General features: G+C 35.8%; 2 long non-coding RNA genes across 2 annotated transcripts; one reads left to right on the top strand and one right to left on the bottom strand.

Annotated features, from left to right (window-relative positions):
• Positions 1-1,543: 1,543 nt before the first annotated feature.
• LOC116964766 lies at positions 1,544-58,377 on the bottom strand. Its single transcript, XR_004408933.2, has 4 exons — positions 58,172-58,377; positions 41,359-41,522; positions 6,317-6,541; positions 1,544-3,902 (listed from the first exon to the last, which is right to left on the bottom strand). It is a non-coding gene; the product is annotated as an uncharacterized LOC116964766 (long non-coding RNA).
• Positions 17,829-25,239, top strand: LOC116964767. Its single transcript, XR_004408934.1, has 3 exons — positions 17,829-18,072; positions 24,622-24,689; positions 25,002-25,239. It is a non-coding gene; the product is annotated as an uncharacterized LOC116964767 (long non-coding RNA).
• Positions 58,378-72,089: the final 13,712 nt, after the last annotated feature.

Genomic DNA, 72,089 nt, shown 5'->3' on the forward strand with positions numbered 1-72,089 from the left:
CCTTTCAAAAAATTATTTGGGATTTATCTTTTTGGAGGGGGTGGGAAACTAACTGTTTCACTTAAAGCATCAAGGACCTTTATTTTCACAAAATAAAGGTAATGTTTCTACTATCAGGTCAGTTTGAGAAAAAACTTTGAGAGAAATGTTGTCAGAGAATCCAAATCCAAGTCAATATGTTGTCTTATCAAAGTCAATTTACTTTGCAAAAGTAATAATCATTTCACAGAAATTGAATTTATTGATGAAATGATAGAGGAATGGATGTTCCCAAAAGTAAACATTTTTTAGATTCTTTTTCTTCTAGATTTTTTTTATTTTGAAGCTGCTTTCTATACTATACTGTATACCATATGACTGAAACTGCTTGAAAGAAAGTAAAATGGTTTCAATATGTATGAGGAATTTCTTTTGATATGTCATCAGAAAAAAATAACGTTTTGAGAACTATTCTCTCATGGGACAAGATTTGCATCTTCTGACATGCAGTAACATGACACCAGCTAAGCTGTGCGTGGCAGCAATTTTAAGTAGCCAGTGAGGATGACTGGTTCAAAAGACCTGTTTTTAAAAGCCAGCTCTAATGCTATTTCTCATTTTGCTGGTGACTGACAGTCAACATTTCTCTTGGATTTGAATAAATATGATCTGTATAATGATTTCTTAACATTTTAGCTTCTTTTCTTCCCCTCTTGTCTAGCAATTCAGTGCATTGTTATACTCCTGACTGTGATGTTTGGGAGCCAGTTCTCTTCCTTCCCTTTTTTAAAGATGACCTTGCTGGTAAAGCTGTTTTCAAAGGTCCCTCAGCTCCATTTAAAATCCAGACCTTTAAATGTGGTCTTTAATACTTGTAAAATGTTCTCATAAATTCCAAGCTACATACTTTCTACATTGTTTCTTTATGGTTCATTTAGTGTGACATTATATAAAAATTTCAAAAAGGCTTTTCCTTCTCAATCATTTTTGAGTGAAGTGTCTGGAAAAATCACTCTTACAACTTTCTGCTTGAGCCATTAATTAGCACACCGCTTGTTAACTGCTACTGTAGCTTTTCATTCACTGACACCAGCACGCTTCTGTAGTGATAGATGTGCTAGAAAGGCTTAGATAGATAGGTTGAAATGTATTTACATGTCAAAGTAAAATGAGATATGACATTCACTTTCAAAATGATCTGTGCAGGATAATACTTTATGGAAATGATGATGTCGTCCTGGATACTGCAGCTTTATAAATAAATACAAATAATGCTCCATGTGTTTTATCAACCTTTGTCAGTGTAACCTTTAACATAAAACCAAGACAAATTCAGTGCAGTATTTTCAGATGAAAGGGGCATTATCAAAGATGGTATAAATTACAAGCCAAAAATTTATGTAGACAGCTATGAATAAAGATACGAATATTTCCTGAATGTAAGAGTCTGTCATGAGGGAAAATCAAAAAGCTATGTGGAAATAGAAGGAACTACTGGAAAACAGACCTCTTGAGATGGAGAGAAATTGAATGGATCTGGTTTTATTTTGACTCTTCTGTAAAATAAAAAATATTTTAATATTTACCAACAATTTTCTATATGAATTGTGTGTAACAAACCATGGTGTAGAAAGCTTTTTGATTAACAGGAATTAACAACCAACAAAAAGAAAAAGGAAAACACAGAGTGAAATACGTGGACCACAGCACTGGTCACCATCCTCTTTCTTGTCCTGGTGAAATGTCAGGCCTTAGGACAATTGTCTCATCTTCCAAATGTCGTTTAGCACCATCACAGCTAACACAGTGTGGGTGCAGGGTTTAGGTTACCATAGGCACGTCCACCTGCACAAACTCATCAGGAAAGTGGCTATGGTGAGCTGATGGGCCATGTGTACCAGAACAGTACTGGGTACCTACCACAGTCCAAGCACAGCACTACGGACACAGAACAAGGTGCAAAGCTCACCCAGAAAGGTGACCGAGTGAGCTTGTGCTGAGCTCTGAGCTGCCAGCATCTGCATTAACCCTCTTTGAAGATCCGTATGTGCCGTGGTGGTGCTTGAGGTGACCTGCTGCAGCTGCAGCTCTGGATATGGCTTTGAAGCTGCTGTGAGATTAAAGGCAATGAGGTCCTTGGATGTCACTGTAATGAAAGGGCTAGAAAAGTACCTCAGAGAGGAAAAGCAGCCCAAGAACAATGAAGAAACCATAGCTGATTAATGTCCTCGCTTTTGTTGGTCACCAGGAGCTATAACACAGCAGCAAAGAGTAAGGCTTAAGCCATGTCTCTTATTTGGCCATAAGGAATGGGCTTTGAAAGCAGTGTTACTGCTGGAGTGAAGAGCCATCCCGGTGCTGTGATTTTGCATGGAGGAACAAGGCTGAGTGACTACTCAGCTGAGCCTGGGCAATCCCGGTACGTGCCCTCCTGCTGCGCCTCTGGAAGGGAGCTGCTCCCACAGGGCTGCTCTTGCAAATCCGCCTCCTCAGACAGCAACAAGCAATACAAACAACATTAGTAAGGCTATAACTAGACGTCTCGGAGAATTATCAGGGATATTGATGAATCACATAGGCATTTAGACCTTGCTCCATGGGAGCTAACAAGTGAAAAAGCAATTTAATTCTGTAGCAGGTTTTCAAAATATCTGGAGGCAGACATTTCCCTGGGTCAAGGACCAGTCTTGTTAACTTCCTTTCTGCAAACTCCTTCTCTTTTTGGTTCTTATGTATAATGCTCTTGTATGTGGCATAATAATAACACATTTGGGGTAGAAAAAACTTCCACTGATAGTAATAACACCAAGCTTCAGTTTTGGGAGAATCGTGCAGGATTTTCTTTTGGTTGTTACAAGTAGAATCAATGAAAGGCCAAAAGGATAGTGTTGAAAGAAATAACATGTTTTTGAAAGATGAATGAATGTAGTGAATAATCTCATCCAGAAAAAAAAAAAAAAGAAAATATTGTCAATGCCACATCTACCTTCTATAAAACTTTAATTTTCTATATATAAGAAAACTCAAATGGCTGGGTTTTGGCAGTCAGCATTAAATGTAAGTTTGTTGTATAGCTGTACATCATTTCAGGACAGAAAATTATTATACAATGCTTGTACTTAATGTATTCTTCTTATGCCAGTCAGCAAATGACAGCATGTCCTATCTAATTAAATCCAGGTTTCATGTGTGTCTCTTCATTTACTTACTGTGCAAATAATGGAAGCTAACATTAAAGTATTAAAATCAGATAAAATTGCATTTCATATTAATAGAGCGTGTGGAAATGTATAATTTAAAATACATCTTACGAAATGTAATCTCTTTAACATATTGCATACAACCCTGATATTGATCAAGATATTCCCAGGACTGTATGGAGAGAGGAGAAAATGAGTATGTTCCCCTTCCTCTAGGGATCAGTCAGCTTCTTGATGATCTCACACTGTTTCTTTGAATAAAACTGGTACTTGTTTGGTTTGTTTTCTTCTTTTGTTGTTCAAGGAGGGTTAGTTTCAAAAAGGAATATCAGAATTTAATTAGCCTCTCTCTATTCAGATATTTTTCAGAGCAACTGGGTAAGCAATCCATGGCCTCTTCAGTTCTTTCCATTTTCTGATTCCACTAGAAATGAAACCCTACATCTGGTATATAGTTTCCTAAGACAAACTTTGTTTTCCCACTTTCAGACAAATAAAGGTGCAGGGGACCCAATGCTGTCTTGCTGGCAAAGGCACAGACAGCAGCTGGACTCAGTTTGAAATCTGTCCTTGGCAAGAGTTATGCACTTTGATGTCCTGCAAAACAGACAAATTGCAGTTACTGCCATGAGGTAAGGAGCACCTGGACGCCTTGAATCAACAGGTCAACGTGATGCAGAAGGCAGCTTCACTCTAACTTTGCTTCCAGTTTGAAAATTCAGCCTATTTAGAGAAAGAAAAGACTTTAAATTACTTCCTTCAACACTGCATCCTTCAGGTTAATGTGTTTAAGCATAGACCCAACCATTTTTATTGTTTTGGTTCTCATGTCATTCACACTGATATAAATCCTCTAAGGTCAACGGAAATTATGCTGGACAAAATTGTGGTAAGATCAGATCCTGTATATTCATGTGTATTATCTTCTCTTTACCAGAATCTGCCATACCAATGATACCTTTTTGTGACTAAGGATTTGTGTTTTAAAATCATAGTTTTTATTTGTAACAGAATCATTTAAATATAGCCACGCTGTGCTAAATATATAAGCATTTGTAATTTAATCTCTTTAAAATAATTCTCTCTTGTTCCTTATGGAAATATGTCTAATAATAAATCCTGTAAAAATTCCATATAGTTAGACTTGATTAAGAAGGGTTTTCAAACTCAGGAGACATTATAGGATTAGAGCCTTGTATTTTAATATCCAACATCAGTGCTTCAAAGAAATTTATTCAAACTTGTACAACAGTGATATGGAAGGTGTCAGGTGTCTTCCTACACTGGTATATGCTGTCTGGGGACCAAAATCAAAAATTAGTGATACAGAAGTCTGAAAACTGAAATAAAAAATGAACTCATAAAATGATGACATACAGATTTCTCCTGTCCCTGGAACAATAACTGTTACAGTTCTTCAAATTTTTTAGCCTTTTCATGAAACAGGCAGTTGCAAATGTTCAAAGAACAAAATTATCTGAGAAAAAGTAGACCTTGACTCTTTTCACTCAGTGTTGTTTTCCCTTGGAGAAGCAAAATTATCTACCAGTTGTGTGATGATTCCTTTGTTTAAATCCTGACTGGCAGGAAAGAAAAAAGTCTGCCCTATGCTAAAATTATCTAATTTTGTAGCTGTCTCAATGATATGTCTGCTTTTGTCAAATGATGCCCTTTCGTCCTTGCTGGTGGAATACTCACTGTGTTCCATTTTGCATTATGTGGGTTATTTCACAAGGAAAGTGAAGAAGTGGGCTTTTGACAAAGATGGAAACAATAAGGCATGAGGAACTCAGAGAAGATCAAAGATGCTTATTAGTTTAGATGGTAAGAAATAGAGGCATTAACAATAACAGAGTATCTTTCTTGTTACTGTTTCATACTGTATGAAATCCCACAATTGTTATATCAGAAGAAGCCTCATTTACTTTTCAATAATCAAATATTTAAAAGAAATCCTTATGCTTTATATCACATATAATAGAGGGATCTCCTCATTTATTGTATTACTTTGATGTATTTTTCTTATTACTTGAAAGACCAATTCAAATTGCAGAGGTTTTATGAATATTTTATAGACTCAGTGTTCTGAGTGATCAGAAATACTGTGCTCTGATATGCTCTGGGTTTACATTTCTGCTGAGCTTAAACTAAGCCCAGCACCGGCATAGACTGAGGAAGCAAAAACCCAGTTGAACCATCTTCCATATTCCTATACCTCTAGCCAGAGCATTCCTAGAAGAGCTACAGGTGCCTCCCATATGTAATAGCTCAGCATATCAACAGTGCAAAGTCATTCATTTTTCATGTTTCTTCTCTAGTAAGACATACCTTTATTCAGGAAGAACCTAATTCAGGCAACTTCATGTTATAATCTTTGATTTAGTTCAACCTAAAATTAGTCTTGATCTTATTTTCTTACATTAAATGTTACATGTCTGTACATTTCCTAATATGCGGTTTAGCAGCTCTTTCCCTGCTCCATTTGAGTTTGAAGGATAACAGTAATACATGCAGTTTAATTAAATTTTTACTACTTTTTTATGTCTGCCTATGATACAAGAGTGGTGCTGTATAGATACTGAATTATTTTTATTTAGTAGCATATCAATAGTTATTAAACTTTATTCACTATGGGCTTTCTCCCTCTATATCCTGCTAAAGAAAAAGGGAGCAGTGTACTTAGGACAGTGAGGAAATATTCTGAGCAAAGCAGTGGATACATCAGCAAAGGAGAGATGAAAAGTACATTAAGATATATCCGCAGCATCCACAGAAAGAGAAAACGTACAGTGAAAAAACTAGTCAGAGTACCAGTAAAACCCACAATACATATATAAATTGTTTATTCATAATATAATGGATACAGTCTGTTCCTTTCTATTTTCTCCTAGTGATAAAAACCTCATCAAGCCATTTCTGCTTGCTCATATAAGGTCTGTGTTGTCCACATTGCTCAGAAGACTTGGTGTGAACCACTTCAGGTATTAGGTCTCAACTACACTGTAACAGGGTTGAAAAACTAGTCTTACACAGCCAACGTTCCATCTGCTCACAGCAATTTTGTATGTACTATCTATCCAGTAAATCAGTATAAATGGTTTAATGGCATTTTGCATTTACTTGTATCACAAACTTACCGATGTTATTGGGTTTGCACAGCAATGAATTCCCATCATCTGAGCATTAGTGAACTCCAGAAGCAGTGAAATTGGTGTCTGTGCTTTAAGAAGTGTTTTCTTCATGATGAACAGACTGGAGGTTAACGCTACTGTGAAGTTATGGGAAAAATCTATACTGGAGACATGGGAGGGTTTGTGCGGTTCCTCTCCTTCATATTCTGCTGCTGCAGAGTCTAAAAACAACTGCCGATGTGGTTAACCATTAAAACCAGTAAAATATCAACACTGGTAAATGAATGCAATAATATGGGTGCACTGTGAGAGAAAGGGGGGAGGGAAGGGATAGGAACAGAACAGAGATTTTAAGCATCTGTGTCTACTCCCAAGGTAGACATATCCAATATCATTCAGCAGCATAAAGATTATATGTTTTAACAATGATCTTTAAAATAATAGTAAGAAATATAAATTAAATACTGCTTGTCTGTGCTCCAGAGTTTGATAAAATTAGCTCCTGCATCACTTGGTAGGAAGCCTTAACTTAATCCAGAGAAGAGGATATAAAGCTCAGCACTGCATTGTTAAATAGATTTGGTGTTCCAGTTAGGTCCTAAATTGCTTTTAATAAATATTAATACTTGGAAAAACTCTATACTTTGTTAAAAAACAATTTCAAATTTCTTTCTAGACTTTTAGCTTATGCAAGACTGACACAGAAAGGAACATCTGAAGCACATAAAGGCTAGGGGATTTAACTCCTGTTTACATTTTTCCTAAAAAAAAATTATTAAAACCATACTCGAGTAAGCATTTTTAATGAAAGCAAGTATCTCTTTGAGGTAAATGCTCATCATAAGACTGATGTTGTGAAAGAAGTGCATCTCAAGGCTATCATGCCTAATTACTACATATTTAGATGACATCATTACTAGGGCGAGCAGCCTTAGTGCTGGTTAACTGTCACACTACTGTTTTGCAAGTGTATGCAACTCTCTTACATTTTTCTCATAATGTCTTCTGATACTTCTTTCTCATTGTGTCTCAGTACATGGGAGAGGATCCTCTTTTTGATAGGGTTTATTGCCCATCCTTGCAACTCCATTAGCTAATGTAAAAAAATAGTGAGGGATCTATGTATCATGCCCTGAAACATACATGTAAAATACCACACTATTTTTCTGTTAGAGGTTTCAATCATTTAACACACATATAAAGACCATGCTGAAAGGAGAGATTCTAATATGCAAGCCAGCTATGAAATAGCAAACACGCTGGTATTTTCTCCACCTATTGGCTCAAATATTGAGGGGATAGGGGAGGGAAGAGAACTCTGTTACATAATAAAGATTCTCTCAACTCAACATAAAGGCAGAGACGTTTTTCTGGTTCTGTGATCCAGACCAGTCATGAGTAAGAGATGGATCAGATTAAGGCAGAACAAGCCCAGTAATAAAAGCCTCAAAGAAATCTTTCAGTCTGTACGTCCCAGGCTCTTCAGTATGCTCAGGGCATCAATATTCTTTAACTTTTGTAAAGGAAAGCACAAGAAATGAAGCCGTTTGCCTGCCTTTTGACTGAATCCTGTATTATGCTTTATTTCATCCAAAGCAGGTGAAATGTAATGACTGTAGCCATCTTATAACCTGCAGGCCATTTTGTGCCTGCAAATTGTGATGAATTTATAAAGTACCCAGGGGAAAAAAAGGCAGCCCAGAGCAGGATGCAAAAGCTGCTGTAACTGCCAGCCTTCTCCCAGGTGACCCCTTTTTGGGGCAGCAACGCCTTCATGCTCATGATAGGGGGTGAGAAAATAGTTGAAATAAAGTCATCTCTTAGATAACAGTAATGTCATCACTGAAACTTTTCATAAAACTTATCCATTTCACTGATTTCAGGGCAGTCAAAATTTACTTACAGCGCATCTGAATTTAAATAAAAGACAAACGGTGTCAACTTCTAAATGATTTCTTGTTCTTCAAGATACTGGCAACCTGATACCAGAAATCCCACATCCCTTTATCTTTTTTAAGAAAAGCTTACAGACCTAGAAGTCATTTTCCCACTCTATCACAATTCTACAAAGGACATGAGAAAGGTCATAAGAAAAGCTCTGGTTTCTTTGACTTTGACCACACAGCTCTCCAAGAAGCATATTGAATATCATTGCACCCAAACAGAGAAACATCATACCATCATCTTTTTTGTCTATGATGGATGGCATTATATGGCAATAACAGAGCAATACAATGGCAGCTTTGTCTTTTCCTGGGTTTCATGTAAACCTAATCCCCAAAATGAAGCCCAATTTATAAAGAAAAACAAAGAGAGTTGAACTTTAAATGTTACTATTATTTAAGTGTGCCAGTTAATGAGAGTCTCTCAGGGAATTCCTTTTTATCTGAAAGCACTCGCAAGTTCAAAATCCATATTCAGACAACCATATATTTTTCTCAGGGTGGTCTGTGTGCTTTGGTGAGTCTAAAGCTCCTAATTATCCTGATCAGGAATCAGTCCAGAGAGGCAATTTTGGAGTCTGTGTGGGCCTGTTTTTATTTCCTCTGGAAACCAAAGTGCAGGAAGCAGAAGGAAAGTGTAGATGAGGCCTTGAGAACCAGAACTTTTGATAGGCAAATACATATCTTTCCAGCTTATACAGTGAAAAAATCTTGCTGTAAAGCATAGTATTCTGAAGTTATATTTAAATTTGACAACTGGTAAGAATAAAAAATTATAAAAATATTATCCCTCTATTATTATAACTCTGTAGATTTTCTTTTAGAGAAAAACGTAAGGACCAAGCCATGCTTATTTTATAAGTATGCTTCAAAAGCCTTAGATGTCTCTATACTACATTGAAAGCACAATGTGAAGACACGATGAGGTTTAGAAATGCCACATAGATGTGTGTTCCATCTTGAACAATTACATTCCTTCACAGAAGAAATTGTGAGTTAAATTAATTGCTATGTTCTATAAGTATTTGGTGTTTTGTGATTTGTAAATGGGTGGAAATACGATAACACATGGTTTATTAATGGCTTAGCAGGAAGTAGTTACCCGTATATGAGATGAAGTATGCTTGGGAGAAGAGGAACTTTCCTGTGAGTCTGCAAGATAAGGTGGAGACGAGCTGTGGGTTAGAGGAAGTCTAATGCCACAGTAAGTGATGTTGTTAAAAAAAAAAAAAAAAGTTTTTTTTTTTAAGTTATAAACCATGAGAAAAAGAATGAACTGCATTTCTAAGCAGTTTAGAAGAGAAAGTAATACCTGTCAGACATGCATTATCATAGTGCTAGAAGAAAAAAGCTTTATTGTTGCTTTCTCTTTAGGCAATAAATGAAGTGGTGCCATTTACATTTTGCAGATAAGGACGTTAGTTATAGAGAACTGAAGTGTCTTGCCTAAAGTCACAGAGGAATTATTTAGTTTGAGCTGGTGATCACTTTTGTTAGTCCCATAAAATAATTTGCATCTCAGGTAGTAACTATCATTAAATATGTCATGAAGCAAAGAATAAAGACTCAGCAACACTGTCATCATTCAACAGAAAGACGTCTTGGAGGGATGGGTCATCACAAACTGCAGTTCTGCAACAACTGGGTATTTTAGCAAGAGTAAGGCCAGAGGCTAAATAGTAAACTTACAGAAAGCATATAATGAATGGAAGATTACTGAAAACTTAGCTAGTTTCAAAAAGAAGTGGATATGGAATGAATCACATCATAGGTTTCAGGTTCTTAGAGCTGTCTTGGTATCAGGCTTAGGAAAAACAGTTCTGATTTATGACTTCATGTTGAAACCATGTGAAACTCCCCCTTTTGTATTTTGATGTGAAAACCAGTCTTACATATTTCAAATTTTTCAAGGCTTTTAAACTCCCAGACTCAAACAAAAACTGAGGACAGCTAAAACTGCAACACTTAAAACCAAAATAAAATTTTGCAGGAGACCCTGTGCATCAAAAGATGGCTGAACTTAGCAGACGTCTACTGAATATAGAAACTTGAGTATTTAGTCTTAAAGGTCTCTACTTCTGTAGCAACCATAATCTGTATTGTTACAATAAGTATGCCTTCTCACCCAAGCTGACCTGTAGAACTGACCTAGCACCATTACTTATTGCTACTTTATTAGGTTTTATTTGTCGTTGGCAAATATTGATATCAATGATTTTATATCACTTTTCAGATATTTGTTATGTTTGTTATTCAAGAGATTGAATTACTCTGAATCAAGTGTGCTTCTGTGGAAGGCTCATTATAAATTATGCCAGTGGAGATTTCTTATTTAAGATAACAATTTGTAATCTAATAGTTGATCATTCTTAACCTACTTACATTGAAATATATTAAATTTGTATAGACTTGTTTGAAATATATTGTTTTCTATGTCATTAATTTAAAGTATTTTGAAATTTTATATGGTTTGTTCATTCAGACATAAGTGTTTGCTTTGAACTTCATTATTCTAACTAATGGACAAGTTTGCAATCTGATGGTCAGATGCACAGAAATAACTGACATTTTTATCCACCCATAAAATTTTAATATGAATGGAAATAAACAGCTCAACTAGAAAACCTACTGTTATTTTTAAACTGAATTACAACCTTTTTATTACTATGCTTTTAGTGCCCTCTAATTTTTACAGTTTATGGTACTTTTTGGCACTAAATGTTAACTCCTCTGAGAAGAAAAAATAACACATGCAATAGAATATATATACAGAGATTAATTTTATTGCAGAAATGCATCATCTCCTAATCTTTAGGAAGAAAAAAAAATCAGATATAAACTATGATGAAATACAGCTTATTTCCTAGACTTGCAAAAATTCTTAGAATGAGAAGAAATGGGAACACTGTTCACAATGAGTACTTCGTGATGCATGGGAATACCTACGCTTTTCCAAACACCTCTGAACTCTGAGTTTGCATAGCCACTACTGGCTTCTCTGTCAAGGCACCAGCAAGGCTGAGCAGGGCCTCTGGGCCCACCCAACATTGACCCTGAGCCCACAGGAGAGTGGAAATGGCAATTGTGTACATTTCCTTCACACCCTTTCCTTCTGCTCCATCTCAGATAACGGACTGTTCATATGAAAAAATCAGAGAAGATAGTATATTTTTCTTCAAAATATTCTTCTGAATAAAAAATACATAAACCAATTTACTCTGACTGGAGATATCTGAGCTACATGAGTGCCTATGACAGGCAGACAAATTGGCAGACTACAGGTATCTAGGTTGGATCTCCATATTTGCTGACGGCATGCTCTTTCAGTGCTCCTCTGATGATTCCTTTCAACTGATGCCTTGAGCCTCATTCAGTGCTTCTTAGATTGAAATGTCTACATAACTAAGGAGGAAGAAAGGTGACTGAAAAAAGAAAATTATGGAAGGAACATTGCAAGAGAGAAATCATACTTTAAATGACATTTAATTAAATGCATTATTTTTATGATAAGAAAATTTGATGTCTATGAAAATCATTTTATCAGGATCCAGAAAGAGATCAGTAGATAACACCAACACTGCGAAGCAATGTATGAGAACTCTGCTGAAGTCAGAACTAAATACTAATCCGCAGAGCTTCCATCAGCATAAACGTAATGACAAGATCTGGAATCCATTCAAATTATATTCAGAAAAATAAGGAAAGCTCTTCAGAGGGTTTAGTACCAAATTATGTTCTTTGGTACAGGTAATTAAACACTAATTTACATCTATCAAACCTAACCATTTTGATTTAGTATCAGAATTCTGATTTGAGTCAAGAAGTTCTGGTCTTACAGTATGTGCTTTTATCTTCAATCTCTTTCAGTATGTAAATGCATGCAACATTTTTGTAGGCTGGCCTCATAACTCTAAATCACACTGAAGGATGTTTATGGTTTTTATTTATTTATTCTTTTTTTTTTTTTTTTTTCCCTTGGCTGTTCCCTTCAGGGAAAAAAAATAAGATTTATTAAACTAGTTAATTTAAGAAGGGGCTGGGAAGCTGCTGAATTGACAGTAATAGTGTATTGTTATATTTCTTTACTTGAATAACAAACTATTTTGATCTCAAATGATCATAGAGTATTTTAAATCAATATCACAGCTCAGAGAAAGCTATGAAGCTTGCTGAGTGCAAGTTGACTGAAAACCTCACTCTGTTATCTTTGTGAGCTCAGGCTATTAGTGATTTTTCACTGAGTTTTTGATAGGTCAAGTACAGTTCAAAGGCAGAATGATTTTTTTTCATCACATTATCCTACAGCATGTTATTTTTGAGCAGATTTAAAACTAAAAGCATGCAAGTGCATATAAAGTAGAGCAGTCACATTTGGATTATACTAATCACAATAAATAAAAAATTGTTTCTCAATATACTGGAAAATAATATCTAAAAGTATTCAGAAAAGACTTCAAATTATTAATTGTAGCATTTTTAGATGCAGAGACCTCAGCCTTGGGGAGCTGCATTTAGCATAATGATGAATAGGTATTAAGAAAACTGAAGGTGGCTTTATACCAATTGTGTCTTTCATGAATTCAAGGCATTAGAAAAGGGGAATTTGACTTCCTTACAACAGGTGCTGTGTAAAAGCTGGTTCAGAGCCACCTAAATCACATCTGTGAGATCTAAGAAGCTGTACTAGCCAGAGACCAGTAGTGACACTTGCCTGCTTCCTACCTATCACCTTGGGATTTCCAAGAGACTCTTACTGGTTGCTGATTTCCAAATGTTGAGTAAAAATGACACCAAAGAAGGAGAGATAGAGGCAGTTTTTCTACCCATCAATTTCAACAAAGTCTAATCTTACTACAGGAAAATGTACTTGCTTTAAATAACAACTTGATATAGCATTATTTATGATCCAGGCTATTATGAACTGGAAAGTAATGCATTTATGATTTCTCTCTGCTGCTTTTTATTAATATAAAAGTAAATAAACTAACTGCAGAGTGTCATAGAAGGAAACTTCTGTGAAAGAGACTTGCATAGATTCATCAGAAGAAAGCTCTACAATAATAAAAGTGAGGCAATATCAAAAACATCTACCAGCTCCTTCAAAGAAATTACTTGTTTCATTATCCGCCCACTTTTTCAAAATGCCATACAAAAAATTTTCTCTCTAACCAGGGTATTATGCAAGGTATCATTCATGAGAATGCCACGGAAAGGATTATTGTCTTTTACAACATTGGTAGCTTACCAAGCATCCTAGTATACATACTGATTCAAGTAAGTTCTTTACTTTTTTCTGGTGTTTCTGGTGGGTTTATCAAGCAAATGAGGGAAAAGCCTTATAAATCCTCTTTTATAATGCTCTATCTGTGCAGATTCAATACAATGAAAATCCTATATTATTTTATATTTAAAAACTTATTAAAATGCCTTTGTTATAATGGACACGAAGATCACTGTACAATAAAGGAATTTAGAGTATTCTCTCTTTGCCAATAATATACTGCCGGTGGGAGATCCAGAAGGAGGTAATCTGTGTTCAGTCACCACTTTAGCCTAAAAATAATTGAAACTGAAATTAGAAAATACTTCTTCAGCCTCCGTATAAAAATACTAATGAGGAGGAAAAGTAAGAAATGGTTTTGCAAATCCTCATCTATTTAGGAGAGCTGGAGTCACAAGTAAATCAGTGTATAATTTAAAAATATATCCCTACCAAAAAAAGGATATCAAAAGAGAAAAGGTGACCAAGTAAGATCAAATTGAACATAACACAGGTGGAAGCAATACCTTACTAGAACCAATTAGTAGTCCATGTAGGAAAAATGTAGTATATCAATTAACACTTTGCCTCACTTCATTTTGCCAGCTTTCAATGTATTTGTATTTACTCACACTCACTTTACAGCACCATATTTGAATTTAACTTTATTTTTTCATTCACTCATGTCTCATACATCCTTTTTGTACAGCTTTTCCAAAATGGAAAACAAACCCAAAATAAATAGTTGGATGACTATTGGATTATTTCTAACCAAATAATGTCTTATTCAAACTCAAGTTTCTAACTAAACTGTTTCCCCTCCCTCACTTACTGTAAGTTAGGAGAAAATTGGCTGCTTGAGCTCCACTTTCAGGCCTCTGCTTAAGATCTACTTAATTTATACATTTGCAAAGACAGCATGATAATGGCTTAGTCTCTGAAAAGTCTCCTGGTTCAATTAATATTTTCCAGAAGAATGGTATTATCACCAGTAAATAGGGATTTCCGGTGTTGATTTGAAAAGGTACACGCCAGGCACTTAGATACTCAAACTGAGAAAGTTACCAGCACTCAAGCAAGACCCATGGAACTGTAACATTTGCAATTAATATTGGGATTAATCCAGTATTGGAAGATTCTTTCCTCCTGCCAAAACAGCTTTCTTCAAGAGAACCTCAAATTTCTTCATCCAGATCAGTTTAAAATGACTCGAGGCACTTACCTGTTCCCTAGTGACCTTTTATGTAATTTAACAGGATGGAATACGTAGAGTTTCCCCTCTGCTTGCTTTCATCCTATTACTTGTCCTTAGACTACTTCAGATCATCCTAAGCATTTCCATGGTTGCTACCAGCAGCTTACCTTCTGATAACAACACCCCCAATGAGGCTTCCTATCGGTATTTACCACTTTTCAGCATCTTCACTGGAATCACAGTGGAAAATGTGTGTGTTTGAACTATTGCAGTAATAAGACAGACACTAATAAGTTAAAAGTGTTGCAAGAACCAGAAAGATTTAAAAAAATAAACCAAACCAAAACTTGAAGAAGAACATTATATTTGTGCCTGGACAAAAAAAAAAAAAAAAATTTCTAGACCAGACACATATCTTTCCAAGTTTTTATGGAGACAATAAACAAGAAACGGATAATATGTTTTGCTCATCTCTTTTAGGCAGACTCAAAGTACTTGTCTGGTAAAATTATTGCTTTATATAATGGTTTGTTCTATTTGTTTTGACTAATGATTACGCTAGTTTCTAGGTAGCAACTGTTCCCACAGCTACATTGGAGAAAGCATATTTTTTGAAACTGCTGTTACCTGCTGGTGAGAAAATGACTGTCCTGCCAGTGGATTTTAGAGAATGCAATTAAATTTCATGCTAAAATAGAAATTGCCTGGTGCAGCTTTTGAATAGGTAAGAATTTTTGAGCACCCTCTTCTTGTTTTCTAATTCAATTGCATTACATACCATGTGAGTCTCCAGATGAGATAAATTAGTTCTGTTTGAGATTAATTTACTATATAAACACATATTCTCTCTAAATACCTTTGGAATACTCATACTTCCTCACAACCCCTTTTGGTAGCTCAGACAGCTTTTACAGCTTGATTCTTTTTTTTTTTTTTTTTTTTTTTCTCCCAGGCTCAATGAAGTAGAAGTACATTTTATGCATGTCTTCTAGCGTTTGATCTTTTTCATTTACAGAGTTTGGTCATAGAACAAGGATGCATGAAAATATAGCTTAATTTCACAGGCATATAAACCAAAATGGTAGGCTTCAGATAAGGAAACTGAATCAACTGTGACTGTTGGAGGAGCTTGAATACTGTTGTGCTTTTTTCTGTCTAAACTAAAAGCAGAAAACTGGCAGAGCTAATTTTGATCCAGAAGATGAGCTGCTTTGAAATGTGATGAACAAACAGAACACGTAACCCTCTGCTTCCACTTCTTCAGCAGTCTCATGTAGTTTAGCAAGTAAGAGTCAGAACAACATCTGCAACCAAGTACAAGCTGCTGATCCAACCTGTGCTTCAAAGAAGCTGGATTAGGACAGAGGAACATTAGGCAAAATGTCAGTTTCCATACTTTTTTAAGAATTGTGTTCAAAACTTTAGCTTTTCTTTGGAAAACAGGAAGGACTAGGAAAACAGAACAGCTAATTTACAGGTCTTTAAGAGATTATTTGAAATCTATAGAAGGAAAGAAGGTGCTTTTCTTTCCAATTTCCAAAAGTCAAAGCTGCATGTGCAAAAATCTCTTAAAAAACTGCACAGGATGAAAAATGCTGAAATGGTAGCCAGATTTTGAGAGAACATCTGCCAGAGATTCATGTTCATTTGTATAAATTGGACATATGGATTTAGTTACATTATGTGAAAAGGGTTTGGCACACAGAGTTGTACTTCTGTAAAAAGCCAAGGAATATAATGCAGAGGAGCCAGGAGAAAAAGAATCTTTCAAACTAAGGTAGAAAGTGAAAGGAAAGAAGATCAAAGTGTTGTGGGATCTTATGTCCTGTAATAAAAGGAAAGTAAATTTCTCAGAGCATTCATGAATAAGTCTAGAGCTCAGTGCCATATTCCAAAAATAAATCAGAACAATCTGTGTATAGGAAAGGTTAAGAGCCAGTCTGCTACTAGAAACTTACTTGGTTTTATTTCTAAATCCCATTATTGTGGGTTTTAGTTGTTGATTTTGTTGTTTCTTGTTTTTTTCTTTTTTTTTTTTTTTTTTTTTTTTTTGTTGTTGTTGTTGTTTGGTTGGTTTTTTTTAGAATAAACTTTTTAGTACATTGGGCCAGAGACAACTCTATTAGCACAAAGGACATTCCAGAAGTGAATAAAGCCCTCTAGATACCAGAGGCTTTTCCAGTGAATGTAGGATGGAGAGGACACATCCTTCCCACCAGAGTGCCAGCCATCACTTCAATAGCCTCCCTTCACAGCTCTATATCAGCCATGTGGTAGGTGGGGAGTCTGCTTTTCACTTTTAGTCTTGTTTGCTGAGCCTTCAGTTTGACTTTTTCTGCTTTGTGTCAACATTTTCCTCTCCTTCCCAGCTTCTGGCTGCCATTACACATCTGTGGATGTCTCCTTATGTTCATTCTTTCCCAAGATTTCTGGCCCTGGAGCAAGATGAGAGGTCTCCTCCATTATTTTTCTCTTGTGCAGACCTTACTAAGAGAGTGATTAGATGCTGTATTAGTTGATTATTATTCAGAATGGTGCAGGCCAGGAAACACTTTTACTTGGATATTCAAACTTGCTTAGGAGTTTCTACACTAGTTATCATTCTAATTCTTTGCAAAAGACCCTGAATTGTTTGTTTTCAGTCCGCAGAATCTTCAGATGCAACTAGATGAGTTAATTTATATAACCAGTGACTTTCTGACTTGTTTGGTCTGATCAGAATGATAAAAACATTGATGATGTTGTTCTTATTTCAATGAGCAATCATCCAAATTCTTCTTGCAGTTAGATCTTCATTGTATTTCCTTATCAATGGAGTTGAAATACATAAAGGGCAATGTAAAAGTAACGTAATTGTCATGAGCTTATTGTGTAATGGCTAGACATTTCAATTATAACCAAACTTCCATGTATCAAAGACTGAACACTACTAAGTAGATCTTTTCCTACTAGCTGCTGAATTACTCCTATGATCCTCCAGTCACATCATCTGTGTCAGTGGCACAGGAACTACAGTTTCTCAATAATTTAATTCTTGCCTTTTTTCCTTGTCAAAGAACAAGTTAAAAATGGTAAAAATACTAGGATCCTAAAAATGGCATTGTAAAAAAATCTGAGAAAAATTGGAGGTTTTAAGATCTCAGTCTGATTACTTCAGCCTGATTGAGGAACAAAAACAACCTTGTGTTTAATATGAAGTCTTAAAGTTTGTCTGTATATTATTTCTTCATGCAGCTGTGGGCTAGGAACTTCTAAAAAAAGACTGAGACATGAAGAAAGACAATCAAGGAAACAGGACTGGCAGTACTCAACATAAGCCTGAGGAGCTGTGACGCACCACGGGAAAAATACAGAGCAAGTTTGGGTGATGCTTTTGACCAACTCTATCTTTGACCTTTACTCACTCTTTGTAATTATTGTGATTTTCTTTCATTTGATTGTGGCTTTTCAAAGTGTATCTGCACTTTACAAATGCTCTGTTTGCTTCAGTAGAAAGAATCCAAACAAACAAGCCGAAAACCAAGCCAAAAGCACAACCCCAAAGCTTGAAACTATATATTAGAAGTAAGAATGGCCAAATTCTGTATGCTCAGACATCTCTCTTATTCCCAGCCATGTTTTCAGAAGGGAGTAACCAAACAAAGCTGGTGGTGTTTCTACAGTGCTTCTTCCAACCCTGACAATCCAGCTAACGCCTGTTAGTGTCTACACATATGCCCAGACAATCATGCAGCAGCCTCTACCACTGGATGGGTATGCCAACAAGTCCATGTTCCTGGGGAGCCAATGAAAGTGTTGTGCAAACTGGGTCTGGTCACCCAGGCTGCTTTCCCCCAGGAAAGGGTCTACTTCATGCTGAAGTGAAAGACAAACTACTACTAAACAGAGGCCATAAAATTTAAACTTTCAAACAGATATTGTAATACTTCTATATTATCTATAAAAAAGATATAAGATTTATGGCACTTTCCTCAGAAATAAATCACAGATGGGGACTGAAAAGCCATTTTTTTTGTCCCTGTTTTGAAACCAGCATCTGCCAAAGAGGTTATCATTCACATGAACAAATTAACTATACAGCAAGACTGAAAAATTAATTAAACCATTGTTTATTCAATTACATGCTGTGTCCCTGCTCCATCTAGATAAACAAGCTGAATAAACTTCTGGAAGCTCTCAGCCTGAAGAGCCCAAATCCTATTATCAGCTGTTAAATTAAACATTTAGAAGGCTACCTTGTGGGAAAGGATATTTCCAAGGACCTGTGGTACTTCTAAAACAGCACATTTAAAATATTTTGGCATTTTAAACAAACTTATATTGGAATTTTTAAGAGCCTAACTATCCCTGCAAATGAATTAACCTCCATTTAATGTTTTTACAGCAATTTTTATGCAGTAAAATATTTTGTTTATATACACTAAAGGGGATCAATAAATAAGAGATAGTGTGTCTGACAATGCAAGATTTTCTTACCTGAAATCACAGGCAATACAAAACAGTGTGAAATTCCTCTCTACCTTACCCAGAGCACTGTGACTATGTGTAATTTCATAGCAGACTACAGAAACTGCACGCTTCTGGCCTGCCACCACAGTCGCCTTAATCACGCAGAGACTACTTCTGTGTTAGTACTTCCATGTACAGGGGCATAATTAATTTTACTTGTAAGGAGATACTATAGCACGTCAATGGTGAAAGTAAGAGGGAGACTCAGGCCTGGGACCAATGGCATTTACAATTAGAAAAAGTTTCAGTGACAGGCAGAACAGATGTACTTAAACACAGAAACCACCTGGGAAGTGTCACTTTACAGTCAAGCATGTGCAGAAATGCTTTCAGAAGTGATGAAGTTTACAGCACCACTGGAATCATATACTTTTACTACATGAGAAACTGGCAGCAATAGCAGCTGCAGGACTAAACTTCCATTGGCCAACTATATCCTTTTGGAGGGGGGAAAAAACCCTCATGTATTCAGAGACTGCAAGCAGAATATGATATGCATGTGTCATAGGGACATTCACTGGTTTAGCAGCTTCAATCATCAGCACTGAAACAAGTGCTTCATATTTACATTTGGCTCTCGGACATAGATTTTATTAAAAATATTAGCCAAAAAGAAATAGTGAGAAAAAATGTATCCCACATAAATTTCCATCTTCCTTTAAGTGACACAGAATATAAAGCCTATAGAACAGTTCTTACCTAAAAACAAAACAAGGAAAAAAATATTGTCCCTGCTGAGTAACAAAGCAAAGGTGGAAGAACCTGAAAAATAGGCAGACTAATTAATCTTTCAGAGTAAGCAAAGAGAGTCAGTATGGGAAGTTTTACATTCATGCCATTGCACTCTTATGTATTTTCTTTATCTGTAAACAAACGCTCAGATTTATTTTACACACTGCTCCAAAAAGAACAGCAACTTTCCCCCTGACTGGATAAAGGCCTCAGAAACAGAAATCTGAATCCTATGTGAGCCTGTTCTCAGTTTTCCTTCATTATTTATGTAGTTTTGCCGTGAGGAGTAACACAGTATGGCTCTGTCCCAGAAACAGTCTGGAGACTGACTTGGGAGGGGTTCAAGAAGGTTGTTTATACAAAATCTAATTTTCCCAGTGTGATGCTGCCCTTGATTTACCACTGGATGCAATAACCTTTGCTTGGCAGTAAGAGTGGCAAGGCATCCTACAATTACTAATGTAGTCTGAAAATTTATGTGGCACAAATAAGGGTTCTTCTTTGCAACAGCAAAAACAATACAAAGGCATGTCAGGGCCCCCAGCCCAGGCTGAGTCGCAATGTTTTTCTCCTGTGTCTTGTAACAAGAGGGCAGATCTTGCTCATAGCAGAGGTCAACTTGTTTAGTGGGGACTGTGTAAAGCAGCAGGTTCAGGCTGAGCCTGTGCCAGGGGAATTCCATGCCTGGGTGAGCAGGGAGGTCCCCAGAGCCATCATTTTTTCCTGGTCCTGTGGGTGGCAGTGGCCAAAATCTTGCCTTGCACCATTAGGCCCAGGGACCAAGTTGTATTCAGCACAGTATGTTTGCCACCAACGAAGTTATTCTCAATTTTTGAAAGCGAGTATGCGTCTAGCAAAGTCCACTTTCAACTTCAATTATCATCTTCAACTTGTTTCACACTCATTTACAATGCTGGTTTGCTTTGCAATACATGACTTAAAGGCTTTCTGGTGAATGTGGGAGAGAGGATGGATTTGGCACTGGAGTGTCAGGAGGGAAAGGATCATGGGTCAAGCTCAGAGGGACAGAGATATTTATTTTGATGCTAGAAATTGAGTTCTGTTTAGATTACAGTTTGGGCTTCACAGCATCAAAATCCTTTAGTCATTCTTGAATGAAAACAGAGCAGGAAGAAATCTGACTTGGGTAACTCTTAAAATTTCAATGGTATTAAAGTTTAGAGAAGAAAATAAGTACAAACCAAATGAAAAACCTCTGTCTGTAACTGAAATAAAGAATTCAAACATACGATCACTCTTTAAACTGAGTGACCAGAGCTGAGCCCCAGTGAACCCCCCAAGGCAGCAGTGATGGTCTGCACCTGCACTTGTTGGAGGCACTGTAAATCTAGTCTGCTCAGGGGAATATCATACCAAGCTCAATAGATCAGATTAGCTCTTACTGTATTCAAAGCAGATTTACTAGGGTGCTAATGGGTTTTTAGCCTTTCCATCTCACTCAATGACACTTCCCGATGCAGTGTATGTGGGATTTCTGGATAAATGACATACCAGTAAGAAAGGTAACTGTTGTGCAGCAGATCTGGACTTCTACAAAAAGCTTGTTTTTCCTGTGCCCTTGCAGGCATAATATAGAGGTCAACCAACACTACATGTAAAAGCTGTCCTTACATTACTGGTTGCTGCCCATGAATCCAGATTTCAGTCTTGTTGGGAGCTGGGCAACACCTCTCCTGAAAAGCCAAATCTCATCAGAGATGCCATCCAGTTTCCCCATTCGGTAGAGGGAAATAAAATGCAAAATAGTCATGGATTTCTATCTAATCAGGTTTGCAGCTTCAGGTCTGTAATGACTAAAATTTCTGTAGTTCCTGTTAAGAAAGACACAGACACATGCTGGAGAGTCAAAGAGCCACTAATTCTAAACCAAGATCTGTTTCGGAAGGGGGGCAAATGTGATAAGAGCAATCTTGCAGGCCACCTGCTCAAAAACAAGACCCAGTGTTTCCCTGCTCTCTGCTCTACTAGATGATCACCCTGGCAACATCAGTGCTCTAGAGAGAGGCACTAAAATTGCTTAAGAGAATGGATTTTTTTTTCAGTGTTTTAGGTAGTTTAGAATATTAACTACGAGTTCATTGCAGCTCTGCAAGCTGAGATGAAAGGGGCAAAAAGCTTTAATCCAAATGTAAAAGTCCCAAAGGAAATTTCTCTGTCAGCAGCAAAGTACTTGCTGGCAGAGGTGGTTCACAAACGCTGCAGGACTGTAGCTCCCATGGCCCTGGCGGGGGAGGCAGCCGGGCCAGGGCTGCCTGCACAGGGGTGCACGGGAGGCCTTGTGCCACAGCCGTCCTCCGATGGTCCTGGAGCCTTTTGGGCCAGCTTCACCTGAATGGTCTGAAGGTTACCAGTCTCCTCCTCTTCTTTCTGCACTCCACTGTTCTCTGAAGAAATTAAATGCTGTTGCACCTCACCCCCGTTCTCTAGGCTACGCAGTGGAGCAATGTCAACCCAGTGATGGTGTCTTCTTTTCCAGAGAGGTAATCTTCAGGACTCTTTCTGGGTCTTAAATAGCCATTACCACTACCAGAACAGCATAAAGGAGGCTTTATGGTACAGGCTACCGACCCATTTTTGATGTTTATTTCTACAGAATGGCCTTTTCTTTCACTTGAAGTTTTACACTGCTTATTCCAACTATTCTCAAAGTATTGCACTAGAGCTGGAAATAAAAAGGGAGAGTGTCAATACAAATAAAGATCTGGTGTCCCTAATTTTATCAAGGCAAAAAGAGCTCATTTTTTAGTCCCCTCTCTTCCAAAAGAGGAAAATCTCTCCTTTTTTTTCCCAACTGTGACTGCTTTAAAATACAGGTCAGAAGGAAAACAGATGTCAATGGATATAGATGTCTACCTACCCTCTTCAATCTACTACTATGGGCATTCATTTAAATGTCAGGCTTGGTCCTATGTCTGCAATAGATTTTCTTTAATTTTTTCTTGAAGCATATCTTTGCCCTGTGGAATGAGCTATTGTAAGGTGTGTATTTCTCATAAGCCCTGAAAATTGGAAGCTAGTTATGAGCAGTCATTTTGTTGATGAATGCTAATACCAATCAGGGCTTTTAGCATCAGGTCCTTTTCAGCACCTGATTAAACAGGGAGCAGCTTTCTGTACCACAGCACCTACTGTCTCTCCTGAAGCAACAGTGACTCAAAATGGCTCCAGTGATTCAGATATTTCTTTTGAGAGACTCTCTCCAGGTCTGATTTCAACACAGGAACATGAAGCTACAGAATAATCCCTCTACTTAATTTAAGCTGCCCACACTGACTCAAGTCAAAAGGGATGTTGTCTTAGAAAGTTATATGTGCACTGGTTGCCTATGAACTATGGTTACATTAGTCTGTCTTTCCTGTTGAATTCAACTGTACTGGTTTGATGTAAAACAAGGCAGAAAGGCAATGATCCATCAGAGCATTTAATCACTACTTCAGTTTGCAGTCCCTGCACTGTTTCATTGGAGTTAATGTTACTTTTCTCCATATTTGGACCTATGAGTATGCAATTTGTCCTTACCTTAAGTTTAAAGAGTTTTGACACCTCCTTCAATGTTCATGTAAATTGACTGAGAATTTTAACATACAGCCATAAGATCCAGCCTGCTCTAGATGGTATTTCCAAATATAAGGATAAAGCAAAGAATATACAGGGACCTTGATTTGGACAGAATGTCTTCATCTGCTCTTAAGGAAATACATGAGATCAGTCTCTGACATTTCTTCTCCTCCTGGTATCCATTTTAACTAATTTTTACATTGCGCTTTTTTTTTTTTTTTTTTTTTTTTTTTTTTTGCAGTCTAATAAATCACAGTTAGCTATATAGGCTGATGTAATGTCACTGTAATGCTCTGAGACAAGTGCTGGTGTGTTAGTTATGAAGATGAGAGTGTATAGGCAAACACATTAATGTTAACTAATGAATCCTCTAACAAAGTCACACATAGCTGAGAAAAGTATAAGTTACTGAAGCTTTGAGGCTTATTTCACTGATACTGTGGGCTTTCAAGGAAGGGTTTTTTGTTTGTTTGTTTCTGTTTTGATTGAGTGAAACTATTCACTGCCTTCCTTGCTTTGTAAGAGGCAACAGTCCTTGATTATGTTTCTAAACTGAGCTATGGTTTATGGGAGACCTTACTTTTATGTGGAACAAAAGCCAGATTTGGCTGGGAGTGATCTGAAATGCAGTCTCACCATGCTGTAGCAATAATAAAACAATGTGATCCTGCAGAGATATACAGGTGTAGTTTTCTGAATATATGAGAGACTTCATAGCATCATTGAAAGCCCCTAAAAGCTAAATGAAGTAGGTCTTTGTAATTTGAAAAACAATCAGTCCCTTGAAGACCTCAGGGACAACACAGATGAGCTTTGGTTTCTGCAGAGGATGGGAAACACAATAGGTTACAGGGAGCAAAAGTACTGTGGAAAGCTGGCACGAGCCACCCTCCTCTCTTGTGAACTGTTTCCCCTTCATTTTATGCTTTCCCTATAGCTATAGAGAGCTCTTTGCATTGTTTGTTTAGGGAGCATTTTTTTCTTTAGATACAGTGATCCTCTCTACCATCCCATTTGAGAAATAGCCACTACAAGAGGAGGATTGTGGCTACTTAATTTTTGCATTGTTTGTTACATGCTGTATTCTTTTCAGAAATCAGTGGGTCGGGAAGGATGAGAGGAGGCAGCATCTTTTCTCAAAAGCTGCTGAGCAAACTCAAGGTAAGAAGCTTTGAGAGACTTCAAGGACAGGGGAGGGAAAGCTGGAAGCTGAAATCTGTGCACTTTGTTGCAGCTCAGAAAGTTGTGGAGAGTCAAAACTAATCCTAGAAGCAATAGGCAGCTTGCAAAGAATGTCATAGCCATATGTCACTAGTTTACAAGCCCATTTTATTTCCATTTCCTCTTAGGAAAAAAATTCTGTCCCGGCTGAAACCAGGACACTTTGTTGTTTTGAGTTTCCCTTATTTAAAGAGTTAGAGATTTTAGTCTAAGCAGATCTCCTTCAAAGCTCTGCTTGAATCTGTCTCCCAGGGCTATAAAGACCCATCCAAGCATGCAAGGTTACAAAGCATTTCCAGGGAACACTGTCCTGGCAATGAAAGAAGAGGAAAGCTGAGGATGGCTCATAATATCAATAATTTCAAAAGGAGCAAAAGTGAGAGGCTTCATGGAGTAGGATTTGCACAAGAAAGCTGGATACAATTTCCAACTTCACCAGGTGGTAAAACAATTAATCCATCCCACAGTCTATTCCTCCACCTATACAACAGGCATGTATGCTCTACTTCCTTGGACTTTTTTGTTACTAACATGAATAACATTGTTAATTTATTGTTATTCCTCAGAAGCATTGAGAAAAGGGGGGGTAACTGTTTGAAACCTTTTCAGAAATCCAATCTTCCTTTCCCTCCATCTTTATTTCAAAGCCATGGAGTCAGCAGAAGTCCAAGGTGTGGTGAATTCTCCCTGCCTAACTCATCTTCAACACAACTGGAAGTAAGAGCAGGCTCCCTGCCAAGCGTACAAGGACATGTAAGGAGAGGATGCATCTTCCTCTTTCTGTCTTATTAAATCATAGCTACACACCTAAAATAACATATATATTCCTGCCAAAATAGTCTTGCTTTTTTTTTTTTCAGGAATGGGGTACCAATACACATTTTGACTGTGGGGGGAATAAGAACACTGGTGAGCTCTGAGGGAACAAACACAAGTATTACAGAGTGCACATTATGTACAAAAGGAGCTACCTTCAGAAAGCTGGCCGACTTAGCATTAGCCAATGTATATATACAATATTTGGGATAAAACATTGCCAGTATACATGGAGAAACATACCAAGTAAATCACATACCAGCATAAATAAATGGGACTCCAACATTAATAAAGTACATAAAGAAGCATACCTCCAGGATTAGCAAGCAAATAGTATGTTCAATCTGGATTTAAGGGAGAATTCATTTGAGAATTTAAGTTAAAAAACTAATCCTGACATCTCATTTTGATTGAATACAATTTTCTCCATGCTTCTCTTTATGTGACTGGAAAGTTATATGTTTTCATTAAAAATCCTTCCTAAGTGAGACAGCTTGTAGTAGAAAAGAAGGTGAATTTAAAATAAAGTTGATTCTTGGAAGAGCAGTTCTCATGAAAGCAGATCCTTCACTGTCCTACACTTTAAATCACTTATGAAACCACAAAGTAGATCATGGCATGATTGGGTTCACATTATGCTCTAAAGAACCGTTACTGCAAATGTTCATCAGTGAGCAATGAGCCCATACTGTGAAAAGTATAGGGAGACTGTCCACTCTGACCCACATATCCCTGGTGTGGAAAAATGCACCATGATACACCATAAATACCATGACATATTTCTTACAAAAACATAAAACTAAAACATTAAAATCTCCCTTTTTTTTTAAGGGACAAAGGGAATGAGTAGCACCGCTGACTGTCAAAGAGAAAAGCAATAAAATCTCCATGGAAATAATTTATAATTTTCTTGATTTTAGCCATCATCCTCTTGTTTTACAAACCAACAGAACTGAAACATAATGTGGAAGTTGCAGAAGGGCCAAATTAAAACTGAATACCAACTCTCCAGTAGTTTTAGTTTGGGGGGGGAAAAAAAAAAGTCTCCTGGTGAGGACACACCTCCCTAGGCTAGCAAAGAGCTCCACTTACTGGCAGATGCAGCCCTTGAGTTATTGCTTTCCACTTAATTACTGAGCCAAAAGTAAGCAATGATAAATCAATTACCCAGTCTATCAACTCAGAATAAAAAAATTACATTGCTTAAAAGTACCCAGTGGCAGCTCACATCCTTTCAAACATACTTCCCAGTTTGAAATGTAATTTCTACCATGAACAAGTACATGGACAAAATGTAAAGTGGCACTTAGGCAAAGTGGTGAAGCATAATGAAGAATAATACAAAACCCACTAGAGTCTTTCCCCTGCCATCAATAGTTCTTGGCTCAGCTCCAGTACAAAAGTAAGGGTAAGATTTTGACACTGCTAGTACTTTCTGTGAAAAGCAGATAATTATAGTCTATGAAACCCAGATTATTGACATTTTGTGGTCAGAAAATGAATCCAGATTATGTATAGTCTGGCTATGTTTTGGTATATTGTAATGCATGATACATGCAAGTTACAGATTTTTTCCAAGGCAGGATAATGTTGCAGAAAATGATGCTGCTCTTTGTAAATTGTTTTGTAAATTGCCTTTATGAGTATTTTTCCACATCTTTATCTTTCATTATAACATTATTCTTTTCACCTTTACAGCAAAGTTGATTATGGCCAGTAGTTTTACCCAACACTTCTTCAAAAGCACCTCATCAATGTTCACTTATGTGGATGAAATTACATTTCATGGTGTACAACAAGAACTTTTGCATGTAATGAATGATCAAAAACTATTTTGCTCTATGCCAGAAGTAAGTATAAAAATGTACCACTCTTCATATTCATTTAATTAAAAAATTAAAATTGTTTTTCAAATACCTGGGAGGATCCTGTGGAATAACATGGTGATAGAGGAATATAACACTTTGCTAGGAAGGAGATAAGAATGATAAATGTTCAGAAGAAACAGAACAAGGACCAGAGATGAACTAAAAATATATTAAAGGACATTAATAATAAAATATTTACATACCATCAACTCAAATTACACAAAGTGCATACATAACTGGCAGCAAACTTCACTTCATAGAGTGAAGTACTAGTAATACAATGTACTAGTAATACTAGTACATACAATCTTCATAGAAACATGCATATAGGAATTAATTTAATGCACACAGAAACTCCTGCATTACTCAGTTCTAAGCATGAACTGGTTTAAGGGAGAGAAAGTACAATAATTATGCAGCTTTCACCATCCAACAGAAGCATGCTGGCAAGATAATAAGCAACAACATGAGGTAGATAAGCTTCCTTTATTTGTAGACAGAGAATTGGGAGACAAGTTCAATTCTTTTTCCCTACCAAATATTACAGAAATGTCCTCTAGAGGGATCTAGGTTATTGCTTTTCTGCTGAAATCTCTTAAGCTTTTTTTTTGCTATTACTTTTTAACAAGTGAATCATTCATCTAGAAATAATGATGCAAACATTTTACATTAATGAGTGGTAGAACTACAGAGTTCACGACCAGGAAGAAGCTTTCTGAAAATCCAGGATTTACAGAAACTGGAGGGCAAGGTTCACATTCAGTAGAAGTCCAGTCTCAAACAAATCAGCTCTCAGCTCCTATCAGATTGATTAGAACAATACAAACCCAAAGCAGTACTCGGACATTTAGCTGCCTATCTGAAACTGCTTAACTGGTGAGTCTGCACAATTAGGGTAGGAATGTGGTAAAAATTAGGCTTATGTTTCTGGGGAATGAGTCAGTATTTCCCATTTCAGCTCCTAGAATACTCATGAAAAAGTATATTGCTTCTAAATTATTGTCTCTGGCTTGGGCTTTGTTTGCCTTAATTATTTCATGTAGTTCAAATTTTTACAGCTATGTTTTTAATAAAGCAGGCATATACATAAGAGTTCCAAGTTAAACAAAGAGAAATAATTTAATTCTAAGGTGTCTATGTTTTATACATCCTATATTTTAGTTTAATCAAACAATATATATGACAAGTAGCTTCAAGCCAGGTTCAAAACTCAATTTAGTAAGCTTTTTACCGAATATGCACTTCACATGCAATCAAATGTAAGTAAAGTAGACGTAATAACTGTAGGCATGTGGAAATGCCTTTGTGTACAGGTGTGTTAGGAAGATACTCAGCTAACATTCTATTCTATTTTGCAGAAGTGTGGTTTGGCTTGTGTAAACCAAGATAGTGAAAGGGATAACAAAAAGGTTATGCCAAGGCCTCCTTGGTCCACACCCTGTGATGGGAAAAACAGGTCATAATGTTGTCATTAGAGATGATTTGCTGAAGCTGGCCTCTGTACGCAGACTCCATTACAGTTTGCAAAATACCACATGATACAAAGCCAGTCCAAAACCAATTTGGTCCACTGAATTTAAATTTTCACTGAATTATATTTGTTCTGTTAAGAGTATTAATAAATGTCCTGATAGCACATCAAAGAGAACAACAGTTTGTTGGCACAGTCATTTGATGTGCCTTGTTCCAATCTATAAAGTGTAAATAAATTATCTTCTCCCTGGCAACAATTTTGTGAAGATAATTCCTTAGTACCTGGAAGGGCTTAGCTGAGTGACTAGACCACAAACTTAAGTAGAAGAACTCAACAATTTAAAATAGACTTTACACAAAAAAGAAAGACATAATCCTCCTCCAGTGAAACCAATGAGAGCTATTGTCTCCAAGTCAAAAGGAATGTTGTGCAGTTAAAATCTCCTGCTGATGATTTTTGGTTTTAAATTTCTGTTTGCAATGAAAAGAAAAAACATTTAATTAAAAATGTCAATATAAACCAGGCAAAGTTGCCTTATGCTTTATTGTGTGCTTTGTATAATTATTAGAAAAGCTACAAAATTAAACATTTAAGTTCTCTCCTGAGGGTAAAATAACAAAACAAACAACCATAAATTGGAGTCTAAACAAACATTTCTCATTCTACCAAGCATGCTGTTAGTTGAATTACTTGATTACACCTTCTATCATTTAAGAATATAGACCATGGAATACCTCCTGAACCAATTAGTTTCAAAACAATTATAATATTTCAATGAAAAATAAAGAGTTTTTTCCCTTCATGGATTAAGTAAAAGGATCTCTTCGAAAACCAAGAATGTTTACTTTGTTGTCCAGGTTGTTATTCCCACATGAAATTTCATCTTCTTGTATTTTTTGATATTATTTATAAAAGTAAACAGAATTTGTTTTCCTCTAGTTGGAATTCACAGAAATACTTAAAAGGTTAAGGTTTTGTGGTGTTTTGTTTTATTGTTTGTTTGTTTGGTTGGTTGGTTTTTTGTTTGTTTGTTTGTTTGTTGTTTTGGTTTTTTCCCCTCTGGAACTTGAATCCATATTTCTACTACTTAGATAATGTTTGATTTACAAGTATATGGTGCTCTTGAATGGGTTTGATAAGCAAATTCTACCTATTCCCATTCCACTGGATTTTCTCTCAAGACCTCAGTAGGAAAAGAATGGGGTTTAAGTGAATTTTTTACTACTCAAACTACTTAATGAGGCTATCCAGTGAGAATAGGGAGAAGGTAAGAAATCCTCAGACATTAAAAGGAGTATTTCTGCACTGAAAGTAACAGCATAACATTCACAGAAGACCACCATGTATTTTGCACGTGCTTTACCACTTCTACAGCAATTTACCTTACAGTGGGACTTGTAAACTTCAGTCATGCTAAGTCTCTGCAATGTTCAGTTGAGAGGTCCTGAAGATCCCTCAAGCTAGCCATATTTTATTAGCTTTGGTGAGCTGTAATCTCAGGACCTACATATGGCCAAAGATGTTGGATTTCTGTCATTACAGACTACTACAAATCAACCTGGTTGGAGGAAAGAGAAGATATCCGATCACTCCTGCTTAGGAAAAAATCCCCACAAACCCTAAAGGTAGAGACCACTATCGCTATGTATTCTCCAACCTGCAAAACATAATCATGAAGAGAAATGGAAAAAGAAAAATAATGTGCTGCTATTAAAATAACCATGACATTGAAGAGTCAATAGAAGAACCAGATCAAGGAATTTGTGGTGGAACAGAAAAACCATCCTTCTCCAACCTCATAGCAGACCTAAGACAATTTTTAGTAGCATGTCTATTAATGACCATATATTTTCACTAATGAAACACTAAGTGATTTGAAGGGAAGAGCTTCTAGTAGTGTTTGTCTTTATTTTTTGAAATAAACTACTGGCTCATTCATTTTTGTTTCAGTATTTGATATGCACTGTTACATAGGCTAAAAAAACTAACTCCACAATATTGCATAAAATGAGAAAAATATTTGTTATAGTGTTCCCTCACTTCACCATAGTACTTTTGGTAATTAATGCGTATATGCTGTATACTCTAAAAGATGTGAGAAGAAAATTCTACATTCTCTACACATTAATGTTAGTAGCTCTGGTTGCTGGATGAAGTCTCTAGGAAGTAGATGTTCGTTTTTCTGCAATAGTTCAGCGTATCTGCTTCTTTGTCTATATTCTCCTATCTTGTCTCTGCCCATTTTGTCTCCTTACCTGCTCTTTGTCACAGACTTCACATCTCCAGATGAACCATGAGTAAAGAAGAAAAAAGAGATTCAATCTTAAAAGGCAGTCAAGCCTGAACATCGAGCCCTTAAGCAGAAGCCTAAATTTCGTTTATGATGGATGTAAATAATGCACAGAAGACAACCTTTCCTATTTCCAGGAAACTTTTTCCTCAGATCTTTAACATGATTCTGCCATGGATTATAAAAATACACAGCTGAGAACAAATTCTCCTTCTACTTTTTAAAAATTATTTTTTTCCATTATTTTGGGCTCACCTGTCATTATGACACATGAATTTCACTTTCTATACTCAGAATGAATGAAGTCAGAATCTGTCAGGTGGTATAGATGAGCAAATTGTTTCTTTTTAATTTGTTGTCAAGCCCTAACAAATCTACAGTATTTCTTTCCATATCTACACATACTTACAATTTGTCAAACAAGGGATTGGGTTAAATTTTGAAGAATAGGGATTAACTTCTGACATTAATTTGAGCACAGCAGAAATACAGGATTTTTTTCATTAAGAAGTTGGCACATGAAAAAATGCTTAGAGAAAGTTTCGAATGGAGGTCTCCAGTGCCTACCTTTTTACTCCAGTACCTAACATCTCATTAAACATCCATATAGCTGACCATGAGGATAACTGTCTTCTGCACATGAGAACTATCTTACACAACCAGCAATATTTAAGGTCAGCTTTAAGTTTGTCGTCAACCAGCTCAACCCAAGTAAGTCTGTATTGCACCTTGTAATCTGCACCAGTACTCTCTATAGTTTTCTTCTTTCAGCATTAATTGATTGGAAGGGTTTACATTTTATGGCCTTAAGAACAGTCTTGCAGTTGCTGTTACTTGCCTAGCACTAGCAGGGAAGTCTCTTGGAATCTTAACAAACCTGGGCAGGGGCAGAGCAACTGTGATAATGCTGAGAAAAATCTGGTGTCTTAACTCTCATGTAAGCTCCATCACCACACTCTGACTGACAACTACCAGTTCCATGACTACCTCTATCCCATAAGAAGACTCAGTAAGAGTGGTTAATTTTCTAAAAGTTCACTCACTTTCTTTGTAGCTCTCTCACAAACACCTACACTTTCAGGAAATTCAGTTGAAGTCTTGATTCTTAGGGTCTCCAGGTTGCTAGCTCTCTGCATATGGCATGGAATCACTTTTTCTTTATTTGAAAAAAATAGTGAGAATGTTCATATATTTATCTTTACTTTAAATGTTGATTTTTTATTTTTTTTTTTTTTAAGTGAAACTACAAATTCAGATTCTGAGTCCTCCCTCCTCAGGTGGATATCCTATTCCCATAGTCACCTTTGGTTTAGCTCAACCCTTTCCCAACAAATATACAAGGGCGTGAAAAGAAAACATTCCAAACTTCTGTTGTACTTGGGCATTGGGGTTAGACAGATACAACTATAATAATTTAAATTACCTTCTTTCAAGTGCACTAAATTTTTAGGCAGGCTGCCCTATTTGGTAAGTTTATTTCTTCTGATCTTTTTCTAGTCAAGTCACTTAAGTCTTACACTGTTGGAAGTCTAAAAAGCTTTAGACCCCCAGCCCCTTGCTAAGGCATTCATGCCATCTTGACATCAAAGTTCCTGCTTTAGTATAACTGCTGAATCAAGTGAAGAAAAATGTGCAACATGAAGTGATGTAAAACCTCCTTCTCTGTGCAATAAGTTTTGATCAAGTAGAAACTAACATTTCTCAGGTTGAAATACTACCTCTCATCTACATGTGTGATTTACCACAACAATGTTCTCTTATCTTTTCATGATCCTGGGTGATTTCTTGCACAACTCCTTGGCTATTAATGTACTGAAAACTTAATTGCACTACAACTTCCATTTCACCTGCTGACATTTTGTTTTATTAGGCTTGTAAATCACAGCAAAACAAGAGACAGCATCTAGTAGACAAATTTCCCATTTTTACTAGGTAGGAATAGAAAGATTTTTCTCCTAAGGAGAGTTCATAGAATTTTGTTGGAATCAAAGGAAATTTCAGGAAAACATCCTTATTAACTTTAATAAGAGTTATGATCAGAATGGTAGCCTTGCCACTTTCTAGTGAATTTCAGCCAAGAGCAGCTGCTATTCTGGAAGAGCTGCATGGGAAATGAATTCGAAGAATTTACCTGACCCTGTTATTTGGGTCAGACATGAATGACAACGTGACAGATTATTTCTATTTCATAGAAGGAAAACCACCTTTGCCCCCCCTAAAGCATAGTGTACGTTTGGGAAGGTACACTAAATCTCCCTCTTCTACCTGGCTATCTGTCTCCATAAAATTTGTAGTAACAACTTGCACAAATATCTGTGAGAATTCAGTTTAAACTAGCCAATCGGTTCAAAAGTAGAGGAATATAGACAAACACACACTGAAGGACAGACTGAGGGAGAAGGATCAAGACAGAAATCTTATTAGTGTCAACACTGCTCAATAATAGCTTGTCTCAGAACAAAAACTAACCAAATTTCTTTGCTTAAATTTCAAGAGTCTGATTTAGATAAGCTATTTTCTACAGCTACTAAATGACTACAAAAGTATTTTTACTGGCTTGCCAGCAAGACATTTCTATGTCCTATAATCAAGGTGGACTGTAAAAAAAAATAGACTTGCATTAAGTAACAGAGATCATGAAGCAGTTTGTTTCTAATGATTAAGTCATAAAAAGTGCATGGGAGCCTTTAAGCCTTCAAGCCAGTCAAAACGCCTTCTTTCTCAATTAAAAAAAAAAAAAAAAATACTGTGAGCAAAGTAAAATTGTGGATACTGAATCCAAAGTAATAAGACTTAATTCTTTTCTCCACTAGGAAAACCTGCTAATTTTAATGGTGTTTTCCAAGAAGCAGTTACTCCATGTGTGACTGCCATGCATTTTAATAATAAACCAAGAATTAATAAATTAACATTGTTATATTATGCAAAAGTAAAGCAATGTATCTACCTCATGGTAGAATTTCTCACACAGCTTTTTGACATGTTCCCTGGAGTGATCAAGTGTCTTGGTTTCTATCTCTCTATAATGCACGATATACATGTGTATACAATATATTCCAGCAATTCAGCTAGGGGTCTTTTCCTAATTACAAAATCTCTCTTGATTCTTACCCATTCATAGAGGAAGTAAAGAGGCATGTAGTCTGCACTGTTGGCAATTTGACTCTTAATATTACAGTGGAAAATGTTGCTGTGAAATTTTATATGCCTAGGGGTAGATCTGTAGCTATACTATTTTATTGTTAATATTATTGCTCACAAGATAGAATAAAAAGAATTATTCTCAGCAGAAATGTTTGCATGGTTTTATTTTCAGCTCCTGAACAAATGAGTACATCAGTAGAGATTACTGCTGAGGTCATTTCACTGATACAAATCAGTTCTTGTCAGATAGTAAAGCATCACGACAAAATGAAGTACCAATGTAACTAATGGGACTTGTTTTGATGCCTACATGGATATTTAATAGCAAAAGACATGGTGCTGTAGCAAGGTAAATCCAGCACAGAAAAAAGGCTTAAGTTCTTGCTCTAGTATACTGAACAAGAATATTCTGAATACCATAGTTTCTAAATCTTTAAGCATTTAACTGAATCTGCTATGTTTTCTCTTTTTTTCTAACTCAGTGCTTTTAATTCAAAGAGGACATCTGAATTCCTCCTTTAAGTGATATGACTTACCCTCAGGAGTTGTTTGTACTTTTAGCGCCTTCTAAAATTATACTGAACAAAATGTGTTCAACCTGGGTTTGAACTGCTGTCTTGAAACCAAACTTAACCACTTGAATAAACTGTGAAGCGGACTTAAAAATTATCTAGCTCATTCTACCATAGTAGTACTGTTCACTTGGGCACACACAAAAATAAACAGAACATTCTTAATTAGCTCATCTGAAAGAAGTGCCTCATAAGCGTATCTTCTCAAGCTCTGTTTATAATTGTGAAGTTGTCATCCTAAGGGGAAAAAGGTAACTGTTTTCATGCTTCTGCTATGTAGTCTTAAGCTAATGAGTTTACACTTAGATTTATTAATTAACATGTCTTATATTTGTATGAGCAGCTTGCCCAAGACTGTTAGTCAGAATCTAGTATGTGATGATTTAATGCCATTAATTGTCTAAAAAAGACTACAGTGATTATTTTGCTAACATATGGCCATATCTTGATGAATTTTGAATGCTGCTGCAATTCCCACTGAAAACAGACTATTTTAAGCAATCACACTGATTACCTCTATGTACATTCTGAACTTGAGAGTGAAGCATATAATTCTAAATTAATTTTTGTATTAAGGTAAATCGCTACCCAAGTTTTAATTGCATGACTCTTGAGAACAGCTATTTCCCAGATAAAGACAGAACTGAACACTTCTGCTTTTCAAGAAAAATAAGTCTTAAAAATTAAGATGTCGAAGATGCAGAAAAAGATAGTGTAGATAAGACATTCATGCCTTTCCAATAATTAAAATACCTTTTAAAATATGCCTGGTTGTAGAAATGCAATGCAATGCAAATTGTACAGGTCAAAAGACCAAATAATTTTTCTGGATGCCAATACACCTTGGATCAATCTTAGTGTCACAGCAAAAGCAATAGAATTATGTATGCAAGTGTATATATCAGATCACTGGGTTGATCAGCTGCAAATGGCATATAGAGTTGGTAAGCCACAGAAAAGCCATATTGCTACACTGGAAATGAATACACCAGCACTATAACATATAGAGTTAGGAGAAGCCAGATGAACATGCCATTCATAAATATGAATTTTGGCAGAGTCTAAACACTCTCTTCACTAAAGTATGTGAAAAAATTCTCCATTGAATTTAGAGAATTTACTGAATTTCAGAGATTGGTTGGAGTAAATAATCAAATTCAAGAGAAACTTTTCACTTATTGCCTCTTTTAGAAATGTCTGTTTTGACTTCTTTATTTACATTATTAATGCATTTAAGAGGGTTGAAAAAGAAAAATCAATGTTCACAGAATGTCTGAAATAACCACATATTTCTCAGCCATTTTCAAATGCTAAAAATAAAACTCAATACATCAGGAGTGAGAAAAAGAAACCAAGCATGATAAATATGCTTTTGTTAGTCCACTTTGTTTCTCTGTGATGTGATGATTTCTCATAGAAGTAGTATGCCTCAAAAACCATATCTGTGTAACATTACATTTGATCAGTTTGATTGTTGTAGCATTTCAGCTGAAGGCTGATCAATATCAAATTACCTTGAACAAAGTCAAGTCTACAGCACAGTTGGACCATTGCATTGTGTTGAAGGTAAAGACATAATTTGCAAGTACAAATCAATTGCCTTTTTCATTTGCTACCTCATCATCAAACTTGTACTTGATTCTGACGTGTGGCTTCAAATTTTGATCTGTTATTCTGGAAAAAAGAAATACAAACCACAGACCCTCTTCACCATTGCCACAAAACATGAATGTCACATGTATGAAGTAGTATTCTTTCAATAAATAATGTTGATCTTTGTTTGAGATATTTATAAAAATAATTTGCTAGGTCACATTCAGGCACAGAAAGGCCTGCAGTATTCTATGTGGCAATTGAATATCAGTCCATCTGAAGGTAAATGCATGTATACCAAGTTTTTCCATTACTAATTCAGCTGCTTGAGCACTTCTCCTCTGGATGTTCCAGACTAGAACATCAAACAAAGGTAAGACTGTGCAACTTCTTTTTTCCCATTAAGGCCCTACTGTTGGGGTCAGGTGAAACTTCCCCAGCCTGTGGTTTCTCTAGTGGGACTGGAGTTGAGGTTGTGCATATTCTTGAGATAAGATTAGCAATAAACACGGTTCTAAAAATCTTTTCAAACCCATTATAATGGTTTTAACGTAGCTTATAACTAATTTTAACACAAACTGATTCAAAACCATAGGACACTGAATATGGACTTTTCACACCACTTCACACACACCTCTGGGAAGTTGGTTTAGGCAGTCACTGCTGTCAGACCCATAATGATGTTTAAGAATGTTGCAGATCTAAACATAGTTTTAAGATAAACTGTCTATTGCTTTGTTAAAATAGAGTTTGGGTGCTTTATATTTCATAGGATTAAGCCTATCAAAGATATGTTTAATTATTCTCTTTCAGGTTCAACTATAGATAGGCCTAGCAAGCTTTTGCTGATAGAAAAATCAACCTAGGTGATAATTTAAGTCACTTTTTGCATATTTACTTCATGATGAACCAACGCTTCCATGCCTGAGTTTGACACATTCATAGTGAAACAGACTTCCTGGTAGAATCCTAGGTGATACAGTCATGTCTTTAATATAAAAATTAACCTTCTAGTTATTCAAACAACAGCTCTTCTGAAACATGAGATTACATCTGGAATGAAAATTGATTTATAATCAATTATGATTTACTGATTCATAATCAGTCCCCACACTATTTAAATCCCAACTAAAAATAAAAAATTATATTGTGTTCAGAATTATTACAAATATATTATTTGGTTTCTTACTCTCCCTCCTTCTCCTGTCCATTCACCTGTTGAAAATTCTGGATATGAATTTTTAATTAAATGCAATTCAGGTCCTTCCTTGTTTACTAATACTATAATTTGGAAAGTGTAGCATTCAGTGTGATGATGAATAGATGCTGGGGGGGAAGCATTTATCTTGGTAGTTTTGGTATGACATAGTTATAATCGCATAGATCTCCATTTCTAATTAGCTCTCCTATTAACATTTCACATTAATTCCTTTGATCATGTTGTTCATTAGCAAAACAGTCAACGGTCTCACCTGATAGCTTGTTGAAAAGCATCTTCCCAAACAGTATTCTTTCATATATCAAAGTGTTTTAAAAAGACTTTTATAAATGTTTCTGGTAGTTTTACAATTTTCCTCATACTTGCACTGGTAAGAGTGCAGGCCGTTAGAGCCCTGGAGCCTAGCACAACTTTGTTACAGATTTCAGCCTTCTTAAACACTTGTTGTTTTTCCAGGAAAAATTTGGAAGTATTCCAGTTGTTGGTTTAAATTCATCCCATCAAGCTTCATTTACTGAACTGTGAGGGGTAAGGTTTACTCTCAGTCATCTGAAGTCATTCCATTTATGACAGACATATGGGATAAACTGGCCTCTGGAAGTGCCTATGTCTCTCCATTTTGTAAGACTAGCATAATCAATAGAGAGAGTAGCACCTTCAGAAGGTGTTTTTTCTCATTTTAAGATTTAGATGTCTACAGTTAGGTAAGATGAGACTAAACACCTCTTTCTTCAATAGTGGCAATTCCCAATCTGGGACTTTAGGTATCAGACTTTTTGTCAAACATTTAGTTTGCTAACACTTCCTGATACAGATGACAAAATCAGAGGTGCTCTGAAGAAACAGGTTGTTTCTTCTGGATCCACATAAAATGAAACATGGCAGACCTCTGGAAGTTACACATTGCCCATCAAAAGCTGTGCATTGTCCACGGTCCTTGGTAGCTACACACAACATACAACCAATTTGATGATACTACACCTCTTCCCAACGCTCACACTTAAGAAATTAGGTTGGTGTCACCCAAACCTTTGTCATCTAATTTCTGTGTATCTTGCCCTATAGTTTTATATCACTTCTACTGCTATGCACTTTCCTAATATAAGGATTTAATAAAGGTTCTAGGGAAGGTTGGCCACTGCAGTTATTTCTTATCAGTATATTTCATTCCAATAAATAAATAAACAAACAAACAAAAAACAAGGGTCTGGAGTTGGCAATGTCATATCTGACACCTTCTGTTATTATGGCATCTTTCTTCCTCAGGTAACCTGGAGTTCGTTTTACACACGTCAAGCTGTAAATCAGAAGATACTAGATGACTCAAAAGCTATAGGGAACATAAAATTATGTGGCTTCAGTTTAAAGAATCACAGGCAGAGAGAAATTAGGGACGGAAGGTTTATTAAACTGCCTAGTTCAACCTCTGCCAGCATGGGATTATTCCCTGGAATGTATTTTACAGCACGTTATCCAAAATTGCTTCCATATGTGATTCTGCTCTGGAAAGAGCCTATTAAAGTGGTCTGGTACAGTGCCATTTTGATTGAATCAATGATTTCTCTCTCAGTTGCACAAAGTTTAAAGAAATATTTATTTCCTATCAGTTGAAGACATTCGGTCTTTCAATCATACACACTATCACTTGTAATAGATGTTCTGTGTGGAACCCTCACCTTTATTTGCATTGTGTAACCACATAATGTTTCAGCTCCCTCCTATTGCCTTAGGCATACTGTGATGCAGGAAAGAGGATGGAGGTAACAGCAGAGGTAAATGCTTTATCAGAGATAAAGCAATACAGATTCTTTGTATTACATACATGTACACTGAGACTTATAACATTAATACTGTATCTTCCTTCCACAGCTGCTTCTCTCTTATTTCTGAGACCACGGATTCTGAATCCTGACCTAATGAATCCTCCATTATTCTCAATTTCCTTCTGATATTATTACTGAAATTATTCAAATATTACTACCACTCTCCCAGAGAGACCTGCCTTTTAGCTTTAGGTGAAGGAACAGGTCAGTTACCTGAACCCTGAAGCTGCTGAGATTAATATTCTGTCTCACAGTAAGCTGGTTTGATATTAGTTTAGTGCCCCTTCAACTTCTCTTTGACTCAGTGTGACCTTTTCATTTTTCTCTTTGATTTTATTCATAGTTTTTTTCTTTCTCCATTTCACAGTTTTAAACTCAGAATTCCTTCTAGGACTGGAACATAACTTTGATTTTCTTGACTAGAGTGACAAAATAGGCCATACTTTTTTACTGGATAAGATTAATCTTTGTCAGTTGTATGGGGTTCATTACAGGCTTTATGTAAGTAGTTCTCCTTGCTTTATTATCGGTGTCCATGCTTTAAGGTCAGATGCAGGCTGGATGTGGGGGAATGACACTCATGCCTGCTGACTACAAGGAGCTGATGCATGCCCATCAGAGCACTGACTGGAACATCTCATCTGAGATCTTATGATTTTCAGCCAGTCAGCCATTTATTTTGTAATTTTTCGTTTCTGCCCATTATTTATCAGATTCCTGTCCTTTGAAAGTTTTGCAGCTCCTAATTTTTATGCTGATTCCAAAACAGTCCCAATTCTAATGACATCAAGCTGCTTTCTAATTATTCACAACCACAGGGTAGTATTACACTCTCACCACAGCCAGGGGATGTCAGCAGCAATGCCTCCATGACTTTAACACAAATCATGCTTTTTTCCTCAATCTTCTTCATTTGCCTGTCAACATTATCTTTTTTAAGGCTCTTCACAATGTCCTTATGCTGTTTCCACACTGTGGCAGGCAGGCAAGCACAAAGCATAACACAGGCCTTTTCTAGAAACCTGAATTGCCCCCTCAGCTTGAAGCCTTCTTGCAGACAGACTGTTCAGGCACTCTGGTGTGGTAATATGCTACCAAATGTATGGGTGTGGAGATCTGAGGGGCCTGAAACGTGCACTTAAACTTGTCGGTGCTTGCTGGCTCTCTACTGTATGACCAGTCAGGCTTAAAAATGCAGTGTAGGTTTAATGGTCATTGAATATAGATTCCCTGTCACCAAAGCAGAGTTACGTCTCTCCAGTTCACTACAATCAGCTTTTCTCATAATCACAACAGTATCTGTGGGGATGGAGTATTTATAGAAATCCTGATTCACACTTTCTCACTGTTTCCTAAGTTAAAGTGCATCTTGCCCGCTGTAAATTCTTCTCCCTCATCTTTCATATCTTACAAGAGAAAAATTAGCTTTGTCAGTCCTTATTCTCGCTGCAGGCTGTACTGCAGCCTGAGGCTTCCAGGTGCATTTCAGAGAGAGGGCAGTGTTGACTGCAGAAGTTTAACTTGCATTAAACAAGACACCCTGGAAACCTCAGCTGTATTTTTTACTCTGTCACAGTCTTGCTGAAGGACTGTGGCCAACTCCTGAGGCCTCTTTCTGTTTTGGTTTCACCATTTTTCACAGAAAGATTATATTGGCTTCTTTTATAAAATGCTTTCAAGCCTACTGAAGAAAAATATCCTGCAAGAGAAAAGTTATTATTGCTTGGATGATGCAGCCCTTGCTATTTTCTCATCACAATCACCGGAACAGAAGTGTTATATTGCTTCAGTGTCTTGTAAGCTCACTTACCTGATAGAGGAGGTTCCTACTAAGCATAGGAGTGAAGGGCTCAGAGTCATACAGGAGCCTCTGACATCTGCACCAGAACTGCAGTGGGTGTGCCAATACTAAAACTTTTTCAACTTCCAGCTTTCCAAAAAATGTATAGTCCAAGTATTTATTTATTTTTTATGCTGGAGGGGAAAAAAAAAGAGAAAATAAAAGTTGGGTAATTTCCATGTTGTACCATCTGTGATTTCTGATTTTGATCTGGTTACAACAGTAAACTTCTCCTGTTGTGCCACCCAAAAAGACTGGAAAATGTCCATTCTGATTGTTTTCCCTAGGCTATATTGAATGTTCAGCTCCCTGAGGATGAGGTGTACCAATGTAAATTTACTGTGATAGAGTCACACTGCTGCTGATTGTTGCAGAACTACCACTGAGTAGTAAATGCTTCATTGCTCTGTTACCCAGGGGGCTGAGCATTAACTACACTATTGAACAGCAAATGCTTATCATCCCCTATAATTCAAACTATATAAATCACTGAAGAGAGACAATGTGCCTGCAGGGAACTCACACAGTCTATAAAAATGTAAAAATCTGAACTATATTTAGCTGACAGAGCTATACTTTAAAAAAAAAAAAAAAAAGGAGTCAAAAGATAAACTTAGACATTAATCTCATCTTCATTTCAATCTACTGACGCTTTGGTGGATTCTAATCTTTTCTGTAAACATTTTCATCTTTAACAATATTTAAAAAAAATAAGGTTAATAAATAAAAGCTATTAAACTTTGTGTTATCTCTCCTCCAACCATTTATGCAGTATATAGAATGACCTATTTTAAGCCCATCCTTAGAGCAAAGCAAAACATCAACATTTTTTCTTCACTGAACAAAACCATCTCTACTTTTCTTTAAAAAAAAAACCAAAACAAAGAACAAAAACTAATAGAAGGTTTAAAAAATCCTGGTTGTAAAACATGTATCCATTGAAAGTAGAAGACACAGATCCCTTTTGTTTAAAGACATGGTTCTTCAAATACTGCACTGAGAGAAAAAAATAAAGTTAAAATATTCCTCCAAGGAACTGTACTGCAACTGAGGACATAAACTTTCATTCCTGGTTAAGCAAACAATCTGAAGTGGACACAGGTAGTTCCATTACTGTCAATGAATTACTCATGTCTGTGAAGTTAAATACACATGAGCATTTGAAGCATCAAAGGACTTTATAATAAGATGGTGCTGCATATTCCTTAACTTGTACATAAAATCTGTTTCTTTTGGCCTCAACTGTGCAATAACCTCTGGATGGGCCTCACCAACCCTCCTGTAATTATCACGGACTGATTATGCAATTTACTGCAGAGCTGAGGCCTTCAATACTATTCTGCATTAGAAAACAAAACCATCCCCAAATGTCTATTGATACAGAAATAAAACATGGTAACCTTTAATATACAAATGCAATTAAGCAGAAAAATAAAGAACAAAAACAGATGAGAAAAGCCTCAGGGGAGCACTGGTATGGGACTTTCTGAGCTCTCCATGTAAAATTTAGAGAGCTGATGAAAGATGTTTGAGAGCAGAGTTGGAAAATGATCACAAGCAATCAATGTTTCAAAGAGGTCAGAATCAAAATCAAATAAAAATACTTAAGCTTTTGTTATTAATCCATGGACAGTTTAGTAGTTTCCTACTACTATCCCCCATGAAAATGTTCTAATGAAACAAAGAAGATTTTGAAATTTTAATCTTATAAAAGATTATTTCATCAATGATCTATATTCGATTTTTTTTTCACTACATAGAGAAAATACCTGTAAATGATTAGCATGGGTCTCTTACCATAGTTTGAGGCTGAACTAACCAATAGTAATGAGGGATTTTAAACAGAATATAATTAAGCAATGTAAACATATTTGAAATACTAAAAGAAAAACATGAGGTACAGTTTAAAAACTGGTTCAGATGAATTTAGACAACCAGAGAAGAGTTCTCCGAGCACAAAAAACAATGTGCATATAAGATTACTTTGTATGAATGTAGCAAATAACATCAACATACTTCGAATGTGTTATCAAGAATAGAGATAAGAGTTTTTCTGTGTATATTCATCACGTGGCTTGAAGGTGTTGCTTTGAGTTGTCTTCATATGAAAAGAAAATAATTAATCAAAATCAAGGAACCTCAGAGAAAACCAGTAAAATCTCTAAAGGTCTAGACTTCTAAAGGCAACTGTTTATGAAACACCCAGTGGCATCATCTTCTGTGTATTATATGTTCATTAGGACGTCATCACTGAGAAGAGAGCAGAATATACTAAGAAACTGTAGTGAAAATTTCTTAATTTGTGATCAATGGCAGAAAATGAATGCGATACAGCAGTAGTTTATTATTCTGGCAAAATGAACACTTACAAGTAATCGTCCAAAATGTACACCAGCTGCAGAATTCCAGATGAAATTAAGATGTTAATCCCGCAGGACTACTCAACTGAAAATGAGCTCATGCTTCAGTATTTTCAGATCAGAGCCATATGCTGTACACTAGGACATTTGCAGTATTAGTACCTTACAGTAAATTAGTACTTTACAGTAAATTAGTACCTTACAGTGCCTACAGTCAGCAAATTTCTGTCATTTCCCTTTGGAGATAACTCTGAAACCTGGTTTAGCCATATGTGATATTATTCTAATACTAAGCTGAGAGTATCTTCCTCTTTTGAATAATCATTAGACATCCATAACTTTAGGTGCCTGAAAAAAAATCTGGTGATGAATAATCTCATTAATTTTAAAAAAATTTCTCCTGATGCTATTCATTAGTTAGTGCAAACTGCTGCACTGCCACCATTGGAAATGGAGGGGTGACATTTCACACCAATGAGGATTTTCTAGGTAGCCTACAGCGATAAGCATGTGTGTGAATACTGCTATAAGCATGGCTCAGGTGTAAGCAGTCCCTTCCTCTTCTGGCATATCATGAAATCTTATGCATTATAATCAGATCTTTTAGTTTATTTTGCTCTTAAATCTTTTTAGCTTCCCCTTGACAAAAAATAAGTATCTGTAAGTGATAAAAAATAACGCTCTTAAAAATTAACCTCAATTGCATTATATTCGAGACCCACTATTACACTCCATGTTCATTATGTCCAACCTAAAAAGAATATTAAAAATCTCATTATTTTGATGCTGACTTTTTTACTCAATTATTACCACAACAGGCAGATAATCATTATGCTGATTACTCAAGACTGAGTTGTAAATAGCTCATGTGGGGGTTAATAATCAGATAATAACAGCAAGCACTGGTTCTGTATAATTAAGTCAAATGACATGATTTATACTAGTGCAAACCTACCTCCAAAATGAAGCATTTTATGATACTATTGTCTTTCCAAATAGCCCTACACTTTACAAGCATACTGTATATGGAGGTTGCTTAAACTCTAAAATTTTTGGCATTCATGAAATGTGAATTGAATGGAGACATTTTGTTTCAAAATTGCAACTATGTATTTGTTGTTATTGTTGGATACAGTTAATTACAGTTCCTTTTGCAATAGCCCACACTTCACAGAATCACAGAATGGCTGAGGTTGGAAGGGACCTATGGAGGTGGTCTTGTCCAACTACCCTGCTCAGGCAGGGCCACACTTATTGATTGCCTCCAGAAACTCTGTCACCTGTGTGTCATAATATCCCTGTAGGAACATGCTGAACTGGTAATATGGCCAATAGCAAAATTGTCATAGATTTTATAAGAATAATATATAATTTATAACATACTTTCTTTTGTTAACTCATAATTGGAAAGAAATGTTAGTTGCCATTTTTAACTTTCAATAGTCATGTAAGCACCAGGAGTACTAGGTGTAAAACAAAATCAGGAATCATCAAATCACATGAAAATTTAAAACAATAAAAGGGATGGCTTTCTCAAGCTATAATCATTCAAGGAATAGATAATTATTTTTAGATGAATATTATAATCTATATATAACTAACTAATGTATAACTAACTTATATTGCTGCCTTCATTAACTCAAAACTCTCTTTTTCAACTACATGAAATTAAATGGTAAGATGTAAGAAACATTTCCTAGGTATAAAGGTTCTTTTCTTATTGATTACTTGAGAGGAGTTATGAAAGCTACTAACAGATTTACGTTTTTGCCGAGGGTTAGATGTGAGTCAACATTTCTCAGTTTGAGACATAACTTACTTCTTAAGTAGTCCTACTGACTGAAATGAATTTTTTGAAAGGGGTTGGTTTTCATTTACATGACTTCTTAAATGTCGAAAAATTTTATTAAATATTTTTGAGGTTTATTTGTCTTTAAAGTGTATTTTACTTTGTTTCCCTGTTCTTTTCTGTCATGTGTTTTTCCCTAAATCATTTTATTCTTATCATTTTGGTATGACTGCACAGGCCTGGAGGCAAAGGGATAGAAGTGTAGGGGTATGAGAGGCCACCTTCCAAACAGGAGGATTTCCTCTAGTTGTTACTTATTTAGCTACTCTCTCAACTTTCAGAAGTCCCTATAGGGCTCTGCCTTAACCTATTTAGCCAGAATAGGGTTGCAAAATTAGTCAGATGCAGAATTCATTAAGGAAATTTAATGAAAATCCCAGGACAGACAGGCTAAATAAGGCTTTAGGACTTGCTATCCTCTCAGCATCAGCATTCATTCTACCTGTATATTTGTAAAAGCTGTGGTTACCAGTGACATTAGGTTGGTTCCAGCATCACATTTCAGGTGATAGGTTGGAAAGCCTTGGCGAAAGAACAGCAGAGATCAGTGATCACTGCAGGGAAGGTTCTTTATCCCTCTCCAGCCTAGTGTCTAGGGGAATATATGGAGTATAATATTTTTCCCTCATGTTTACTGTACTGCCAGGATACCAAGTATCTATGAATTGGATTGTCAATATTGCTGGAGATACATGATTAAATGAAGTTGTATAAAATGCGTACTTAAACTATATACTGACAGCTTTCCACTTGCCACTTCACTTACATAGCACAGCATCTCAGCAGTGAACATCAGAGTTTGCCCATCAGGATCCTATGCCTCATGAGCTAAGCTTTTTTATCAGTTTTACAAACTTCTCTGCTTTTTCTACTGTGCATTTTTCAACTGTTTTCCCTTATTTTAACAACTCCGGTCTGATTGAAAAGGGCAAGAGGAAAAGCAAACATTCTGTAGGATAAGTGGGAAGAGAAATGGACAGTAGGTTTTCTTAAAATGTCACTGCTCGTAAGGAGCTTGTGACAGGCCAGCAATGTATAAAGATGGCTTTTAAAAAGGTGTTGTTAAATACACAGTGATTTCTCTCATATTTTTAGCTTGCAATTTTTATCACCCCCACACTGAGCTTTTAAAAATATTTTGAACTGCTACCTGTTACAATTCTTTGTCATGTTTTCTGGCCACTGGAGCAATGCTGTCCTGAATTAAGACAAAGTAGAAACATTATGGCTGTCAAATGAAGGCACTGATATCTGACAGAACTGGTTATTGCTTTAGCTAAAAACTACAAAGCCCTCCATTCTCTGACTTGTTACAAGAACCCGTTGTGACGGGATTTGGGCTACATATGTACATCTGTTGCTAGACTGCTTTTCAGTTTATTTGCACATATACTTTGACTGGATTATCCCTTAAGGTCAGTACTCACAGGTTCTGAGCCCAGTTGCAACTGTCACCAGAAACATTGCCTTTAATGTGAATGCAGTCATGGCATTAAACCAACCATTAGGTTTATTCTAGATATTACGTGAGAAACTGAATAAATTCATAGACACAGAAAATACAACTAATATATACATATTGCTTTTGGTATACTCAATCTAAAATTTATAGAGAGGATCTACATCACAGCTTTTTTGCAGTTGTCTCTTCTATACACATTTTTAGCTAGTTAAGATTATTTAGAAATGTTAAGACCACTAAGAATTAATATAAACACAGTTATATGAAGTGTCCTTAAAGTAATTTATGACTCACTGTAAAGACTCAAAAGAAAATGCTTTTACAATTATTTTTTTCCCTATAATGTATCTGAAATGTAACTGATCCATCCAGAAAGCAATAGATAATAATCTTAGGAATTTCCCTACTTTAAATGGATGTCAACTAACAGTAGGTGATTATTTTTGCGTAAATGTTTAGTATAATCCTCAATTTAACACCTTTCTTACCATCAGTGTGCTTAGTAAGAATTTTCAAGCAGTCCTCAGAGCTGCTGAAAACTTCAGACTCTCTGAAGTCAACCCCTTGGTCTGTTCTGGGCCACTGTGATCTCCTACTACAGGAGAAATATATAGGGAGAGTTAAGGCTAGGGTTTCCTTAGTACAAATTTAAAAGGGTGAGAGGAAGAATGTACTCTAGAGTGAGGATTTTTGAGGTCTGTGTCCTTGTCTGCGCTGCTGTGGTATTCAAGGTTTTCTCTCTCCCTTTATAAACTCAGCTATTTCTCATGTTTGGTTAGGGCTTGGGTTCATAAGTCAGGAGGAGAAGGCATCCAGTGAGGCTTATTCTTTTAACTGTTAGCCAAAGAAAGCTGAGGGTTGACCTGCATGAAATTTGCCTCTTTCTCTGCAAATGCAGCAGAGGTAGGAGCCTGCTGCCTCCCGTCAGCCTGGTGCTGGGGCAGGGCTTGATAATGTATGAAAAGCCAATCCTCATTTCCCAAGAGGAGACCTTATGGCTGTGACAAAATGTCAGCAGAGAGGAGTGTCTCTTCCCAGGCAAGATTGCTTTTCCCATGCCAAAGATATGTGGTAATGCCTAAGTTTACGGTTACAGGTTGTGGTGAGTGTTTCTGGACTGACTGGCAGTGGTGAGGTAGAATCTTCAGCTACACCATATACGGCTGCAGAACCTGCCCTTGCTCTTTGGACGAGTTTGGTGCTGCTGCTTCTGGCCCAACATATGGCCAGGCTGGGCCCTGGGCAAGGCTTGAGGCTGAGCAGCCCAGGATGAGGTGGCCATTTCTCTGGAGTGGATTTAGAAGTAACAATAAAGGAAAGCCTGGGGACTCAGAGGTCTAACAGCACTGCCTCCAGGTTGTTTGTTTGTTTGTATGTGTGTGGTAAATACTAATTTTTTGAGCTAAAATATTTATTAAGATTAAGAGTTAAGGTGGTTTAAGGTTGGGAAGAGATGGCAGTATTACTTCAGCAGCTTTCTCTCTGTGTGTTCAGGATGGGAAATTCAGAGAATGAGACAACTCCAGCAGTAAGCACTGAAAACGCTCTTGGGTTTTTCATTCCTGTGCTTTCTTCATTTACTTTCTCTAGCACTGACAGAAGCCCTGTTCTAATTGTAAATCTAAATCAGCTGAATATTGATCTCTGGGAGGTCTGATTATATTTGTCCAAAATAATAGAGATGAGTAGCTGACTCTAAAGACAACACTAAACTTCCCCATCTAATAATTTAGATCTCAGATTAATGAGCTCTTAAGTAATTGGGTCAGTCATAAATAGGGTTGTTTACAAAGACAAGAAAACATTAATCTGTAAAGGTCATATTGCTAGTAATACAGAGAAGTATTACAATATTTATATTCCAGTTTTGAGGATCGATTGGATGTAGTCAGATTGTATCTGTTCCTTTTAAAGATATTCAGACTAAAGAGTGCCCAGGGGTTTTCTTCCATGTAGTCCACAATACAGAGCAAATACTGAGGTTCAAGTCAGAAAAGATTTTAAGTAGTCATGCTATTGACATTAGTTTATTTAAAGGGAATTGGGATAAAGTATATCTCCTATGAAGAGTTGCAAAAACCAGTATTGATTTCCAGATGTTTACTTCAGGAAGGAAGAAAAGACTTTCCTGGTGTTGGAAGTCCAAGGGATTATTACAGACAGGGAAAAAAAGCCAGGACCTGCTTGTTTCAGTAACTGCCTGATAAGGGATAAAATGTTCTCTGCAAACCTGGGTGCACCTTAGAGATATGTAGAGACCACTGCATTGTATCCCATTATATTACAGTGGCCTTTCTTTTCTCAGCTCTTAAAGGAACTTTTTTGTACCATGCTGAGGAATAAATGATTTATTTTGGGACTTCTCTTCTGCCTTGTCTAACTGAACCTAGTATCCCAATGGTCTTTGCGAAGTATGAAATATAGTAAACCTAACAATGATATGATTTTACAACCTTCCTTGCCTGAGCTTGTCATAGGAATATAAGAAACATCAGCACTGTAACACTGTGAATTGAAATTGCTCAACCCCTGTTTGCTTATCTTTTTTAGATGGAGATTCCAACTGTCTTGTCTCTTCCTGAGCCTCTCCACCAGGCCATTAGAGAATAAGAATTCAAGTGATTTTCTAGGCCATTAAATTAGAAATAAACTGCACAGTACCCTACGGTCTTCAGCAGATTTCTGGAGGATTTAAACCCCCTTGTTGCAGTCCTTATTTTATCTATGCAAACAAAAAACCCCCATCATAAGATGCAATTAAAATAGAAAAACTTATTCCATGAATCTTAATCTAAAGTCCAATCCTGTTCTGTCCTAAAAAAGGTCCAGAATAATTTACAGATTAAATTTTAACATTAAAATTTTCAGGTTTTGAGTTCGGATGATCACGGGACACAGTACAGCATGAAAACAGTGAAGAAATCCAGTGAAAAAGAACTGAAGTACTAAACTAAACCAGATATTAAAAATGTCAGAGGAAGAACTAGTAGCTAAATCTGAACAAACATCACAAATAATTTTATTACTTCTGTCTAATTTTCCCTATTCATAAACTGCGCATCAACTGACTCTGAAATTCTCAAATGCAATCCTTATTTAAAATGTATATGAATAAAGTTCTGCAAAGTCCATACACATTATAAATTGCAATGGAATTTTCACTAGAAAGCTCTAGGTGAGGCAGATGGACCAATGGATTTCTTCAATAAAACTACTTAAGACTATATAAAAATAAGCAATTTAAAATGCAATATTTTTAAAATTTCCATTTCAAAATACCTGCACATTCAATATTGTTTGGAATATTTGAAATGGAATTTAAATACCTCTTGATTTATTACAGAATGGAGTTTATAACAGAAGTGGACTAAATAAAGGAAAAAATAACATTCATGTTTAAAACCAGAAAATTCTACCAAAAGGATAATGTAACTAATATAGAGCAAACGTCTTTAGTCAAATAGTTTAACTTCATGAAAATACAATTTTGAGTTGATCAAATCTTATGAGTTTTCAATAGACTTCTGTAACTAATTCAGACAGAAACTAGGGAAAGAGGTTATCTAAGCAATTCAATTTCTATCTAAAGACAATCAAAACAAGAACACAAAAAAAAACCTGAATAAAGAAAATAAATACAAAAAAAAAAGCCAAAATAACACTAAAATCCATTTTGACTAAGTCAACTCTGTTTAGCTTCACTTTGCAGACAGAATGAACATATGCTCAGTTTGGGCTAACACCTTACTTTTATGATTAGCTGCTTACAAATATAATTATTAGTGGGAGGCAATATTACAATTCTGCCATATGGATAGCAAAAAAATATGAATTTGGTAGCTACACATACCACTGTAGCAAAAACAGGGAGTATCAACAAATTGTGAGTTAAGGAGAAGATGACACCCCTTACTTGCTTAAGCCAGACAGCCCTGCAGGAGGATTGAACTAGGATGGAAGTCACTATTCTTTTTTTTTCATCTCAAATCTTCTTTCAAATATTGTTTCATTTCAAATCTTCTCCTCACCAGTTCTTCCAAAAAAAAACCACCCTAAAGAACTCACAGAGTCACAAACAGAGCTTTGTAAACTGCTTTCTGGCATAAATTAGGTCATAACTGAGATTTCCATACAATTAATAAAATGAAATTTGCAAAAGCAGTATTACAAGTGTCAAATTTCCTATATGTTGGACTGTGAGACTTGCACGCTCTGTGGAAATAAATTGTGTTAAGGAAATACCCAAACAGTATCACTTATTTTTGTTCTCTCTTGGTCATTCTTATTATCTGTTTCTGCTTGATAGAATTATAGTAGCAAAACAGTTATTGTAGGATAACAGCCACAAGCTGAAGCATCAGTATCAACATTACTAAATTACAGTTATGGGAGAGCTTTGGAAAAGAATGCCCCTAAAACAAATTCATTAATGTAGTTTATCTGCTGGCTTTCCTCGGGGAATTAATGCAGTCAGCTTTCTTGTTTTTCAGAGACTGAAGTGATCCATAGAATCAGCATTAAGAAACAATCATACCAAAGGTCTTTAAACACTTTCTCTGAGTTCAGAGACAGCTGCAAACAGCATCACCTCATTTGCAGTGAATCTCTCCTGGAGGAAGCTGTGCTGTCTTTTTTCACGTAGCCTTTTGTGGCAACATAGCCTTTTAAGTATATCTAGCAGGTTACTGTTTTGTTGTGGATTTTTGTTTGTTTTTTCCTGGAATATTTATGTACAGAGATTCTCCTTACAGAGAACAAGTGATAAGAGATGAACAGCAACGGGAGTTGGAGGCTTTGTGGAAAAATGGGCATAAGGACACAATATGTTAGAACCTGTCAGGTTGAGGAGAGGTTCAAGATACTTCCTTTTTCGTACCTGCAGTAGCGGAGCCCTAATTTCTAAGCTGGTAAGTGCACAAGACTATTATTTTACGTTCCCAACTGCAAATGTTTACAATGAAAACTCAAGCATTGTCAGGACATAAATTGGCCATAAAAAGAAAAATACTCAGCCAAAAAGGAAAATAGAAGTACATCAGAATGGTGCTTCAATTAAATCAGTAAGACCACAATATAAAAGGTGACACACTGGCCACTGCAAGTGAGCAGGCCAGCAGATCAGTGCAGAGTAAAAGCTTTTTATTAAAAATAAGTTGACATAGTATGATGGTGAATGCTGAGGACTGTTTTCTGGTATGACCTATAGCCACTAACTTCAAATCCAAGTAACTTTCACGATAACAACATAAATATGTGTGTTACAAAATTATGCTTTAACACCAGTATTGTTTTTACTTCTCATAAGCAATAGATTTCAGGCTTGTAAGTGATTTTGAACCACTTGTAGTAATAACCATTATTTAAAAAACAATTTTTGATGCTGAACATAGTTATGTACTTTATATTAATGGAGAAGTTAGTAATTTTTCTGAGAAATCTATACAAGATATACTATTTTTCCTTTATCATACAGTTTACCTTCTAGTTAGCTTTCAGGACATGCTTTAATCAGTATTTTACAAAACAACTTTTCTCCTAATTATATGGAGTTTCTTTTGAAACTGCCTGTCCAGGTTTCAATTAAATGATGTTTCAGCATGCTGAAGGTTACTAACTGAAACATGATAAGATGGCCTGAGCCTTTTACTGAATCTGCAGAGATATTTAAGTGATAGGGTTTGCTTTTACTTCTCACTGCGGAACTTCAGTGCTTTCATTATGGAATCGCCCCTGCATTTTGTAGCTCTCCTGAAATAATTAATTCTCTATTCAATATTGCCTAATTGGTGAATGAAACACATAAGACACCAAAGGTGCCTTGTAAGGAAATTTCTCTTTTTGAAGCTATAGCTATAATTTCACACTGCAATAAATGTGCATGTAGTCAGCATGAGTGAGGGGGGTGGGGGAAGCCCAAAACATTCATCAACATGTGATGCTGGCTGCTAGCTAGAAACACAGAAAATGGTGCCTGTAACCTCCAGGGAGTTAGTCCATCATTAGATTAACCACCACTAAGGCAAGGCCATACATCATTAAAAAAGACAGACGCAGTGTTGGCAATACAAGAATAATAAGTAGAACAACTTGCACTGTCACTTTGTGTAGGAATGCAGAAGTCTTATAGATGCTGGTGAGGCAGGGGAGGGTGAATAGGTAGTCATTACCTCAGGAGAAAAATGATAAACCATGTTCCTATTCAGGAGATGTGTCTTTGCTTATCAAGTTTATCTGCATTTACAATATGCTATGAGAACTAAATACATCAGTTACTCAGTGTCTAAACATGCTTTTCCAACATGAAAAATACGTTTGGCTATCCTGATAAGAGCTTAAATGCTTTTTATTTAACCTTAGCTTTCTCTACTTCAGTTTTAATGACAAACTGTTATTTACGTGAAGTGTTTTGCAGCTAAGCTGCTTAACACAACACTGCTAGGGAATACTACAATATAAATATTATGTATTTACATGGAGTCAGAATCCCCCTGTTCCTCACAGGAGTGCTGTCCTCAGGTACTCAGTGTCATTCAGTGGGACTAGAAAAGACAACCAGCTTTCATTCAATATCAGTAAGGTCTTTAATGTAAGACTAACCGTTGTGACAAACTTTTCAGTCCTTTTGTACTCACTAATTGCTTAGAGTATTCAAGGCTAAAATCCAAGGATGAGTTTCAGAGCAGTGGATGCAATTTTTTCTTTTTTTTTTTTTTTTTTTTTGTGTGTGTGTTAATGGTAGGGGAATACTTCATTTTAAGGGTTCCCCACAGGGAGCAGATATTTATTTACTACAGACAGTGCAGACTCCCATGGCTCCCAGTATTCAGGATCACCATTCTTTAGTTCAGTTTCAGTCTATCCCTCCCTTTTTCTTTTGCTTCACAGTTTCGTGAATTGAAATAAAAACACACTTGGAGAGCCAATGTAGGTCAACTATTCCTTCTGCAGATTATCAGGCTTTGCACTATTCACCATCTAGGAACCTCTCTTTTTCACTCAAAGTTGGAAGGTCTTCCTTTTGCACATCTGGTTCACGTTGGACTGTGCATGGCATGCAACACCAAATAACCTAAGAAGCTTTCTCTGTTGATGCCTCTTACCAGTGTCTGGATCTGAACTGTCTCAATCATCTCTTGCTCTCTCTGTCTGATAAACTTGTCTATCTCATTTGTAATATACCAGAAGCTGTAATATTGTGGTATGTGAGGCTCTGGGAGTCTTTCAAGCTATTATTTTCTTGGTTCAGTCAATGTAACCCTTGGCTCAGCTATCCAAACTAGTATTCAAGTAGAACCTTACATTCATGTAATGCTTTTAGAAAGTAGATCTTGGCATAGTGGCAAAAAACATAATCACTTGCACAATTCATGTTCTTACTAAATTCCTTAGATTTGGGATACATAAACAATGTGATCCTAATGGTCTGTGCCCTGCAATAAGGTAATTGAGCCTAGAGCATATTCCTGTGATGGTAGTGATCTCCAATGTGCTGATATAAATCCTACATTAGCTAACACTTAATCTTGCCATAAACTCTGTTCAATTTCCACCCCCTTTACCTTAACAAGGCTCTGCAAGGAGTGATATCTCTTTTTCCTTTTCCCTTGCAATCTCTCTCCTCACATACTCACATACACACGCTCACATACAGACTCCTGCATAATTTAATGGAGGACTGGGCCTAAAAATGGAACTCTGACTAAATAAAATATACAGAATTAGTTCAATCACTTATCAATCAAGAGATGGAGACTTACTGGTATGAATATTAACAAAGCAAAACAGCTGGAGCATTAATGAAGACAGTGCAGACAAACTTTAAAAAAAAAAAAATTTGCAGGATGAAAGATAACCAAGAGCGTTTGGTAACTGCTGAAGCTTAAGTAAAACAAAATAAAATAAATTTATTTTATAGTCTTTTCTCAGCATGGAGTGGCCTATATTTTCAATTAATCTTAAAAAACAAAAAAGAAAAACCACAAAAAAACCTTAGTAAGCATACGATGGAAAAAACCACTTTACTTCTAATTAGGATGGCATATTATTATGTATCTAGATTTTAATTGCACTCACTTGATATATTCATTAAAATTATTTTCATTACAATCAACGTTTTTTTCTAACTGAATTAGACTCTAATATTCAAGGAAAGGAAAAAAACCAAGCCCTGAACAACTTTCTGACACTAGGCATCCCTTGAATCTGAATTGAACCCTATTTCTTTTGACAGACAGAAATAAACATTGTTAAATGAGTATTATGCAGTTCTAAAAGCTTGCACACACAGACGGGGCCAGCCCACGGCCATTTCTCCTGAAGCTCCATGGTGCTCCGCAGTAGCCCCATGAAGACACTCCTTCCCTGTCACGTGCTGGCTCCTGCTGCCCACCACGACGCGCCATGACTCCACAGCTTCTCTCAGCATGGGCCATGGCCCACTTCTGCCTCCAACCTTCGTGCTCCCCATATTCCCCCGCTGCCTGTGGTCTCCGGACCCACCTCCCCCTGCACAGCGGCTCTGCCCGCTGCCCTCCGGCCACGCGCGGGGTAGGAACGCGCGAGGCCTGTGGCAGGGCACCTGCCCGGCCCTGACTCCCAGCTGAAGGTGGTACGGGCAGGGGCAGAGAGAGGGATTTAAAGACTTCCTGTACCTGTCACTCCACATGCGGTGGGACCTAACCATTCCTGATGCATCGGTCAGCTCTGGAGGCATTTCTGCTCTTAAAAGTCAATCTGCCTCTTGTTAGTAGTACCCCTGTACCCCACATCCCCCAGTCCGAGTTTCCACAGAAAAAAATCGTGCCACAGAGTTCAACATAAGACGTGTAGGAACATACTGTGGAGTTGGTTCCAATTCCTTTTGGAGTCAATGCCTTTCCAGCGGCTTGAGAGACATGAATGCTACACAATATTTTTTACAAGAGAGGGAAAACATGATTTTACTGAGAGGGATATATACAAATTCTTAATCTCTTACCTTCAAACATAATATGAGTTTAGGTAAATTTTTCAGAAATGGTCCTTTGGCCATTGCCATAACAGTGAGTACTGAAACAAGTCAAAGGAAGCTTGACAGATCTAAGACCTCAGTCCAGCAAAGTAGCTGGAAAAACCCAATCATGAAACTTTCCCACATCACTTTAATTTTCAGAAATAAGCAAATGCTAAACTTCATAGTATAATAAGTCCCATGTAGGTGCACAGTATATAATAAATACCTCTGTGCGCAGTATGTAATAACTACCTCTCTGTAGTCAGTTTGTTAAACTTTTTGCATTTTTGGAACATCCAACTATCCAATGAAAATGTGTAAAAGATTTTTGAATTACTTTTTTTTTAGAAGATATAATAAAAAACTCTTAATTAATTTCATTATCATTTGTATTAGCTTAGTTTCACTTCACTAGAACAAGTCTCTGTTCTCTAATTCTGAAGAAATTTAAAAGTAATTAATGAGAAAAAAATGTATTATAAAGTAAACTTACCAAGAGTAATTACAAATAGCCGTTGGATCACAAGTCTTTACTACAATAATTGAAAACATTAAGTAATTTTTTCCTCAAGAATTCAGTTATTTTCAGCATTGTGGGTGCTGAATTACAAGTAGTACCTTTGCAATACTTTATGCTGTTCTGTTATGTTAACCCATCTGGCCCACTGAGGAAGGTTCAGTTTAACTATTCACAGAGCTGAATTCCTGCTAAGAAGTTTAATTAGTATAAAAAATATTTTAACGTACATCATTTACACATCTGGTCATTCCTCTTTCTTCCCCTTGCAATAAAACATGCCATTTTCACTTATTTATTTCTGTTCACTTACAAAGCAAAATACAAAAGAGCAATTTCAGTAATTTCTTTTCCCTTTCTCATAAGTAGTTTGATCATATTTTATTTAAACAGGATCCAAAATTTCTGCCCCCCCCCCCCCAGCATATACTGTAAGAATTCTGACACAAATGAAATACTGAAGTTGAAAGTTTTAATATTTTCTCATATAGTGGAGCTATAAGATTTTTCTGAAACATTAAGGAAATTCAGATAAAGATTGAGACTTTTAACCTCTGATTTCCCAAAATACCAGGAAAACATTCCTGAGCAACAATGAGGTTTCAACATTGTAAAATTCTTCTTCTAAGAATAGGAGACATGACTATTACACAGACACACAACATATTTAATTCTTAATAATCAAGAATCGTTCTGATCTGCTCTCTCCCTGAAGGTCTTTCACTTTTCACCAGAACAAAGGTGTGTTGCTGCTGGAAGATCTTTGTAATCATAAAAATTGACCCTTAAGAATATTCCATCTCCAAGAACCTCTCTGCTGGTTGAATAGATATGAATGATGCATGGGAAGCATGCTCATATTTTGACCCCTTTTTATTACCAATTTGTTTAGATCATACCTCATACCGACAATGACGGTCATAAAATTTGTAAGGTAATTCTCAGCAATGGGAGTTTGGGTTACTAAATTATTCTTAGACAGAATTCACTCGGGCTAATTAATATATATATATATAAGCTTTTTTTCTCCTTTTTTTTCTTGTACATGTCTTGGCTATTTGTCAGTGTCTTAGAATACAGCCTGACTTCACTGTATGTACTCTGTGTCATACACTTACATAATCAGAGCTTTTGGACTGTAGCTCACAAGGTCAAGGCAACTTACCATTATCAGAATTTTTAAGTGGTACAACACAGGAATTGGTATTTCCCTGTCAGATTTCACCACCACTGTGTGCCTTTCCTATTCTCTTAATTTTTATATTAGAGTGCATCACAATCATTGTGCCACCTACCTGTAGGTCACAGCAATTTTCACTAGCTGAAATCTCAATAGCCTGACCACACACCACTGACAGTGGTCACTGGGCAACCCTATTTTGCCAGAACGTCAAATAGCTTTTTAATATTTCTTATCTATCAGGATTGAAAGGATTTATAATCCATCCTATTTGAAGTATAAGTTACTGGAAAGAGAGGAATAGTGGTACTTTCCTTAATCTTCAAAACCAGTAGAAGACCCTTTACAGAAAATGTACATATTCAGGTTTTTATAAATTTTAGAGAAAGAATATTAATAAGTAAGAATTTGAGTCAGAGTTACCTGTAATGGCATTATCATGAAATCCAGCAGAGCTGTTCTTCACTGCAAACTTGATGACCATAGCAATGTTGACTTAAGCAAACCACCAAACCCCTTAATTGAGGGGATGTCCTTCACACATAATGGAGAAGGTTTTAAAGATGATTCACAACAGTAGCACACTGACATTGTCACTCCTAAGAGATTTTTATCTCCAAGATCACCAGTCATCTGTGCCGATTAGTGCATGCCTAAGATCTTCGGCAACGCCATACATCTCTGGATAGCTGTAAATCAGAAGACCACATTAAGTTTAACCATTACCAAAAGTCCAGGATACAGTGCAACACAGTAAGTCTGAGAATTCATTTTACCAAATTTATCTCAATGTTAAAATTTTCAAAAGAAATACATAAATCTGTTCTGTGTATTTACAATGCTTATCTGTTGAACCCAATATAATTTCCCTACTAAAAATGGCACATAATTTTTTCAGTTTAACTTCTGCTTCTACATCTTCCAGTGACAGATCTGCCCATTAGTTATCTCACTGAAAATCTCCAAGAAACAGTGCTATTTTAAGGTATTGTTCATTGTATATAAATTGTAATTCCTCTGAAATATACTGCCTTAATAAAGGGAAATTATTGCATGGTACAGACAGAAAAGAAAGTGAAATAATTGGTTTTCAGCATTTGAGCAGATTTGTTCCTTTGTATTCATTTAGTTTTTCTGTTGGTAGAGTTAGGATTTCATTACAGAGTGAGCTATTGGTTCTAATAAGATATTATTGAAGTATTATTTCTGCTTTGAAATCATGTTGAAATGATGTACCCTATGAGGTTAACTTTTAAGGGCTAAATCATCAGGGAAAAATGTTAAAGAAGTAATTCATTGTACTCAAGTTAAATCTGGTTCCTGATGCAGACTGAGCAAGGACTTGTCTGTGAGAGCATCAGCATGGGAGGCAGACTGACACAGAGGCAGTCTGAGTGGCAGCTGCCTTCTTGCTTCTTATAAAGCAGGAGAAAAGTGCCAGGTAGACTTTCTGACATTGGTCAGCAAACACCACAACCTTCTGAGAGCCAGTGTTGGGGCACTAGATGGGGAAAAGTGATCTATTCCACACACATAAATTAAAAGATACTTAGCATGTAAATATTCCTGTAACTGAGGGCACTCTCATTTGCTTTTACTTCATTCTCTGTGTCTAGTACTACATTCAGTCTAGCCCATATAATTTTTGGAGTCTGACATCTATTGCCCTGATCTCATTTATCACCAGCCCATCTCCATTTTAGAAGCATAGATACTCAGTGTACAATTTTTACTGTAAAATTGAATTTGTTTCTTGTGACAGAATAGGCTTGTTGAATTTATGATTTAATATTGATCATCCTTCACCTTGAAAGTATCTCTACTGCTGTAAAAATGAGGCATCTCTCTCATGAGGACACTATAACATCATGATACAGATGCCCATCCTGTTAGACAAGGTCATGCCAGTAGAAACTAAACTTAATTTTGTGAGACATTCCAACATTTATCCCTATCTTTTACTGTACAAGGATAAATAGTGGGAAATAATTTATCCTGGTGTAATAACTGTCCTTTCATCAGTGGAACAGAAAAATTTTTGATGTTCAATTCAAAATGGCTGAGAGAAAAAAAATACCAAAATTATGCTGAAAACACATTATTTGTCTATCTGATGGTTGCTGCCTTTATCTTTACATCACAGAAAATAACTAAATTATCTCCCTTGCAGTTTGGTACCAGACTCTTCATTATCTGTGGGTATTTTATGCAAAACTGTATTTTTCAGACTTTCTGGGTGTACTCCTTTGCTCTTTCTTTACTCTTCTGTCCACCTCCCTTGTCCTCCCCCCCTGCAATTTCTGTCAAGTTCCCAAATAAAACTACCCCTAAACTGGTTTCAATTAATTCTTGTTACATAGAAGTAGGAACATCCTGCTGTTTCCACCTTGTCTTCGGACTTTCACAACGTACTTAAAAGTCTGCAAATTATATGTCTCAAAGAACCACACCCCACCTCCACCCCTCCCCCCCCCCCAAAAAAAAAAAAAAAGGAAAACTATTCACATGTTCTCTTAATACTAAATTCCAGCTCTTTGGCTCTTCTCTATTACTCTATACCATCATGCATGCAACTTTCCTGGCCCACAGCAACATGAAAGCTTGATGTCAAGCTTTCTCCTCCCTTTTAAGTTCATTAACTTCTGTGGTTGCAAGGAACATCAGAGCATCATGAACCATATGTTTAACATCATAAACATACGGCAAATCATCCATCACTTGCAAAGGCTTATCCCAAGACTGAGAGGCCTTTTTTAACAAAGAACTGGACAGCCTGATGTGCTCTTGATGTATTTATTCTTCAGCTATAAGAATGTGCATCCTTGAAGGAACTTTGGTTGATTATGTAATTGGATCACAAGGTATTGCAAACAAAGGATGTATAAACCTATGTTTTTCTGGGAGGCAATGAGAGATTATTCTACTAAGGGCTCAACACTTCTCAGATAATTTTTTCCCTTTCCTAAAGCTGTTCCAATTTTATATGGCCTAACTTCACATTTTGTTTCTTTTCTACTACTGTATATTTCTCCGTTACTAAGAATAAATCACCAGAAGAAGCTATTTTGAAAATGGTTTGCCATGTGTTTTAGCCAAGAAATCTAGTGTAATCAGCAGGCCCTGATTCTCAAAGTTGAAGGTATATTTTAGACTAGCATGCCGTGTTTGAACAGTTTTACTAACACTGCACAGTACTATCTGCTTTGACAAGAATATGTTGATCATATTACAGAATGATTACTGCTAATGGAGATCTTTTAGACAAGATTAGATTTTGTTTCTGTCCAGATGCCTCCAAGAATGTTATTAGCTTTTGGTGTCATATTTTCATATCATTAATATGATCAGCTTATGGGCTTGCTCATATGCTATAACTGCAGCAATTTATCTGACAGTTAAGCTGTCAGGACCATGCAGCATCCAACCCAATGAACACTGCTGCAATCTGTATCAAATTAGGCACTGCCTGCACAATCTTACCATAGTTGTGATTTGACCAATGAACATTCTGATGAGTCTCCAACCTTTGAGATTCAGAAATTTACATTGTGCAATTCAACAGCTTTTTCCAAGAAAGCTGATTACTTCATGATAATATCCCTAACAGTGAGTTTGCATATTTTTAAAGGAATGTAGCATTTTTTTCCCAGCAAAACGGGATTCAGAGCTGTGCTACCTTGACAGCTAATTAATGTGGCACTGTATGGGAAGCCCTTTAGTTTAACAGCAGTTGTGATAGGTTTTCTATATACATATAGAAAGGATGATGAATTACTTTGTTTATAAAGCATTTTTCTGTTCATCTTTCAAAGTTAAAGGATATTTACAAGTACCTCTCACGACCTGTATTTACTAGTTAGACATAAAAAAATTATAAAAGCTGAGAAGCATAAAGATAAGTTTTAATACATTTTGACTAGAGAGTCTTACAATATCAACTAAGCAATACTATTGCCCTTTAGTTTAATACATGCTGATATGCACTCTGCTGGTATGCTTCATTCCTTTTGATAATATGCTTTTAAAAACAATGTCCTTTAGGGTCCAATGGACCATGAAATAGTCTCTGCAAAAGTACCAGTGGTGCCAATGCTGAGACAAACATTCATTTTGGCTGTCAGCTTTAAGGACTGTAGAAGAAATGAAGCACATTTATTATATACTGATGTATTCTGACTAGATAATCCTTTTCAGTTGTAGGCACTATAAAAATGAGTGCAGATTACTGTGGGGGAACGTTTAAAAAAAATTCAGATGGGCTGAAACAGTTGTGTTTCCAATTTCACAGTTGGTTAATTTGCTTTATAAACTTCTATTTAAAAGAAAGTTTTACTGACAATGAAGTACGCTAAGTAAACAATCTATAATTTGAAAGTAAGTTAGAGATACTTAGAGACTGTTTCTACTAATGCTAGATTTATTAATTTATATTGGAGTCTGCTTTTCTATGCTGCAGACATTTTCAAGGTTTTTTCTTATATAAACATTGTCATTACAATTATGTCAAAATTTACCCCTTAAAGTGTCACTATTTTATGGCATTTTGATAACATGCTTATTTCTGTGTAGCTATTATGGGGACTAATCAACTCTTACTGAAATCACCAGGACCTTGGGATTCAGAACAAGATACTTAAATCATAGTATTTTGGTGCATTTTTCAGTGCGTAAACTTCATTATTCCCATTTTAGAGCTGGGAGCAGGATGCAGAAAGCCTAAGGGATTTCTTTTCATTATTCAGTAAATGGAAAAAGCTCTACCAAGAGATCTTACCTGGCTTCTGGATATCAATACTCGACCTTGGCCTGCTGAGCCCATATCATCAGGTCTTTTAAGAAACACTGAAAAACAATCAGTCAGGTGCAACCTGTGTCTGACTGCAAGAGAGCAGAAAATTAGCAACTAGAAATGAAGTTTTGCTTTTAAATGCACTTTTTTTTTAAGTCTATCAAAGTCCAAATCTAATGTAATGAAAGTTAATAAAATGGAGGCAGCCTAAGAAGCTAAGAAGCAATATACACAGCTCATGAAAACAACACAAGACCTACTCTGTTGAACCCATTCCCGTTAAGCAAAAAGTTTTCCAAAATTCAGAGTAAGGAAAATCTTGAAGTATAAATCAAGGAAGAAATCACTTCTAAGAAGCTTTATGTACATAAACCTATGTGAAACTCACACATAAGGAAATTGTTCAATTGACCAAGCCTTTATCTACTATAAATGTTCATGGATGTTGTTAAATACACTATTTTTATATTTACACCAGCTAAAGTTCTATATCTGAACTTCTGTACATTCATCTAATTTAGAAAAAAGAGTTTATACATGTTCCTTTAGCTCAGAGATAGACAATATAGATAGCCTAGTAATTTATGAAATTCTGACGTTTAGACTTATTGTCTCTTTTGCCTGCTTTTTAAAAATACGTGTCATGATAAAAAACTAATTCTTTAAATAGCTAACTAAATTTAATACATAACAATCACAAGTTAAAACTGCTTTTTTTTTTGTTTGTTTGTTTAATTAATGAGAGTTCTGTGAGAGAGAACAGAATTGACTAGAATTGAGAGCAGACTACAGACTGCTGTAATGTCACAGTCTTTCTACATGGTGAAAAGCACACTCTTCTTTAGCTTCTCTGCTAAACGTGCCACAGCTGAGGCAACACATCACTGCTGAAAAGCTCCTTGTATTATGTTTCATTTTGCTGACAAGTCACATTTCAGAAAATGAAATGTATTGCAGTACCTTACCTATGTATTACTGTTGCCTTTATGCACTCTGAGATCATACGTATTGCTTATGAGAAATGGGAAGCAGTATACTGAATAATGCATTCAGAAGCTGAATTTTCCCCCCTTCTCTCTCTCAATGCAGAATTCAATTACCAGCTATCATCCTACTTCAAAATTAAATTGATGCACTGATCTTCTATTGGTGTTAATATCATTAAAGATTACTAGATCCAGGTTTGGGTTTAAATAAATTTCTAGACAAGAGCTTCATAAAGAATTTCGGTAGGAGTGGAACCTTTGAAACCAACTAGTGGCCTAAGAAAATACATTTGACCTGAAAAAAATAAAAAAGCAGTTTCTGAAAGCATCATTTGGATGCTAGTCTACAAATATATAAGTTGCTATAGTTCTGGAAGGGATGATGTTCCTACCATGTGAGGCTTTGGCCTGTAAAATTAACAGATAAGGAAATCAACTACTTCTTTGTCATATTATTCTCCAATGTTCATAATAATCTCTTTTGGCAATATGAAGAAATAAATGTCAAAAAATATATTGATCAACATTATTTTACTCTCTGCTAAAGAAGATAATATTAAAATATGTAATATTATGACAAGTAGCTTAAAAATTTTAGCAGAAATATAAATTTCCTGAGTGTATGCTTTCCCAGTTTCATAATGCTCAATTGACAGCAGCAACAAACTTATTAAAAAAAAAAAAAAACAAAACAGAAGTGCTCCCAGAAAGAATTAGAGATTCTTTTACCATGGGACATCTCTCAGAGATAAATATTTATAATCTAGTTGGACACAAGAATTACCTTTTATTTATGTCAATTTTATTAACCAATTAAGATTGTTACCATGACTGCACTGAAATAAAAATGAACCTTCTTTAAAATAAACCAGCTTTACTCTAAATTTACTTATTATCATTGTCTTACAGCCTTAGTTTATGATTAGGGGGTAGGATCATTAAAAATTAGGGGTGGGAAATTTTAGACTAAGCTCTGGTAATTCTGTGTAGCACTGAACAGTGATTTGTATAAACATCTGTAAATTGACCGTTTTCTTATTTGGTGCAGTGTGTGTGGTATGGTGAAGAACACACTCAGCAAAAACAATCTGTTTTGAATACACCTGACCAAACTACTAGTTTTGGGTCCTATCCAAATGCAAATGTGAAAAAAACACAATTAAAGTTGACAAAATATTTAATTCTGTCAAAACCACCATGTTTTTCCCAATTCTCTGACCCCTTAAACACTGAATTTAGTTAAATATTATTTTCAAATGTCATAGTAAAATGAAAACTTTAAATATTTTGTTTAAAAATTGTCAAAACAAAGTCTATTTTGTTTTCTGTTATTGAACGTTATTTTCACTTTGTTTAGTAGCAGCATCAAAAGGCATTTAAATTATTTTGAGTAAGAAGCTTGAAATGGACATTTCTGAGAAATTTTATCTTCACTAGCTGTTTAAATAAATCTTTTTAACCAGTATGTTTTTTTGTTGTGCATGTTCTCTCAGTCAGGAAAATCTCCATGATATTTATTTTCTGTATGACTCTCTACATGTCATGAAGCATATGTTGTAGGAAACTAATTACATTTCAGACTGACAGCTGCTTTGCTGTTCCAGTTCTCTGTCACAAAGGAAGATATCTAGCCTTTAAGCAGAGAAATTCCTCAGTAATATGTTTGGACATTTGTCTTTAGAACTTAACTATTATACACCATGAGGCTCAGTTTGCCTTGGTCATTCAGTATTCTAGTTTCCTAATCAACATCTCTTTACACTTCTATGGAGGTAGCTAATTCTAATCAATATTAATCTTTATTCTTCTATGAAACTGTATCTTATGCCACAAAGGTGGCATAAATCCCCAGATAAATCAAGATATCCATTTTAAACTTTGTTTTTTGTTTTTTTTTTTTTTTTTGTTTTGTTTTTTGTAATTACTTAGTGATTTAGAAGAAAATTGAGTTCTTTTAAATAAGTTAAGGAACTATAGATCATTCTTAGGCTCACTTGGTCTTTTTCAGAATAATTCTAGCACATCAAATAGCATGGAAGTTGATACAGTTTCTTATAAACAGCTGGGTATCTCAGTACCAAGTTCACTGGTGAGCTGACAAACATATTCTGAAATGTCTCTCATTCAAGAGATGCCCAGATTTTTTTACAGATACTGTTAATCTAGTTATTTTGGTGTTTTTCCTGTGAAAAATGTATTTGTATTTAATCCTCAGATTTATTATATCTAGGAAAACTGCTGAACCTTGAAGAGCTCATACTGCCACTCAATTTATAAATTAATTCCTTCCACTCATTTTATTTTCAATCCTTCTGCCAAAGCTAGAGTTACGTAGAGCATACTTGGCTAATATACACATGTACACGATTAGATTCTTTACATAACATCATAGAGTACCACTCAATGGTGATTCTTTCTAAACCATTTCTTTCTCTCAAGAATTGTGGAAATGGCTGCAACAGAGTAGGTCATTTTATAGCTGACTTATTGACAGACCTCTACAAAGGTTCACACTATTTAATATTTCATATGAACACTTAATTTTTGTAATCCAAGAACAGTTGATTGCTCTGAATTGCAGGTGCTATACTACCATGATTGCAGTAATTAAAATAATTAGGGTTGGAAGAGGTATAATTAAGTTATTAATATACGCAGTCTTTGTCACATGCAGAACACAGGGCTTTTGACAAAGCTATAGAAGCAACAGGATAACACTGCAAAAGGTTGAAGTGACCAATCAGATCAGAAGCCAGAAAACTGCCTTTTACATGAATTTGCAAGTAGAAAGTTCTCATCCTTGGAAAAGCAAGTGATGTATATAATTCTTAATTCCAGTAGATGTGTATATTGAGATAACGCTAAATTCAGGATACACTTTTATTCCTAACAAGAATTTTTGGTTTTGAAGAAGTTCCACCAAAAGTATTACTATATAGAAGTTATAACCAGCACAGAGATATTAAGTGCCAGATCCAAGACAGGTTATACTTTTAGACAGGTTATACTTTTTCCTGTTTGATAACATGACAATTTATTCAGCTCCACTCTACCCTGGCATCTTTTGTTTGTTATTTTTCTACAGCATAAAGAATATTACAAATTTACATTATTCAAAAACAGAGTGTAAATACTTTTTCAAGAAAGCTTGCCAACCCTTCCCTTCCTTCTGTTATAATAATAGAAAAATAACCTTGGCAGAATTTTTAGAAAATTTAATTGCAATCTTCTGCTTCCTAATTACAGGGTATAGCTGCAATGTTCATTAGTCTGCAATTGGCAAGATTCCACAATTTTCAGACCATCAAGTACTTTCTTGTTAGAAATGGAAAGTAATGTTAAGTGCCAGATCCTGATCCAAAGAAAAAGCTACCATCTCCACTGGTCTGTGATCAGATCCTAATAGCACAGAATACACGTACACAAAGTACATCATCCATGTTGGCTTTAGATGAATTTCTTATGTGGGATACAATAATGTTTAGGCAAGTTTGGGACATTTTTTTCCAGGTTTCAAGATGTGTGGCTTTCAAAACTCATATTTGGGAGATGTAAATGTTGAGAATAAGTCACATGTCTTTGATGAAGCAAAGGAGTCAGTGGATATACTCACTATGTGATGAGATACTAACCTCTAACATACTGGTGACATTCTGGGGACTGAGGCAAAAAAAGAAAGAAGATTTTTCTAAAAAGAAAAGAGATCATTAATCTCAAATAAACACTGCTATGTATTTTATATGTATGTGAGAATGCCTTATGGCTTTGTATATAGTTATGAAGATTATTTTGTAGCATGGTTTCTTTTTATGTCTGCTGTTTCGCTGACATGTTTACAGGTTGTTTTGCCACCATATATTTTTAAATACATGTATGAAGGTCATACAAACTTGCAGAGTTTCTTTTTGGTGCATGCAAAACAAAGTGAAAGCACACACATAAAGAACCACTTGTAGGTTTGAACACAGATCTGCACTGCAACTGTACACATATCTGAAAAATTAGATTATTTAAGTGATCAATTACCCCATGTGTTGAGATGGTTACCAATTTTAAATACCCCTATTTCAGATGTCCTGATACAGAGTGAAATTAGACTCTGCTCTCAGGCACAACAGATTTACTTTGCTCATGTGAACACAGTGTTTCACAACCTTAAGATTACCTTTCTTCTGGAAGAGACTGGACCCAAAGCCAAGCATCTTGAACTAGCTGGAATGGGTATTCAAATTTAGACTGAGAACTTTAAAATTAATATTTAGGTTGAAACAGTGGTAGGAAAGATTTTTAGCACGCAGTCATTTGAACCCTAGCTTCAAATGGTGAGATCCCATCGTCATTTTCTGAAGAAGAGGAAAATAAATACAAATTCTCCCTGTCTTTGATAATTCTGCACTACTTTGTTGCTTTCCTCATCAGGACTATTGCTAAAGTAATACAGAGCAATGTAGTCAGATGTGCCTGCTGCACCTCTATGTGTGAGAATGTTGTCAAATCTGAGCCCGCCCTTTAAAGGGTAATTAAATGTTTTCAGATGAGGAAATAAAATCAGTACTTACCAGCAAGCTCCCATTCAACCCTAAAACCTGTTTCTAATGTGTCATGGGTCACTAAATCCCTCAAAATACAACGTTTCAAATCTCTGTCATTTTTTTTCAGTGCAGGTGGTTCTTTGTGATCAACTATAATTTTAATAATAAATAAAAACAACAGAATTAAAGGAAAACAGTACAGATGTTTAGGGATAAAACAGCTAGCTTCATGGTACAGCAACCAGGTTATTTTCTTTTATCTTTGAAAAGGTGGCTAAGATGGGAGCACTGAAAGCAGACAGCTACCATTACCTTACCAGTTTGTCTTGCACAGATCATGAAGTGAGATTTTCCTTTTCTCATTTTAGTTTGGCATTTGTAAGTTACTTGGCATTTCAATACTTGCTACTGAGTAGCTGCACTTTAGTGTAACCTTAATTCATAAAAGTAATGTATCTGTATGTTTTAGATCCATCAGTGCCACTTGCTTCCTTTAGGACTGGATGAGAAGAATATTTGTCTAAAGCTGCCACTATTGTACATTCTTACCTGGAGTAAGTCAGGCAGTGTGACATCCAGCAGAAATAGCTCATTGGATTTAAAAGCTAAACTTGTAAAATTCTCCAAAGAAAGGTTGACAATATTGGTTACGCATTTCCAACACTGCTTTGTTTTCCACTGATTTTATACACTCAAGTATATGAAAATACCAGTAAAAGGGTGAAAATGTCAAAAAGTAAAACAAAATATAGGTCATCAGGTTAAGAAATGAACTCAGCAGGAATAAATAAGTTACAACACATACCTAAACTCAGAGTTCAAATCCTCAGAGGTTAAGCCATCCAAGTTTATCTGTTAAAGTACAGAAGTCTTTTAGGAGATCTATAAAATTGTTACCATATAAACCAGTATAGAAACTTGGGGGGGGGGTGTGTGTGTGTGTTCCTTTTTTTTCTTTGTTTTTTTGTTTTTTTTTTTTTTTTTTTTTGTGAATACATGAATTATTCATCTTTTCATTTCCAAAGTGGTTTCCTGGGTAAGTTTTCCTATCGTTGTAGAAGACAGTGTTCCTACTAAAGCCACATAAAAGAAAAACTTTCAGATGACCACATTTCCTTTTGTTCTGAGTTTTTAGCGGCCTGGAAGGATCTTCCAGAAATTCCTCACTACTTATTAGGATCACACCTCTCATTTCCTTATGGTAATTTTTGAGAAGTGCACCAAAATATAAAAAATGCAGCATGATGGAGTTTTTAATGCTGCAGGATCACACTAGTAAGCAACTCTGATGCAGAATATTCTCAGAGTGTTCATTGAGCAGGAAAGGAAGTTTATTTTCTTGAAAGACATACCGAGTATTGTTTTGGTTGCAAGGTATAGAAAAAAGGTATTTGTTAAAAATATGAAGATTTGTCCATAAAACTTAGATGTTTGTATAGATCAAAACAGATTAATTGCAAAAGAAACAAAACATTCTCTTTAATAAGCTCAGATCTTTGTCATGACATTTCCTATACTGGGAAGCTAACCAAAATAATTCAGATATAAACTGTTACAAGAAACAACCTTAGGTTGACAAAAAGTACTGTAATGTGTCTAACTTTTTCCCTGACATAAGGTGCCAGCAGTAAATAATTCAGTTAAGAAAGAAAAAGCATATGCTGTTTTACACAGCACAGTAGATATTGGTATCCATATGACAAGCAAGATGAGAAGATCACTGCAGAACAACTAAAATGAACTTTAATCAATGACCAGCGCATAAATAATTGAATTAGTGACTATTTTGTTCTGTATTCTTTAAGTAATTATTACAGTTAAATAAACTAACTTCTGTCCTCTGGAACCTGTATTAGCTTTACAGCCTTTAGATTATAACCCTGCTTTATTTTATTTTATTTTTTATTCCATTTTACTTTTTATCCCAGTTACATTCTCATACAGTAATTCAAGTAAATGCTTTGCCACAAGTTGGAAATTACCATCACTAATCAGCATGTTGATAACTTATTGTTTCTGTGCATACACTCTGTGTCTGGAAATGCATTCTCCATGCTTGTACTGGGAATAAAAAGAATTGGAAAGAGGCCTAACACTTCTGCCAAGTTTTCTTGAGAAGAGTTATGTAAATATTTATGGGTGACAATAAAAGAAGTACAGAAAACCTTAGTTGGCACAGCTGTCTAACTGGAATACAGATTTAGTATTTAAGTTTGGCTTTTTTTTTTTTTTTTCTTTTTTTTTAAGTCTTGGCCCATTTTGAACATTTGGTGTATTCAGCAACCTCACTGCATCAACAATGAACTAAAAACTACAATTTCATAAACTGCTTATATAAGCAAATACATAAATTTATCAACATTTCCATTTTGGTACCAAAAAGGAAAAAAATGTGTTTTGAATATAGGCAAAATAAATAAGGTAGTTACTCATCTGATTTTTTATGTTGTGCCCTGTAGGCCACAATCCATTGATATTTACATTCTCGATAGACAGCTTTAAAGTACAGACAGTTTTCTTTCCAGGCTTCAGACTAACAAAAAGTGACTGGTTTTGGATAAAAATCACTCAAATTCTAGGATAAACTAAATGAACTCATGTTTTCCAAGGATTAACATAATATATGTGAAAAGTATTTTTAAAGTATCAGATTGATCTATAATCTTGTCCATGTTGATACAATGGATTTTCTTAAAATAGACTATTTTAACTCACTCCACTAAGTGAGACTTAATGGAACTGAAAAGAAAAAAAAGCTCTGGAGGAAGAAAGATAGCCAGCAACGTTGAAGACTTGTCAAGAGTTTCCTTTGCAAGCCAATTGTTTTTGTCATTTTCTTTATTGAAAAGGGGATTCTACTGCACATTTGTGAGATTGTGAGATTCCTGTGAATTATAGAGAAAGAGCTATTTGGAAGACACCATTAACTCATTAACTTTCCTTCATGAATTCAAGATGCTTCATTATGAAACATGTACATGTATGTGTATATATATATATATATAAAAAATACAAATAAGATGGATTTGTATGACAATATGAAGACATAAAAAAATTTTTTTAATGGACAGAGATAGAAATAAACCATTTAGGATGTCTTGTATCTTGGGACTGATTCTATCCTGGATAGGTTTTTGGCAGAACTACTGACACTGATTATTTCTGATTCAAAATTTTGAACCTCCATTGTGTCATTCTTCTGCTGGTCATACTGGAGTGTAGTTGTTACAAGATTGGTATGGAAGCTTTTAATTTATATATAGCAAAGTTTTCTATAGTAGTACAGTTTATATGTTTATTTAACATATTTTAGGGTATTATTTCTTTGCTTGCTAGCTTCAGGCTATACACTACTTGAGTACAAAAGAACTCCTCTTTCCACATACCTAGAAACACGTGGAAATGCTGGAATAGTTGGTTTGTCCTTTTTGAGAAACTTCTAACATGTTACTTGAATGTGTTTTGGGATGGAATAATGTTGATGCATCTGTGGGGTGAGGCCATACATACCTTTCATGTCTATCAAACATCATAAACTTATATAATAATGGTAAAGAAAGAAACTGGAGTCTGATAAATCTCTAAGTCCAGTAAACAGAAGCTTTGTGGCACTCCCAAAATTCTTCCCTCAGTTAAACACATGGCTAGGGAAGATCTGACATGCCAGCTGATAGACTTAAGCTGCTCTGAGTTGACAGAGGAAATCAGTATTTTACAGCTAGTGTCCATGTTATCCCCATACTCAGATAAGTGTATTTTGTGAAACTGGAATGTACTGGTAAGAAATAGTGTTTGTAAGCCATAGCAATTTCTGAGAACCTCAAGAACATCCATCCAGTCAAGACAATAGGTATTATGAAATCTAACCATATTAATGAAAGATCCAAAGAAGGAAATGATATAATTTCAGCTACTGGAAACCCTTTTCTCCTTTAAAAGATTAATTAATTTTCAATGTTGGTTTGACTTTTTTTTTTTTTTTTTTTTTTTTTTTTTTACATACAGTTTCCGAACAAGCAATATTGAACAATACT

Source organism: Tyto alba, unplaced genomic scaffold, assembly GCF_018691265.1.
Source record: "Tyto alba isolate M040663 unplaced genomic scaffold, T.alba_DEE_v4.0 Super-Scaffold_10, whole genome shotgun sequence".
Lineage (NCBI taxonomy): Eukaryota > Metazoa > Chordata > Aves > Strigiformes > Tytonidae > Tyto > Tyto alba.